A 72,089-nucleotide genomic window follows, 5' to 3' on the forward strand; every position below is an offset into this window, starting at 1 on the left:
TCTACCTGCTGCTCCTGGCAGTTCAGCTGGGAAAGAAAAAGCCTCATGGTTGCTATAGAGACCATCAGATGGAATGGCACCAGAACATCTTCTGCACCACTGCCACCGCGTGCTCACGTGTGTCCCAGCACCCGACTGGTGCCCATGCTGGGAGTGGGACAGCCCTGCTCCTCCCCTGCAGAACTCCAGGGAGGACTGATCTCCTGGGTCTCCTACAAGGTGGATTTACGCAGGTCTTCCTCAGCGTGAAGCTTTTCCCAAGCTCTCCTTGAACGGGCTTGTGGGTTGAACATGCCCCCAAGGATGGGCAGGGAAATGCAGGGCAGCAGCTCCTCCCTGGTGTTGGTTGTAGGAGTGGGAGCCTGCTGGGAAGGCTGAGTGAAATGGAGTGTGACAGAGCTGGTTGGTGAAGGCAGCTTCAACCATTTTTCAACACTTATGCTGCTGGGTCTGCCACACCAGGTGTCCTAGGAGTGGGTGCTGAGGTTACTGAACACAGGTCCTCCTCTGCTGTGACACTGAGGAGCAGGACGATTGTGGTATTTAATGCATGTGCTCATAATGTGCCCAGTTCTGTGCCAGACTTTTCTTTACAGTTACAGTGAAGGGGGCAGTTTATGCACCGGGACACAAAACCTCTAAATGTCCTTTCCGTTTCTTCAGCACAGAATGAGCTAAAAGATCCTGTGAGGCTGGAGGTGCTGCCCAGAGCAGCCCAAGTGACACTTTGTCCTGCTTGGAAATGGTCTCACAAGGAGCATCCCTGTGTGTTTGTACAGCAGCCTGTCCTTAGCTTCACCAGACAAGGTCATGCAGGTTGTCAAGTTCAGGTTTCAGCTCCAGGATGAGTGACAGAGCCCTTTCATCTCCAGTGTCACAATACTTCAACCTGCATCAGGGGCTGCTCTGATGCCTGCCAGGCTCGCGGGCATTTTGTTAAAGCTTTTGCAGGAGAAATTTGTAAACTGGTGACAGGAGCTCCAGGCCTGCCCTGCAGGTGATGTAGGCAGATCTCATGGGATTTAGAGAAAATTGGGGAAACTCACAGTCCTTGATCAGCCCAAGGGAGAAAGCAGAGCCATGGAGGAGAAGCCTCAGGTGGTGGTAAGAGTACCATCCAAAGAGACCAAACCAGATTATACAAACACCAGCAGCTTGATGTTTTGAGGAAAAAAAACCAAAAAAAACTGTATTTGGCATTCTTGAAGCAATTTGAAAAAAAGAAATCCAACCTGTGCCAGCAAATCACCTATGAAGAAACCAGCATGTTTAGGGACATGGCAAATCACAACTGTGGCTTTATTAACTCTTAATTATCCGGCACACCTGTTTCTTCAAAAATGAGGAATGAATGTAAGCATGGAACTGGCTGTGAGGTCTCACTGAAGACAAAAGTTACAGCTGGATGGTTAAAGCAGTCCATTCATCAAAGAGAGAGAGAGTTGTGTTTATTCAGCCTGGAGAAGAGAGGCTCTGGGAAGCCTTACAGCACCTTCTAGGATCTTGAGGATTACAAAAAGGAGGGAAATGGGCACATAGGACAAGGGGCAATGGTTTTAAACTAAAAGAAAATAGGTTTAGATTAGATATTAGGAAGAAATTCTTCACTGTGACAATGGTGAGACACTGGAACAGGTTGCCCAGGGAAGCTGTGGATGCCCCATCCCTGCTGATGTCCAAGGCCAGGTTTACCAGGTCCAGTGAAAGGTGTCTCTGCCCATGGCAAGGGGTTGGGACTGGATGATCTCTGAAATCCCTTCTAAACCAAACCTTTCCATGCTTCTGTTTTTGAAACTGTTCCAGTTTATTCAAAGTGAGCAGTTTTGTTGCAGGTTTTGTGAAGGTAGGAACTCAAAGCTGTCTATAACTCATTGCTAACTGCTCTAGAGATTTTTTATGAAACAAAACCAGCCCATCAATGAGGAAAATGAATCTTTATTTTTTTCTCTGAAAGCAGAATCCATGTACATGGTTTTTTGTATGGTTTAGAGGTGGTTTTAAGATGTGAATAGTCACATCACAGAAATAATACAGAACAACCAGTTAAGGAATGAAGAGCCAGTTCGACAATTGCTTTATCAAGTAGCCCAAACATTATTTTTAACTAATGGTTTTGCCAGAGTGAACTTCAGGACAATATTAAAATCTCATCTACTCAACACAGATAATGACTGGGAAAAGAGCTACAAAATACAATTATTGCTGCTGTATCTGCATTGCTTCCTTGCAGGATACTGTATGCTGGGAAAGCAGTTTTTAAATTTCAGTTTCATTAAGAATGTATTTTAGATAAATAAAAAGTAACCAACCAGCCAATCTCACATGGTTAATTTATCTGAGACAAAAAAAAAATTGGGTTGCTCTACAAAAAAAGCAGAGAGGTTTTGTTTTGTAAGGCAGAGTAGATTGGTATACTTTGAAAAACAGAGGATGGATGTGCTTAAACATCTAAGTGAATTTGGTTTGTAGGTGTTCCCAATGCCTGCAAAGGGCAATTCTGGCCAAATGACCTCTCAGCACCAGTGAGATCTCTGTGCTTGGGAGGAGGTGGCTCTCCAGCTGTGCTCCTCAAGGTCCCAGCCCAGCTGCACTTACACACACGCCCGTCTGACTCGGGTCTTCTCTCACACCACAAGCCAGCCCACACCTCTGCTCCTGCTGAAGTCAGGCGTATGTGTTGGTGTTTGGGAGACTGAGCCCTCCCAGCACTATTGAGTGTGACTGGGAACGAGAGCTATTGCAATCATTTGGCTTAAAGCGTAGACAGAGAAATAAACACTCCAAGCAAAAGTTATGACAACCCTTTAAGACCTGGAAATGGATGGTGGAAAATTATTTCAAGCACAGTGGTAACTATGAACCACACATGGTAGTTATTAGTGCCTTTAAAAACATCTGTGAGAGACTTGATGTGCACCGGCACATCTCCCTGTACTGCATGGCAAGGAAAACGCAGCATTCTGCAGGATGCTTCCCATGCAAATGTGCATTTCCTATGTGACTGGGTCAGCAGCTTCTGATGAAACCTTGAGAAATGTATTCTAGAACATCTAAAGATGAAATCTGAACATCTCTCATGTTACCGAGCAAAAGGTTAGCTGGAAAAACCATTTAACACAGGTGATTCTAGGTTTAGTTACATGATTAGGCTAAACAATGTGCCCACATGTATTTCATTTGAACAAAGTTCTTGAACTGTGCCTCTCTAAAATTTACAAAGTCTATAAAACATGAAATTTGACATTTATAAAACCTCAGCCCTTTTACAGAAAACAAAACAAGGCCATAGAGTTTTAAGTTTAAATCTATTGGTTTTTCTTCTCAGCAGTTTTAATTCCTATGATAAAAAAACTTCAACAAATGGCATTCCACCATGGCCTTATAATGCAACGAATAAATTAGCAAGTCACACTGTAAATAAATAAGTTCTACGGGTTTTTTTAGTTTTTTTTTTTTTTAATGGTCTTTTAAATTGCACAGTATTTTAAATTTTCAGTAGCAATGAAAAGTCAGTTGGGTATTTTTCTAAACGCTCCAGAGAGCAGGAAAGCATTGTGTCTCCTTTTTCAAGCTTTACACATTGAAAATACCTTGGTCAAACCATCAACTGATAAATCTGGTAAATATTTTGGTAGTCTCTTACTGTGGCAAGATGCTGCAGTATCTCTCACCCAAGGTGTCCAGTCCTCCGGCGCTCACCCTGCTGGGGCAAACGCCCCCAGTGTCCCCTTCCAAGTGAGGTACTCCGGTTTACACTGACAGCTTTGATATTTTTGGAAAGGTGTTCACCATTAGCTACAACTTTCACAGCATAAGTTCATCAACATCTCAGCAACAGTCCACACCCACCGAGGCTTGCAGAAGTTTCCTTCGAAGGCTTCCCCAGCCCGACACACCTTCTCTTTTTGGGGCGTCACATGAACACATCAGGCTTTTGGCTCTCCCCAGAGCTATTCTGCAGTGGAGGACCAAGCTACAATTCAGACATACCAAAGAAAATAGGACACCTGGAAAGGTATGATCCTACTTCAGACCATTAGCAGTATCTTAAACCCACCTGCCAAACATATGTGTGTATATATACAAATATATATATAGAAAACACATATTTGAAAAAATAAAAAAAACCAAAGTGATTAATACTGTCATAGCCTGGGCATATTTAGCTCCAAGTTAGTTATCTACAGGACATACGTAAAAACTCTAAATATTTGCAACTTGTTGCTGCATTGAAAACAGTTGTGGGCAAATGCCTAATGTATGTGCATTAAAAATACTGTATATGTATATACTATTACTGATGCAGTTATAACAGCCTGGGATTTTATCTAAAAATACAGAGCTTCTTCTAAGTATCAAAACATCTCTCAAGTACTGAAGACAAAGGGCCTTCTTAGCTGAGGGACAGCTCTGCCTTGAAGGTACTAAATCCTTCACTGCATCTCTGGCACTCAGCTGGGGCCAAGTCAGTGTCACTGAATTACCTCTGATATTTAAGGATCACGGGAGGTTACAGTTCAGTTATTTGCATCAATGCAATTACATAGACAAAGGCAGTATTCGACCAGCATCATTGTGTCCATGTTTGTTACTAGTGAGCTCTTTAGAAGTTGTTAAACATACAGAATGATCTCATCATGGAGATGTTCACACACAATTCCTCCATCTGTTACCACAGCAAAACAAAAGGAAGTATCAAGGCAAACATTTTGTCCACAGTAAATGTCCTTTACCCAACATAAGCGAGTCTAAGGGGAACTAGCACATCATTGCACAACATTAAAATCCACCAAATTACTCCTGCTCTTGTATTTTTAAAGCATTTTCAGCACCTGGGTGCAAAGCACAGAACCTATCACATGAATTCCCCAGCGATCACCGCCCTGTGGGGATTCAGTACTGCCCTGGCTGTGTGCAGAGGCAATGTACACTGGTAACTCAGGCCTGGGCAGTGCAGCTCCTCGCACTGCTATCCCAATGGCTAAGCCTGCTGAGCCCCTGCTCTAGGCCAGGCTGTGACATGTGCATGGCAGGAGCATCCTGGTGCCCACATCACAGAAAAAAACACAGAACACTTCTATTACATATGCATGTTTCAGTTCATGCTTAAAGGAATTTAACTTTTGGCAGAAGTATATACCTACATAAAAAAAAAAAAAAAAAAAAGTAGAAACCCATTAAAAACACAAACACAATCATTGCATTATTAAAACAGCTGCATCTACACTATGGTGTAGTACTTCAGTGTAATTCAATTTAACCAAATCTTAGTGTACAACTAAGATGAGACCCATTTCCCAGTCCAAACCTCAGCGTCAGCACTGCATCAGTCTCTACATTAAAACATGCTCTACGGATGGCGACCAACCAAATCCAGGGAAAACTGTTGCCACATGTGAAGAGGTCTTCTCCCTAAACAGACAGTGCAGGACAGATGGTGTGGAGCCCCCATGGCCTTGCCACGGGGGCAGGCAATGGCAGAACCTGCAGCGCTCCAGCAGTGGAAGCTGCAGGAGCACCATGTCCTGAATTGGTTTGCTGAACATGGTTCAGATTATTGGATATGTCTATAGCACAATGCTCTTTAGAAGCATTTACTGTATACCCAAACCCTACTTGCTGCAACACATGGTGTCGCACAAGTAGTGAAAACGTCTTCGTATTCAAAGGTGCTTGGACATCATTTTCAGGCAGCATTTTACCTTTATTTTAGTGAGTTCCCACTACAAAGATTTTAGAAGGAAGATGCCAATAGTTTATTTTTTTCCTTTTAGTACGTGAAATTGAGACAGACACCTAAATAAATACCTACTTTTACTTTTCTAAACCTATTCTATGTCTGAAATCTCTAATTTTTAAATAAGGGATAAAATGTTGCCCAAAAGACTAGTTATAATTATACATTTGTGTTTCTAATCTACAAATCAAAATAGTTCTCAGTTAAAAAGATACAATTTGTATCAACAGTAAAAGGTACTTTCTGGTTCTTCAGGGCCTTACTTAAAATTCCAGCGAGTGTACCAAAATTATCAGCTGTAATAGTGTAAACGAGTGACATTTTTTTAACACTGAACATCGTTACAATGGATGGAAACCTAAAACTGTGGGCAGCTGATCATGTCATGGAAGTACATCTGACATCATTTGCAAAAACTATTTCTATTTTTCATACATATATATATAAAAAGCTTAAGAGGTGCTAGTAAAACCCATGACTTTAAACCAGAAATATCCCTTACTAATGCTAAAACAGACTTGCCTTGTCTGTGTCTAAACTACCCTATTTGTGGCAAGAATCAGGCCTACACAATGCAAAAAGCGAAAAACTAACTCCAGGAACACATATGGTATCTTCTCTCCCCACAACCCTCCCCTCCCCAGCCAAAAAAAGGAAAAAAAAAAAAGTTTAAGTTATTATTTTGAGCTACAATATCATTACCATAGTGCAGTTAAAAATGTTGCATATCCTGAACACACAAAACCTTTTCAGGCCAGCCTTGATAAATAGCAAGAGAAATCAAACAGTATCTTAAATACAAAACTTGCATTGAGATAATTAAATTCATTTAAAAACAGGTAAATATTTTATGAAAAGCATATTTTATCCAGTACAGTTGTGCAGCACTACAAAGGAAAAACATAAAACAACTAAACAGGGCCCTACGATTTCAGGTCCCCATCTACTGACCAGAAATACACAGAGCTGGGTAACAACACACAGGAACTGAAACAGGATGGCCTGGTTTGGGGTGGTTCTGAGCATTTGCAGTTTCTCTTAGCTTCCCAGGGGGCTGCAAATTCTCAGTACCTTTGAAAATCAGGCAATAAGGCTTTAAACATACCCATAAATTAGTAAAAAAAATTTAAAAAGTTCTTCTCCTCTGCTTGCATCTGATCTTACTAATTGATTGCATCAACAAAAGCCTGTAACTATTTAAGCAAAACAAAGAAAGCAAAACAAAGTGCCATACTATAAATTACCAATATATTGTTACCCATTTCACTGTTAACTGGTAACTTAGTTACTTGTTTCAAAAAGTTAAGTCAGTGCTGCAGTAAATCTTTGTTTTCTACAAACAGGTGATTACAGCACAAAAAAGCTCACAAAAACAAACAAACAAACAAACATACATACATCAGACATACTCGTGGTGGTGTAAAAAGTTCAGAAACTTGGCTTGAAAATTGGCTTGAAGATTGCCTGCCAGAAGTAGCAAAATCCTCTTTCTGCAGGTTAATATCTCACAGCCCAAGGATAAGCAAGTTAAAAAACAAAACCAAAAAATTCCAACAAAATGTAACAATGATAAGAAAGTGCTGCATATAAACCCCTGATGCACTAAAGATTATAACCAGAGACCACAGATTTTTTTTTATATATATATATATATATATATATATATATATATATATTAATTTAAACAGAAATATCCTCCAGATGTGAAAATAGCCATTTAAAAAATTTCAAACTAGAACACAAAACTTATCTGGTACTTCCAATGCATGGGGCTATACATACAGACTCCATGATACAGTATTTCACATAAACGGATTACTATATAACCTCCTTGCTGAGAAGGAGATCCCAAATGCTATTGTAGCAAACCTCCCTCAGCGTTAGCTGAGCTGAAAACTACGAGACACCACAAAGATGCGTCATCTCTCAATAACCTAGCTGAGATTTCTCCACTAAGATGGCCGCAGCGAGCTGCTGAGCGTCCGTCACATGAGGGTTCTTCTTCATCACCATCCTCACGAGATCGGGGGGGAAGATGTTGCAGAGGTTAATGTAAACCTTCTCCCGGGTGTCTTGGAGCCTTGGGGGGTGGTCTTGCGGGATTCCACAGTAAGGTACGCGCCAGGGCTGGTCCTGCTGCTCGGGAAGGCTTTGGAAGGCGAACTGCTCGTAGCACGGCTGCGTGGGGTTGCTGGGCAAGGAGTACGTCTGGCGGTAGCCGTAGGCATCCATCCCGTAACTCTGCCTATCCCAACATCCCAGCCCCTCCTGGCCAGAGTAAGGCTTTCTGTGTCTTAACGGAGAGTTTTCGTACAAACGTGAGTCTGAAATGCTGTCTATTCTCGTGGACACCAGGGCTCTCCCCAGATGCAGCGTCTTTGAATGAGACGAGCCCTGAGGTGCGGAGTAGTCGTTGGGACAACTGGATCGAGCACCGACGGCTGGATGCTGCAGATGCACAGCCATATACGGAATGGGAGATTTGTGGTGATGCTTTGGTTCTTCGTGACTATAGCTCTGCACTCGAGTGAGGGGCTCGTGGTAGCTCTGTAGGAAGGGCTGAGCGTTAAGGCGGCTGTGGGGGTGCATGTGTTGGCACTTCAAGTTCTCCTCCAGCTGTGGGTCAGGCGAACTCATGTAAGAGCGGTCGCTGTAACCCACGTAGGAATCGCTACTGCCACAGCTGACGCTCCCCTCGCTGCTGCAGTCGGAAGCTACAGAGCTAATCCGATAATCTGTGTCCAAGGAGAAGCGCCTTTCAGGACTACGCGGTCCAGATATACTGAGATTTGAATACGCGCTCAGCATAGAGTAATACCCTACATCCACCGGAGACTCACATTTTGGATACTGGTCATAAGGCATTGGTGTTCCATGATTTTTGGTTGCCATCATCACTGTAGGATACTGTCCCTGTGGTCTTTGATCCTGAGGTGGGAAGTGAACTCCGGATGGAAGGCCGTTAGTTAAAGGTGCAGTACTTTGGGGTTTTCCAGCAGAGGAACTTGGTATACTAACTAAAGAAGGTACAGACCTGGTTTCCAATTTGTTTTTGGTGGGAAGCTTTTCCTCCAAGTCTTGATAGACTTGAGTCCTTATACTAGGATCCGATTGCCTCTTTGGAGCAGCACGCTTCAGCTCTGAAGTGCCTTCACTTTTAGTGCTACACGGAACACTATTGCTTTTTACCAGTCCTCCTTCACTTGTAGTTTTGGCAGCTGTGCTTCTAGACATGGCACGAAGTTCATCAGCTACGGATCGCTGAGGCTGATTTCCTCTTTCTGGATGATAATATTTGCATTTGTGTCCATAGGTACATTTCTTTCCTATTAATACAAACATAATCAGATTTAAAAAACTTCAGACAAAATCTGTTAGCCATCAAATAACAGAAATACACCTCATTTGAAATTTTACTGTTGATTTGAAAGATCTTGCAAACAAGATTGGTTTTGTGCAACACAGGGTGTGCTCTAAGAGCTTCTCTACTGTTTTGTGGGGAAAAAAAGAGGCAGTGGTAGTGTCCTGCAGCTGGTGCTCTGGGAATGCAGACCAACACTACCAGCCACATTTTGAGCTGGATGTGGCAGTGCCAGGGAGGCTGTACACACCTGCTCTGTTGGGCCAAGGCAATATAAAGGCTGAAAACTCAATAGGGAGGTCCCGCAGCCAAAAGGCCAGCAGGTTTCAGCTCAGTCAAGATGCCTGTAGGAATGCTCAGTAGCTAAACTTCAGATAGCTCAATTAATTTTCAGGAAGAAAACCTCAATATCTCATGACATTAGAGAAGGGCTTCTGGAATCTGCAGAATTTGGGTGCTGATTTGTATTTATTCCAATGAATGATTAACTAAGTTGGTCCTTTAGTTCAATTAAAGGAATTAAATAGAAATTAAATAGAAATGTTTTTTAAGTAGCACATGAAAAAATCGCTTCAGTTTCCACCATCAGCTCAGCAGTTCAACCTGTCTCAGGCTAAGACAACAACATTAAAACCAATGTTAAAGAGTTTTAAACAGTTTTGGCAGTGTTAAAATAAAGCAGGAGCTTGGTACCCAGTCCCATTATATAAAATTTGATGGGTTAAATCAGATTACCATATGGACATGGTTGCTTCTTATGTTCTGGCACAATAGGTTTCTTCCTAAGAAAATTGTCCAGACTTGGACCATGGCGGCCAAGAGGATCATCAGGAGGCATAAATCTATAAAGAAAGAACAAAGTGTTATGGAAGCAAACAAGCCTTTTCATACTTTAGTAGTTCTGGAAGTACATAGTTTTGGAAGGCCGTCCTTCTGCTGCAGGTACTGCCTGAGAGGTAGGCCACAGGAAGAGACTGCGTGGACACCTCTAGACTGCTACAGACACCTTTGGTCCAGCTCAGCTGATGCTTTGTGGCAAAGCAGGGCTGCAAATAACCCATCCCAAAACCAAACGTAAGGGCTGCAATACAGGCAGCCATTTCTTAAAACACCACTACTAGCTTTGCAAAACTGTGCTGACAGCCTAGGATTCTTGCATCAGCATTCAGGTACCTCAACACAAGAGCCTGCTCGGGGGAGCACCGAGTCCCTCCCATTAGAAGAAGCCACCAGCAGTAACTGCAGTTGATCTGTAGGCTGGGGTACAATCACTATAAATGGAACTAATCAAACAGTTGAACTACAGACCCCCTGAGGTTCATTCCAACTTGGATTTTTCTATGACTCTAGGACTTAGGAGTCTAACCACAGGCACTCGGAACTGTTGGCTCAGTACATCAACAGAGCTGGAACATAGCATATATCAAACATACACTGGCATACATGTATGAGGAAAGCACGTAAGAGGAAAAAAGAATGTAAAAAGACATAAAAATATTGCTACAAAACCAATTCCAAGTACTTTCAATCAGAAGACCAAATTTATTTACTGACTACTCCTCTTGCTTTCCTACACATACCTAATGATTTCTGTGTAAAATAAAAAAATCGTACAAATCTTCAAACTGTCCTTTCCTCAATTATTTTAGTGGCACACGTAAAGACAGAATGACTTACTTGTCATTAACAAAAGAATACATCAACAAGCGTTCATCTATGAACTTCTTCCATTCTGGCTTTTCATTAGCTAGATCCCTGTAGTTATCGTTAGAGACAATGATGCCATCTGACTCGAAGGCCAACTTCACTATAAATCGGTCATCGTAGCACACCACCCTTCTCCCTTGCACCCTCCGGGATGGTGTGAACACGAGAATCTTCTCCTTTTCTAATTTACGTAAGATTTCTTGATCTACAAGGAATAAGAATCAAAAGTCAAACAAGAAAGAAAAGAAAAAAGTTTGTTTAATCTCTAAAGATATTAGACTTGAGGAGGAAAATCCAAGCATTTAGGACTAAAAATGTCTTGGATGGTTATAGCCCTTCAGAAGGTGTCCCAGATGTGATATCTGAACTTATAGTCAGCAGTCAGCTGGCAACTCCCAAAAAACCCTAAAAATAAATCAAAACCTCCTGTTCCAAACCATTTCTCTACAACTAACACAGGGGACCTTGTTCATGTTCCTGTGGCTCAAAAGAAAAAACATTTTATCAAAACGCTGGTGCAAAACTCCTCTGACTGAAAGGGTCATTTTAAACACCACTGAATACGAAGATTATACCCCAGTACAGCCACGGTCTTCCCATAACTGAACTCCTTGGTAAAGACAGACCTTTTTCATCTCTTTGTAGAACGCAGCAAGAAACATCTTTTGAAAGAATTCCAGTAGCTCACATTAATGGGACTGTCTCATGAAAGTCTCTGCACATCAAGGGGAGGGGTACCCACAAGGACTAGAAAACCCACGTTCTGTACAAGCACTCAGGTTCTCCACAAATATTAACAGCATTCCCTAGAAAGACATCTGATGTCATTTTATAACCAACAGCAAAAAGGTTGGTGGTTTGTTTTGGTTTGTTTTTATTAGTAACACCAGTAATAGTTTAGATTGCATATTTCCTTGAATGATTTACACATTTATACATAAGTTCTTATCAAAGCCAAACAGATTTCTCTTCAATCCTTCTAAATAAGCATATTTAGCATTTTATGTAGTTCCTTCTTGTTCTACACAATCTGTCACTCACATATCCCAAAAGTATTTTATTTTCCCTTTTCCTGTGTAGAACCTGGAGATCCCAAGGAGCTTTGAAACACAGACCTCTGGCTACGAAGGAGGTTGTATCTAGTACTGGGGCACCTACCCTCTATGTTGATTCTCATACCTATCACTCTCCTTGGAGCAGACAAGCTATAAAAGAAAAATACACACACACAAAAAAAAAAAATAGGCAGCATCTAAACCAGCAGAAGATGCTTGCATAGTGAATATGAGTCATGACTATTAGTAATGGTTAAGATCTCAAATAACTCAACTGTTTTGTAGCATAAGAAACTTGACAGGAAACATGTTCCATCTGGGAAAAAAAAATAAATATTCCAACATGGAGAAATACAGGATTAATATTACAAATAAGCAATATATTTGACACAAGCATTTATTTGCTTAGTAGAAAAAGCACAAGATTTTAAATTAAATACAACCTTTTTGTATTCAACCCCCCACAATGTGCTAAATGATGAGTGAGAGTGAGATGGAAGGTGATTTTTTTCCCTGATAAAAAAGAATAAAAAATTTGCCATGTGATGACTGGCAGGTACTGGTAAGAAAGATGTGGCTGTTGTTTAGTCCAAGAGGCTTCCACGAATGCTGACAGTCTAGAAACATCCCCACATTAGTCATCTAGGGCTTTTTCAAAACTCCAGCTGGCCACGTATTTCAGGTGCATCTCTGGAAACAGAGTGTCAGCACCAGGTATTTTTACAGGTAGCACAAAGGCTTCCTGCATCCTTAGAGGAAAACAGAAGACGCAATTTTTATAGAAGATACAATAACCTGCAACGATTCCTCATTGCTAGACAATTGACCATTGCTAGGTCAATTCTAGCCTTGCCGCTTTCCTGAAACACCTTTTGGGACATTTAGCCCTATGCATGCTTCAAGCAGATGTCACAATTTAATTCTGAGTGGCCAAACTTTTATTACTTAGGCCGTGCTCTTCTCATACCCCGAACACTAGTACAACTAAAGAGAATGGCTTCAAGAGAAAGGCTCCAGACTTCCAGTGCCAATGGGTAACAGCAGCTTTCCAAATGTCTCCTTGTGTTAACATGCTATGTAGTAGTAGCAATCAAGCAAATGGAATGAAGTGTTGAGAGGATCTTTCCAGATATTTGAAAATGCACATGGCAATCAAAACATGTGTCTGTATTCTTTTAGAAGTGACAGCTATAAGTCTTAAAAGTTTCCTCTCTCTTAATGGTAGCTGTGTTGGACACCCCTCCCCCCAAAAAAACAAACCGAACCAAACCCTTCCTCCTCCTCTCCAAGTTCTAGGGTTTATTTAACCCCTAATTCCTTTCTGTTTCAACTTTATGGCAGTTGCAGGATGTCTGTCCAGCCGTCACAAAGAACCTGTTAATTTGATGAAGGAAAAAATACCTATATTCCATTTTTTTTTCTAGGTAAACACATTCAAAATTAAAATCTTTGAAAGCTGTCATTTTGCTAATAGTAATGACAAAGAGGGGAACCATTCCCTTCCTGTCCGGATAATTCCCATAACCCAAAACATGGGCAGTGACAGGCCAGCCTGGCAGAATCTACTCAAAAGAAATAATACTCAGCAAATGACTAACTTCAAACCTCTTTGCTACTAATGCTGCACAGACACAGCAGCCTTTAAAAAAGGCAATTACATTCTTCAAGAAGTAAGTAGCAACGTTATGGAAACTTGAGTAGATGAGCAGAACAGAACAGGAGGACTTGGAGAGGGAGTTGCTTTGTCTTTTTCCTGCCTATAGATCACAAGGAAATTACTACACCAGTGATACTTTCTGTTACAACCTTCCATTGCTAAAGGCTTGTTCATTTGAGCAGCAGCACTCCTGCTGGACAAAACACTGAACAAACAAGCAAAGACAGAGCTTACCTGTTATAAGAGCATCTGGTCTCGACTGTTCTTTCCTCCACGCTGGCACAAACACAGTAACATCCTTGTGGCCTCTTTCCAAAAACCAATCTACTGCCAATTTGATTCCTCGACAAGAAAATACTTCTTTGTTCCCGTGGCTGAAACACACATTAAAATTCTTTATTAGATGACTTTTTGTATTCACCATAAATGGAGCTCAGTAAAATGCAGATGTCATAGCCACGCTCTTCACTTGCTCCACTGTTTGTAAAGGTAGTTTGGAGTCTGTCTGAGCCTTGCCCAAACACAGCCATCATTTCCAAAACAATGTGGGAGAGGCTACTAAATCTGCCAAGCATATCTATTACCTGTGCACAGATTTGACAAGCAAAGAAAAATATAAGTAGGGGCTTTTAAAAATTGTCATAGCCCAACCAAAAGTACGGGACATAACAGGCAGCTCAATAACTTGATGAGAGAAAGCAGGAGACCCAAAATACCAACATGAGACTGCACTATGTTTAGGAAATGGTAGCAGATGAGCAAGTACAAGTGAGCATAGCAACAGGGGAAGGGACAGCAGAGCCAGCTGCTGCAGGAGCTCCACAAGATTCTGTGTGAACAGGGAAAAAGAGAGGATAAGGCTGCCAAGCCCAAGGGGATGGCAGTCACTCAACAGGAAAAATTAGGCAAACTGGAGAGACTGTCCAAAATCAACATGGTATAACTAAGAATGTGCTTAGTACGTACTTCAGAAGGAGAAATTAACATGTATTTAAAAAGCTGTGAAGAGACAATTGTGATCAGACAAGCAAAACAAAATACGTGTCTGTTGTGCAATAACTGTCTGGGGTAAGGCAAGAGATGCAATTATGTAATTTTCTAAAGTCAGACAAGTCCTTGCCCTACTTCTACATCCAGTTTCAGGCATGACATTATAAAAGACATAGATGAAAAGGAAAGAATCCAAAAGAAAGTGAAAGGAGACCTATGGGGAAAGGCTGAAGGAAGCACATTTAGCTAATCTGGGAAAAAAAAGCAGCTTGTGGAAGAACAAACCACCAATCTTCCATGTATAGGAAGTAAGAAATGGAAGACAGCAATGGGTGCCCATAGAAAGGCTCTGGGAGCAGGGAGCTGCAAGGTGGTTGCTGTGAGAAGAATTTGGGATTGCCCCATGATGGGCACACCCAGCTCTAGTCAGCTCCACAGTGCAGGAGATGGGAATGAGGGAACCCCAAGGCATGAGGATGAGTAGCTGCTTCATGAAGAGCAGGTGCATGCCCAAAGGGACTTGCTCACTGAAGAACAGGAAAAGTGCAAGAAGGAAGAATCAGCAGACAAAAACTGTGACATTCTGACCCCGTCCCCTGCACTGCCCACAGCTGCTCTGGAAGGACTGACTGCCACCTGCAGCCGTGACAATGCGTAAGAGTGACACTGTGGTGAGGTAGTGAGGGGGACACATGTTTGGAGTGAAGTGAGCCTGGAAAAGGGGAGACAGTCTTCCCCCTAAATATCTTAATGTTTGTCTTTTTTGTTTCATGATACCTGATTTGGAATGAAATATTTACAGTAACTGGTTATAAATTAAATTGAATTCCCCAAGCCAAGTCTGTCTGACATAGAAAATTACTTGATGAGTGATCTTGCTGTCATTGTTTGGAGCCATGGCTTTTCTTGCTTCTGCTCCTCCTGTTTTTTCTCCCATTCTGCTGGGAGGAGCCACAGCCAACTCACTATAGTCCCACTGGATAAGGACAGAAAAGTCCTTAACTAGAGTCAGGAACAGTTAAGTATGATGTTAGTAAAAGCTTTCTCCCTTATCTGTGGGACAGTCTGGCCAGGGATTTTGGGATCTCCTCATTGGACACTTTGCAAGACAAGTTAGACAGTTCCTCTGAGGCCTGTCTAGGTTCTCCATGCACAGGAGACAAGCAACTTTAGTGACGTCTCTCCCAACCCTGCAGCTCTGCGTAGCAGAAGAAACACAGGGGCATGGAAACAAGCCATCATCTTTCACTTGGCTGGCTTGTCATGTATAGCAGGTATGCCACAATCTGCTTTCCAGAAGGGTAAAAGAGAATTCTTTGTCTGTGATTAGTGAAGGGGACAATACCATGACAGAAAGCCACAGGAATTTTAGAAGTCCTTTCTCCTTGCATATTTTGAGGCAAATAAAACACCAGAAAGTTATTTAAAAACATTTTCCCCCTCAGTAGGAAAATAAATACCTGCTTTCTCTACCTTTCTAAAGCATAGCACTGCTGTGTCTTTCTTGACACTGTGGGAGCTTGGGTAATTGTGCAGTAGACAAAGTGCCAAAGAAAAAGTGAGAAGACTTTTGCAAAAATGTTCTGATTTCAGAAGCCTGTGAAGGAGGTGGTGTACACCTGCACCTGTGTCAAGAGAGAGTGAGTCATGGCTAACACCTCTTACAAAGCATCATTCTCAGCAATGGCTCTGTTGAAGGTCACAGATCCCAACAAAAGGAGAAGAAAAAAACCAAAAACCAAACCAACCAAACACACAAAAAAATGGAAAAAGGAAAAGAAGAGCCCACTACCATTAACCATTTAAGTGAGGAAGTGTCCTACTTCCTCTTCTAATGAACCTGGAGATAGTACCTGTACACATAACCATATACTCTGATATCGCAACTGTTGCCAACCATAATGATCAAAGCTTGTACATTTTAGCTGGCATGGGGTACTCAAAGGATAGTTTAAGCCCATCTTCTGTGCCTTTAGGGCTACACTAGGAACACTGTCAGGAACAATATATCTATGTACCTCAATATGCAAAATGCAGTAATGCATTCCCTGTTTTCTGTGATCATATCACACAATATAATATTATATCATAATAACACTGTAACAATAAAACACAGACCAGTATTTTTTCCTAGGCGTTTCCTAGGTTGTTTTATACTATGCAACTATTCTTCTGCTTGTTTGGCTGCAAGAGTAGTATCTCTGTGTATTTCAAAACTTACCAGGAATGGGAAACCAAACCACACACAGATGTGACTCACTTAAAGTGCACACGCACACAGTGCATAGCAAAAATGGCCAACAGTATTTCATCCATGGTCTAATTCCATCTTCTCTCAACAACACAAGACTGGGACACTCGGTGCACATTGCACATTCAATGCCCAGGGAGCAGCCATAAGGCTTCCTTTGCAAAGCCTGAGACAAGAGGTTACTGCTCGTGCTATCAGCAGGCTGGGTGCAACCATAAACATATTGCAATCCATTTTAAAACAATCAGGAAGATCTTGTTCCAGCTATTAAATTCCAGTGGAATCACTGTACTGTGATTATTCTACACAATCTCCATGGTTTCAAGTGGATAAACCTACTTTTCACTCCTGACAGTGAAAAATGAGTGTGTTAGGCTACATTTTAGCAGCACTATGTTTCTTTCTGGAAATCTGAGAAATAATTTCAGGAAAAAAATCTGTGACTCTTGGAAAAAAAAAAATATGTTCTTGCCTACTGCTTTCCATCAGGTTGTAGTTCAGGTCATGCTTTGAAAGGCATATGGAGGACCAGGCAGTTCATCTCCTTAGTTTTCTATTAAACTAAGTACAGACTATTAAATTCTTTCACCCAGAATAGAAATTTTAAATAAACTGTATGAAGCAGAAGTGGGGAATGCATTACAATGCATACCAGCTATTCTGCACTGCTGAGCAAGTGAATTTATAACTTGTATAAATCTTCACTCTTCTTTTCCGCTCCTTTTCAGACACACGCCTAAGCTCAGATCTGAGCGGATACAAATTCCAAGGAATTTAAACCATTAGTGAAAAGTCTGTGAAAGAGATGTGCAATTAAAATTTGTTCTTTTGTTGTGTTGTTATGCAGATTTGATGCTCTTCATTTTGTGATCTTTGTGCTTCGTCAGCTTTATTATATGTCATATGGTGAAAAGACTGAAATCATGCTACTGCTTCTGACTTCTTCTTCTTCTTAGCTGTGAAAAAGATGAGAAACTGTACTTCTTTGTCAAGAAACGTCCTTTTAAAAATCTCTTTCAAATTATTAGGAATATGAGAAAGCTCTGACCAGTCAGGTTGACAACTGTAGCCCTGGGTGAGATACTGGGTGTATATAGTACTTTGGTTCTGTTTGCTGACTATGTTTCATCTACCACTCTCAGTTGCAAGATAAAGTATATTCCTTTAGAAGTACCTGTTTCTTTTTCATATCATGTATGAATGATTCCTTTTACCACTACTTCTGTATTTTGACTGTTGATAGCCATAGTTTTATTTTTAAGTGAAAGAAAATAAAGTAGCATGTCTCCTGAGCAAAAAATCAATCAAGCATTTTTTAAGCTAGGAGAATAAGTAAAAAATGTAAAACTTCTGATGAGAGCACTTTTCAATTTCCCTGTTACCTTCCTAGACCTCAAATTAGATTTCCTAGTGACTATCTTGGAAAGACTTGTGGTACACACACTTAAAAGACTATTTAGAATACTTGCAAGACTTCTAGTGTGCTCTAATACAATATTCAAACCAACACCCAGATTCTGAAAGCTACAGAAAACATGCACATTGATGATAAGAGGTGAGGTCTAGAGTAACATCTGTTGCATATAGATTTTTATACAATTGGAATCTGGACACATCCACACACCAGGTAAAAGCATATTGACTAAAAGCCAGAACAAAACTAAAACACATGCCCAGTATGAGTTATTACAGAGTTACCAAACTATTTTCTTCTATCATGTCATGGGAGAAAGAGTGTTCAGTCCACAGCACAGAGAGAGAAGAATTTCCATCCTGTATCATATCAGTGACTCATAACCCTGGCAGCCCAGTTTTGTAACCAGCCTCATCCTTTTTTAATTAATTTTTTTAAAGCTTTACTGATTCCCAAATCACAGAAATCATTTCTCCCAAACCATTTTTCATTAACCTGAGCCTTCTATCAGTCCTGCATTTGTTCCCTCTATATATGTATATTTTGGTGCTGACATGAAGCAGATAGAACAGATGCCAAATGTGTTTTTTTTCTCCATTGGCTCACATTACTTCAATACTTCGAGGTGTTTTAAAGAAAAAAAGCCTTGGAAGCTGTCACATATTTCAAGATACCTTTTGCCTGTAGGGCTTCCAATGCTGGAGCACACTACAAGTGCAGCAGGTGCTGTCTCCACACAGAACAGCACGTGGGTCTCTGTCTGAGCAAGAGCCACATACTCAGCACTCAAAGTCAAAACAGTAAAAGAGAAGCTGCACTCAAAGCTGCCAGTGACAAGCTCCTATCCATGTGATTGTTACTTGCTGGAAAAATATTTTTATCTACTCCTTAAAGTGACTTCTCAAACCCAAAAAAGTAGACAGATAGTGCTACTGAAAGATGAATGTCTGAATCAAGGTACCAAGATGAAACCATGCCTACTGAACTCAGCAACACAATGTGAGGAGGAGCTAATGCAGCTACACTGTTAGTTTAAAACAAATGAACAATTAAATTGTCACAAAACTCCATATGGCATAGATAAGACAACTGAGCCATCCTTTGGCTGACACAATGTGCAGTTGTGGAGAACCTTCTGTGTAGGCAGGGTATCAGTGAACCTTTTACTACAGCCAAATTACCTGCCTCAGGGTTAACACACGGGACCAAGGCTCAGTTGCCTGAAGAGATGCCTAACACTGGTTAGGCACCCTAGTGACACCTCCTCCAGCTGAATGCCACTCCTGAATGGCACTGGGGGCTCTGCCCATGACTGTCAGGCCTGGGTGTATGTTTCTGGTGCCACCAAGCACCTACAACATCCACAGCTGGAGGGACGGCTGGGCATGAAAGCTGGAAGAAAATTGTAAAATATCTGTTTTAAAAGTGGGAATGTATTTAACTAAAAAACAACTGTCCAAATCATCATCTTCCTCTTCCCCCCCAAAAATTAGTACACTATTTATTTCATGCTGTTTCCCTTGTGCAATGATGTACAATCAAGGACCATTTAAATACACAGGCCAAAGTTTCCCAGAAAGGGAAGCTGAAATGCATCTCCTCCATGGTCTGGGAATCCCAAGGGTGAAGTTTTTAGAGGAATCTAATTACCTGAAACAAGATCAATTGATTTCAATCTGCAAATCAAAGCAGCACATGACCAAAATACTTTGATTCCTCTGCCCATAAACTTTGGAAAGTAGTTATCCAAAACTTATAATAAAGAAAGTAAAATAATCAAATAATTTTACATCAATAAAATACATCAGTGTTATCTTCATCTTGCACTCTCTGTAGGCACAGCAACTTATTTTCTGCCAATAAGTTTTCAGCATAAAGTCTTATATATATTTGAAACACTTTCCACAGTGAGTAAAAAAGTCTGGAGGTACCTAGGGTACCCAGGGAAAACTAATATGGAACAGAAGCAAATTAATAAAGTGGTTGTAATTTTCTCACTGTCTTTGTAACTAACAACTTTGTTCTTCATTCCTCATTTCTTGTTGACAAAACCCTTACTTTGACTCCAGCAAAGAAAAGTATTATAGCAATAACCAATTTTAGGCCATTTTCAACATCCCAACCTTATCCTTGAAAAGGACAAGCAAAGGCAAAGGACTGTGCAAAAGTGCTGTCATATATTTTTCTCTTCAGAAGGAACTCCTCTGCTCTCAGTCTTAGCAGTAAAGTCTTAAAGGGCCAAAAAAGAACCTTGAAACCTTGCTTCTGCTGCCTCATGGAGAAACAGGACCTTCCCCCCTTGATCCCAAACTAAGGAGTCTCAGATGAATCAGCTGGGGATGCATGAAAGACCAGGTCCAAGAACTCATTGGAGAACAGACAGATGAAGGGGTGACAGTGATGACAAAGAGCTTACAATATGCTGTTGTTAGATGGATAGAGATCACCTTTTTTTGCTTACCTTAATTATGTAAAAGGAAAATTTAGGGTAGCTAAAATCTTATTACACAAGGAGGGATACAGAACTACTAGTGGAATGTGTTACCTGGCTAGTATCAATGCTGTGCAGCTTACACTAAATAATCCTGAGTGCATTTTTACGGAGGACAAATGCCTCTCTCACTCACATGGACCGAAGTTCTAAATGAAGATTTTGTTTTACAGTATTATCATCTACATGCAAAACACCTAGCTCACCTTATGAAGCAGAGTTAGAACTACATAGTTCTCTGGAAAACTGACATAGGTCACTGCTCAGGTACGGCACGACTGAATTCTGGGTTCTATCACTTAGTTCAGCCTCACTCCCTGCTGTGGGAAGGGTCTATCAAGGTCCACAATAGTTCTAGGGGATTATCTAATTTGCTGTTCAGCTCTGATTTTAAGTTTATATACACAGAAAAATCACCTATAAGAGCATTCCAACAAAAAACATGATTAAGGCTTAAACTGTGGGTATCCTTCCTCTTCTGGAAAATGATTAAGTCAACATCAAGAAAGGCAGAATAACAAAACAAGATCAGATTTGAAGTATCCTATAGAAGCTAAACAGCAATTCTTCAGGTCATAGCTTGCAAAAGCCTCCTTTCTGCTATTCAGTTGAAAGATGGTGTCTTCTTTGTTTTTAAAACTTCAGCCAATTCCTATTATTTAGATCATATTGGAGCTTTAAACTTGATATACACAAGATGCATTTGATGACTCATTTACAGTTTACAGCACAAATGACAAGCATTTGAAAAAACTTTCACATGAAAGCTTAAGGAAAACTTTCCAAATGTAACTAAAGGCAGAAAAGTTGAGTGCTGGGTTTTTCTGAAACTACAGTTTGCTAAAGCAGCTTGTCTGTAACAGGAGCAGTCACCAGACTAGACTGGCATACAGGCAGGCTCTGGCTTGCCAGAGTAAGTTGTTCTGACCTTTCTCTGTGCTGCTCTAAATGAATTTATGAATCCATCAGTTCATTAGATGCAGCCAGTTCCACAAGTATGAACATCCAGTCACACAATCAGACATATCCTTCCTCATTTATGTTGGACTGAGTTGTTCTCCCAGTAATAAAAACATCAGGTTACGTTTACATGTCTAAAGGAAAAGTAATCCTTTCTGATTCCCCCGCTCTCTGAATTAGAAAGGTGAATCAACTCATTTTGCAGCCACCCAGTCACTAGATGAGATACAGATAGGAAAGCATCCCTGGCAGTGGTAAAGAGGCAAGACTAAAAGTAAATCATTCTCTGTCACTTACTGGATGTTTTGTCAAACTACATCCTTAATTAGTCATGGAATGGAGACACGGGGTAGCACAGTGTTTGATCCTTCCAGAAGAGGACAGCTGTCTCCTCCCACTTGAATTACTGGACATCAGTCACCTCAACCTTCTCCATACAACTTTCCCTCACCATCAAATACATCTTTTAAATGAAAATTAGTAGTTCCTATCAAAAATAATTCTAATAGTAAATGGTATCATCAAATATGTGCATTGCAACAGCATGGGAGTAAGGATATAGCTCACAGTTTAACCATTCCTGTGATAATGTGTGAGAAGACTTCCAAGAACACCTCTGAAAAGACTGTTGACAATCTTGCTTAGGGCACAGACCCATTTTCCTTTAGCAATTCCAGAGCGAATTCATTTGCCACAGCTTGGAAGAGCAAAGAGAAGAGACAAAACTGTGACAATTTATAGCTACAGGATGCTGGACATTCACACACAGAAATCTGAAGAAGACTGAACTGCAAGTGAACTCCTGTCTCTCCTGCATGTAAAAACTGAAATCTTTCCAGTATTTGAAGTGCTTAGTTACTAGTACCTATTTTCTTGGAGGAGAAAGCACAGATCCTGTGGGCAAACAACTGGTTGCACAACTGGCATCAGAAGCTGACACTCACCTTTTACATACATGGGAGTGGCTTCCCTAATCAAGGACTGATTTCTAGAAAAAGGTGGCACGCAAGGGACCAACCAGCCAGTTGGCAAAGATGCCTTTGTTCTGACCAACACAGCAAGGCATCAGCAATCCAGGAAGTTTCTAGAGTGCTTTTGCTTTTTATAACTTCTTAACATGGGTGACTGAGTACCTACCAAGTGCACCAGCTGGGCCTCATACTTAGAAATGAGGAGACTGAGATGGGAAAGTCAGGGGTAGCCTTTGCTGTAGGGACTATGAGAGGCAGATCCTGTGAAAAAAGAGCAAGGCAAAAAGCAGGATTATGAGATCAGAATTCAGGAGAGCAGATTTTGGCCTCCTGAGGAGAATCCCAAGCAGAGAAGAGTGGACAGGCGAGATGGTGGATTTTTCAAGGATCACCCATGCCAACCTGAAGACTGGCCACAGCAATGTGCAGGAAGCTGGGCAAAGGTAACAGGACAAGACTTTCCCTCAGCCGACTTCTGTGAACACTGAAACGGGATATTGCCAGGCTGCTGGGCCCTGATGGGTGTTAAAGGAGCTGGCTAATGACATTTTAAGGCCTCTCCTGGCAATTTTTGGAAGGTTGTGGTGATTTGGGATGTTCCTAATGTCTAGAAAAGGGCAAATATCCCTTCCATTTTAAAGGGAGGCAAAGGACCTACAAAGCTGGTCAGCCCTACCCTGCTCCCTGCAAAACCTTTCTGTGTATGTAGATTGGATGAAGGTGACTGGGAACAGTCAGCATGGATTTATGAAGAAGAAATATGCTTGAGCAGCCTCATAGCCTTTTATAGTGACTTGTTCAGTGGATGAGGAGAGCACACTATTGTGCTCAGTGGACAGACTGTTTATTGTGGCTTTAACAAAGCTTCTGACAGCTTTGTTCTTGTAACAGCCTTCTCTTATCACAGCCTCACTGACAAACTAAGGAAGTAGGGGAAATGTTAGAGGGCAGAGATGGACTGAAACCTGACTGAACTGCTGCACTCAAAGGTGATTAGTAGCTTGAAGTCCAGTCAAAGGTCAATCAGTATCTGTGTACTCCAGGGACTGACACGAGGGAATGCACTTCTTAACATCTTCATAATGATCTAGGTAACAGAACAGAGTCCACCCTCAGCAAGTTTGCAGAAGATGCTCACCTGGGAGGAGAACACCAGACAGGTGCACTCTCATTCAGAGAGACCCTGGTCAGGGTAGAGCAATGGGCCAACAGGTACCTCAGCAAATTCAACAGAGGGAAATGCCAATCCTGCAGCTGCAGAGGTTTAATACCAATCATCAGTACTGGCTGGTGGCTGAACACCTGGAAAGCAACTCTGCAGTGAAGGACACTGGAGTTCTGGTGAACACCAATCTGATCATGAGGCACCAATGTGCATTTGCAGCACAGAAGGCCAACAGCTTCCTGGGCTGCATTAGGAAAAGCACTGCCAGCAGGTCAAGGGAAGGGATCCTTCTCTACTCACACATCTGGGGTGCTGGGCTCAGTTCTGGGCTCCCCCATATAAGACAGACAATACTGGAGAAAGGGCTGAGAGATCTTGGACTGTGTAACCTAGAGAGGAGAAGGCTTGGGAAGATCTTAGCCATGTGTCTAAATATCTGATGGGAAGGAAAAAAGGGAACAGAAATTGATTTCTCATTGGTATGCAGTGACAAAACAAGAGATAATGGGCACAAAATAGAATACAAGAAATGTTGCTTAAACATAAGATAAAGAAACTTTCTTACAATAAGGGTATTCAAACACTGGCCCAGAGAATATGTAAAGTCTCCATCTCCTTAGAGACATTAAAAACCCAGCTGGACATGGCTGTGAAATGACACAGCTCTGTGTAGGGATCTTCAAAGGCCCCTTCCAAATGGAATGACTCTGTGATTATATTTGGTAGAAAAAAAGTAAAGACCTGTTAATTTGATTCTTGGATACAGAACAACTGTTCAATTAATAGATTTAATCTGTTCTAAGGCATTGCAGCATGCATTACATACATTCATAGTTGGTTCATTTGATGCAGGTGGTCAAGAAAGTAAATTGAACATAGGAAGGCAGATCCTAAATATTCATGCTAATAGCTACACAAACATTAAGGAAACATGACAGATCTGGAGCTAATTCTGGAATGTTTGTACAGTTTGTAGGAAAAGTTGAACCTAAGTCTACCCACCAAGTCTGAGCCATGTTAACTAGCTAACAACCATTTTGTATTTATGTGAAGTACAATAAAAACCCATTTCAGAAGTCTCTGGATAACTTCTCGGTTGAGTGCCACAATCATGTTTGTTCAACTGGACATGCCTCCTCTACAGCTCAAGTTGAACCAAGAGAAAAGGAATGACACATCCAGCAAAAAGAACTCACAGGAATATACTATATTAAAAAAGTAATATCCTTGTCTTATGTGCTAACTCCTCTACTTAAAAAAAACACCCCATCATATTGGCATAAATAAGTGATATATTTAAATTCCATTTTAAAAAAGCTTAATTTAAAGGGAATTCACTTGATTGAAGCTAAAATAAAGTCCCATGGAAATGCCAGGTTGTTTTTTTTTTTTAGCGCAGGAAAGTCTTGCATTAACTTTTATTCCTAAGCTAATGAAAACCACATCAGGTTATCAGAAAATGAAAACTGACCTCCTAAACGTTCCTGTTAGTAATCAGATAATCCTCATGACTTAATGAAACAGTTACCAATCAATTGCTCATTTAATCATTTGTATTACCATAAAAACCTAATCTCTCAGCATGTCTCTCTGCCATTTCCGTCTCTCTTTAATCACCGATGAAGCATGAACCTCTCACCTTCACAGGCAAGTTTCTTGTTATGCACCCAGATGACTGGGTCAGGATCAGTGAATGCTGTAGGTGAATGTGCTATCCGTGGGCATGTGAAAGTCATCTTTCACACACTAATCTCAACAATTGGTGGTAATAAAACCTAACTCCAAAACTGATAAACAAGACCAATGTTATGGGCAGATCAGTTCTCACAGATTAGTAGAATAAGAAGTATCCCTTAAGCTGCTTAATTCTATATCACTATTTTATAATCTTAAGGGATCTTCCATTTGCTGTAACTTTCTGTATGTAACTCCATCCAGCAATTGCCTGTAGCAATGGTGACTACCAAAAATTAAGGACTAGACTGGTATTGACAAGGACAGATTTGGTATCTGCCTATAAAAGGAGACTGGCACTATCTCTGGTTGCTCTAACAGTGAGTAGTACACCACTGAAGTCCTATAGACCTGTAGCCTGATTACAGTATCAGCACACTGTGTGGTTGACAATGACACAAGAGACCCTGCATACAGCTTAAGGCAGTCACACCAAACATCAGTGCTTGAACTGATGGGTAAGACCCTTCTGTTTCCATTTAAATAGAAAAGCAAAACCTTCATGGTCACATACCTCATTGCAACATTGCTGCCATCAATAACTATTGGCCTCAGGTTGTCTCCATCCTCTGTCACATCCTCCTGCAGTGGAGACTCTGACCTCTGAGACTCTATGGAAGACGCTTCACGCATTACACTAGTGTTAGCATTAGTTACAGTCTGATCAGTCTCAGTTTTATTCCCAAGTTTGACAAGTTCTCCCAAAATATCATTTATTAAAGCATCAGTACCAAGTTTATTTAGTACAAGTTGAACCTGCTCTTCAGAGTAACCCAACTTAAGTGCAAACTCCAGTTTGGTTTGATATTCTTTCACCACATCAGGAGGCTTTTTGACTTCCTTAGGTACTAACTGAGCCTCTTCTATCCTAAAGTCTTGCAAGATTTCATTTCTTTTTAATATATGAGGCTCTAAGCAAGGAGATCGGCACAGCTGTCGGTGAGTCTTAGGCAATAAATGTGACTCCGATGCAGAATTATTCAGTCTCTCTGAATCATTATCAGAATTTGTGCTTTCTTCAGAGTCACAGCTGGAGCTTCCAGAAGTCTCTTCAGATGCCTCCTTTTCTCTGTCTTCTTTCCTAGAATTAACCTTATCCATCGTTGGCTTCTCCGCCATCGACCAAGGTACAATTGCATTTATTTGTGTGCCAGTGCTCCCCATATAAAGGTGGCCTAAGTCATGCCCCAGATGATCCTTCAAGCCCATGAAGCTGCTGCATGTACTTGACTCCACTTTGCTGTTTTTCTTGTATTCCTGAATATAAAGTGTTCCGTATTCCTAAAGAGAAAACAAAAATGTTGCAACTGGTTACACGCATTACTTGTTTTCCATTTTCTTCCTGCTTCCTCAGAACTGCATTTATTCTCTTGCAGCAGAGAAATAGAACTTTACTTTTTTTAAACATGGAAGGCTTTTTGTGGGAAAAACTCTTCCTAAGGAATATCTGTAAATAAGTGGATGGATAACTAGCCACCTGTCTTCTGAATGTATCAAATGTTACTTATACGTGTCTAGAAATGGATTTATGAAAGAATAAAAAACAAAAGACTCCAAGTTCACCTACTGTAATGCAAAGACAGGAGTACAGTCATTATTTTAAAAAAATGAGATATTTCTTCTAGCATAAGGCTATGTTGTAACAATGAAAAAACAAAGTGACTATAAAATACATTAGAAAAGGTTTTCAAACCACATACCTTGCATTATGTTGAACAGAAAGAAATTAGCATAGTGCTAAATTCTCTGGCTTAGTAACAGAAAACATGATTAAATAACAACTTATTGGCCCTGAAAGACACTATCAGTTCAACTGAATACACTCAAACTATTTCTGAATTCCCTTATAAAGTGCTAATTAAATCAAGAAAGACTAATTGCTCTCAACAGTGTTGTATTACTAACACATACAGCATTTAGGGACATGGATTGATCTAATGGCCAATAAAGCCAATGCAAGTCTTTGCACCAATTACAACAGACCATTCATTAAGCCAACAAGTCAACAAAATTAAAAGCTGATTTCAGCTCCTGCACTAGATTTGTGCAAGCCTGTCGATAAATCAAAACCATTCATGTACAGATATGAGCCACTTAAGAAGAATAGAAGAAAAATTATGCAGTTTTCTGGACTTCATATACTTGCCATATAGGATTTTCTTGAGGAATTTTGCATAGCAGTAGCTATACAGAAGTTAGTTACCCATTTCATCACAATACTTCATCACATTACTTCAACAACCTACATTTAAAGGCAGATTGCTACCTCTTTCCCTTACTTTGTTCTTTTAAGAAGGAATCTTTGCTAACTGCCTCAATAAAGGAAATAAAACATAATTTATTTCTCATAAATAAAAATGGACCATATGGACCACTTGTACTGCAAGGTTACCATGAAAAAAAAAAGAATTTAAATTAAGGAAAGACTACAACACAAAGAGTTCTTTCACATTTCCATCTTGTAAGGCAGAATATAAAGCAAGATATAGAGACAAAGGACTTCACTTGAATTTAAAATTTCTGTAAGCAATTCCATCAATTCTCCCATCCCCTTACAGGTGAGCATTTAAGATTGACACAATGTCTTTAAAATAAAGTGTACTTTCCTCTTCTTGCAATAAAGATTTGAGAGTATGCACTAGAGAAATTCATCCAGGTTTAAGATTAGAGAGAATCAAACAATCAATCTAATCCAAGGTTCAGTAAAAGTAGATTCTACAGGACGGGAGGGCCAAGACATCACCATTGTGGTAGAGCATTCTGGTTATGGGGCACAGAAATCTTACTTTAACCTAAACATTTCTAGCTAACATAAATAAATCTTATCTATCATCAGTGCTTTCATCTCCAACACCTTAATCCCAGCAAGACTGATAGGGAAGAAAACAAAGTTTTATTAAGGTCTTATCTTGCTAGAAGGCAGTAGGGCTGTAATTCTCAGACAGTGTATTAATGAATATTGCCTTCTCTTAATGCAAAGCTTTAGGATTTCAAGCACCCCACAGATTAAACACAACAAGAATTTAGGAAATGGACCTTTTCACACAGTGCTTTATTAACTAATGTAATACACTTGATAGCACAGAGGTAGTAACAAACCACAATATTCCAATAAAAAGATACAGTTAAAAAAACAACACTGTGGCCTTCACAGAACTGACACACACACACACACAAAAATTAAAACAAATCGCAAACAAGCTGCCCCTATTGGAAGCCAGGCTGCTTAGCAACCAGCCTCTAGTTGCTAGGATGCGCTCCTTTAACATACCATCATGAATACTAGCACAGCCAAAGAATAATTTGGTATGAACAAAAGCCCATGAAAGAGAGCGGGACTTAAGTGCGTCTGGTTTCCCCTCAGAGAACAATGCAGCTGCCAAACCAATCTGGAAGCCCCGACATCATTGTTCCACCAACCCCACAATCTGCTCTGACTCGAGGAAGTCTAGTTAATGGGCAATACTTTTAAGCTGGACTGAAAAGTTGAGCTGGCTCATGTACCGCTGCTGCAGAATACAGGGAGATAATGGGTCACTGCCTAAATCCGTGTACTGTGAAATGTCATTTTAGTATTGAACTAAAAGCGAAGGGAGTGTTTTTTTGGAAGTGGGGGAAGAAGAGTTTGCATATTAACAGCATCAAATACTGAAAGCCTGAAGTGCATAGATTAGAAAGAGGATTTTTTTTTTGTGTTAGTTAAAATAATACTTAAGTCATTTTCCAACCACTTCTTTCTTGAAGTTTAAGTGCTTTACAGCAACTACAATCATAACACCCTCCAGTGGGATTCAAAGAAGTCACTAGCATATGAATGCTGAAGATCAGGCATTATATGAAACTTATTTTAGGTGATTTGCACATCAACTGCATATGAAAAATGACCATAGCCTGAGCTTGGTCCATTGTTAGGAATATATGCATAATCAGTCTCACATCTATCTACTTTAATTCTCCTGTCAATCTCCATCATGCTCCAATATATAATTGCTTGTTTTGCAAAGAACTCTACTGTTTTTCAGAAACTATTTAACGAACAGAATAATGAAAGTAGCCGCTTTAACATCTCCCAGACAATATACAGTCATTATACTATTGCTTTAAAAGGGTAGTTAAAATTGTATTTGTACTGTAAATCCAAAGCTAAATATTTCTGAAGTAGTTTTGCATAAGCAGTACACTATTCCTGGCATTTGGCCTAAACCCTGCATGCAAATTGCATTTGTTTTCAGACAAAATTTACAGTGCCTGGGAACTTTGTATATCGTACTTGTGGTCAGTAGCATGTCTTAGAAACATTACACTTTGGAGACCACATCATGATGTCCTTTATGAGATTCATTGACTAGAACCATGAAAATCAGATGTCACTGTTGAATGCTGCTGATTATTTTGTCTTGGTTTGGTTAGTGAAGAGCAACATGCCAGGCAGTCAATCTGAATGAATTTTTATTCCAAATAAACACTAGTGTACCTATATACAGGACAATGAAGCTCATGAAAACCAGAAAATGTCACATTTATCTAAGGAGCAACATCAGCTAAGAACTCCTTTATTTACACGGAGCTTTTATCACACACACATGGTTTTAAAGTGTGTTGACTGATACAATGCAATATGGCTAAGAAAAATATCTACTATCAATTCTGACTCAAATGAGAGATAAACAAACAAAAATAATCTAAAAAATCCCAGTCATGAAAGTCTTCACCTTTTGGTTATGCTCACCACAGCTCAGTAAAATAATTTGTATTTATGAAAAAGTTAATAAAACGGGTAACTCCCAATTTAGAATAACTATGATAAGTTTTAAACTGTAGCCTGTTTGAAACTACAGTATCTCATACTGTGTTCACTGTTAAGGGCTTAAAGTACTGTACATACATTTATCAAGCATAAATATAATAATGCAGATGAGCACTTCATTGCAGAAGTATCATCTTTTACCATTTCTTAGAAGTTGCCACTATTTTCCACTAACCTTTAACAACAATCAGCCCATCGGTTCACCTCCACACAAAATAGAAATATTTCTCAAATGGATGTGGGCACGTAGATCACCTAATCTTTTACTGTGTATTCAGAATATTTCCCACTTAAAACTGAGCATAAAAGAAGTAATTTAATGCAAATTTAGTTCACAGAGGAAAATAACAGAGTAAAGTAGTGTCATGTGGCACATTATAACAGAAAATGTGTATTCTCAAAAGACCATCAACAAGTTTTTGAAGATACACTCTACAAGGAAATAGCTCAACATGTTTTCACACAGGTAGACTTTTTCTAAGTCTTCTAAACACAAAATGGAAAATATTGAAATAATTTTGTTGAAACACTCACTGCTTGTCACAAACAGAAGTGCAGAGCTGATCAGAAAAGAAACAAAAAAGAACGTATCCGTTATCCAAATGATAAAGATACTGCAACAATGCAAATAAAATAATGAATATGTAATAAATACCTACTGCTGTAGTTTCTATGTATTTAATTACCATTGTATTTGAGCGAGTGCTGTTGTCTGCATCATTCTATCCAACAAAGGAGGGATGTCCCATTGAACAGATTGGTTAATGCTCTGGGGCAACAGATGTCTACTGGAACTGCAGGAGACCAGCAACTGGTGGCCTGCCCATCTTCTGAAAACTTTCAATAGACTCATGCATATGTTCACACAATAGGGCATGTGGTAGAAATGCAAACCTCTTTTTAACCCTTTTATATGCTCTCTTTCCCTCTCAACTGATATTTGAAGGTCTTTGTTTTGGACTTTTTTTTTTTTTTTTACAGGATCCTTGGAACACAGGCTCATGGAGTGCACAGTGTTTGTTCTTCAGCCTAACATCTGAACTCAAAACACAAAACAGATTAGAAACTTTATAAAAACAGCCAGGTAGATCTGACACACCGATAACTTGAGTTTTCAAAACTCAAAACCTTTGACTGTAACACATTCCTATCTGAGAGCACCCTAATGCTCAATCTTACACTACAGTATCTTCAGATAGCCCATAATGGAGCTCTTCCTATTTCCACAAAAATGGTAAATTTCACCCATGGTGCAGTATAATGGAAAAGGTGTCTAATTTTGTTTTTCTTTAAGAATTTTTTCTACTAGTCACTATTTAAATAACAGCTTATTTGCAAAAAAAAAAGGGTAAACACCTGTAACTTAGAAGTTGAAACTTCTCCTTCTCCCCAGTGGGCTAGAGAATTCGTTCTGTTGATGGCTACTCCCTACCACTTCCAAATTCTGGGAAAGACACCATTACTGATGCTTTCAAAAGTTCCTTAGTAGAACACACTGTGTGAGATCAATGCTCTTTAATATACTTAATCTTAGCGCATAACTGGGTATTTTCCCTCTCTTTTTTCCAAGAGACACCCAAAGTGTGCAAACCTCAGCCGACATGCAGGCTAGCTCGTTGTCCAAACGCAAACTGATAACGCTGCAACACCAGAAAGGTGAACCATCCCGTCTGTGCAGAGAGAAGCCCCTATACTTACGTTGGCTGGAAAACACACAGACATTGGTTTCTCGTAGCTGTTCCAGAAGCAACTCCTTAACACGATTTCAGCTGCAGACTTCAGGCAAGCAAGGAGAACAATGAATGGACGAACAGATGGACCCGCGATGTCTTTGCTTAACCTACTACTGAGCGGCCGCGGAGCCAATCACGGCCCACAGAGCTCACAATTAGTTGGCTGGGCAGATGCAAGGCAACCTCCCCACCCTGCATCAGGTTCGGAGGTTTCTAAGATAAGCAAGTTGATGTCATTCTCAGGGTCTGCCCCGGGCAGCATGTGTATTAACGAGGGGTGTGCAGCAACAATAGGCCACACAAAAGAGACTAGCAGGCAGCTGCTGTATGAGAGCCAGAGTCATTAGGGAGCAGGCTGCCAACAAGAAACACCTGGCTTGGGCAGACTTCAGCTTCTCCTCATTGTTTCTAATTCATGAAACAAAGAAAAGAATTATTTTTTAAGCAGTAAAAATTGTGAGTTTCTATTAAAATATATCAGTCTGAAGGAATATAACCCCTTCTATTATGGAAACAAAAAGTTCTTTGTCAGGGAAAATATTAAAGAAAAATAAATCTATCAGGAGCTATTGTAGTCCCCTTTTCTTGTTAGCAAAATTAATCACAGTGGTATAAAGCACAAGGAGGTATGAAAGGAGCCCACACTAAACACTGAAATGAAAGTGCTTTCTGGATTTTATGACGCTTTTCTACATTAGTCAATAATTGCAACAAACTTGCATTTACACACAACTCTAAGAGTACTTGTGGATAATTTCAATGGAAGGGGTGATAGTGTTTAAACTAAAACCACATAATATTAATACATAGAATAATGGATATTTTTAGGCAGTAGAGACATTAGAGCACTTGACAGAAAGGAACTATGAACCACTCTTTTGTTCTGGAGTCCCTTATATTTGTTTGCAAAAGAACTTATTTCCTCTTTTATTTTTTCATAGATCTGTTCTAGATGCCAAGATCTTTCTATCTCTTCTCGATGACAGAATATTTGAACAGAAGTCTGGAGCTAGGCAACTCTACTGTTTTTATTTTCAGTTGAAGTAATCCACATAGAAACACAAACTCCAGTCCACATCTCCCCTCACTGCCCAACATTTCCACTGCCCAACACAGACATTTAGCAACGTAATTGTAGCAAGGTTTGATGCTTGATAAAAAAAGGTGGCACACTGTGGACTTCCAAATAAGAATTTGCACTGCTGATAACTTCAGCTGAAGACAGGTCAACACACAGAAGGAAAGGATTCTGCATTTGCAAATGTTCATCCAAATGACTACTAGAAAAGTGCATTTACTGAACTTCAGCATCACTACATGACTAAAAGCAGTAACGAGAACCACAGAGGCAGTTGTTGTCCTCTGCTTGCGAGGAGAGGCAAACTGCTGGGAAATATCTACTGTGATTTAATAGAAGAAAAGAATGAGAATAGGTTTGTTAGAACTGTTCTGAGTAACTTTCCAAGCTTTATGTGGATATCAAAGCAATTCAACACAGTAAATGAAATGACATACTGTCACGCTATTACACTGTTGCACTTATCAGGTGGCCACATATTAAACTTCAAAGAAGAAACCCCAACTACAGTTTCTCTGCACTGTCCATTAAACACTCCTAAAAACAACTACTAACACCACAATTTTGGAGCTTTTAAGTCAGAGGCAGGAGGAGACTCCACACTAATTTCTGCCACTGTGAACACAAAGACTGAGAGAAAGCTACCCACGAGCACAGTGGGACGCCTGATCCCCAGCACTGGATTAAGCCTCTTTGCAAACAGCGAATAAAAGCAGTGATCTGAAAAAGCTAATCAGTCCCTGCTGTGGTATTTAGACTTACCTCAGTGGCCGGTATTGGATAACGTTAAGCATATTAAAACTTCTGTAGGCAAAATTGAAGCCAGTCCAGTTCACCTATGTCCAAGAACTGCACTTAAATGCAAGCAGGATCATTTGGCTAGTCATTTGTTATCTCCCTGATTAAAGCCAGGCATTTCTTTTACAATACAGAGATGCTTGCTTTGCAGACACGTATGACACCCTTTATATAGATCTATAACAGAGAACTCCGTGGCAGAGAAGTGCTGCACTTACGGCTGTGCAAGCACAACTAGTGCAAGTGTATTACCTGGCTTAGAAAACTGCCTTAGAAATAATGCTGTAAGAAGTTCACTTGCAAAGACCTGCCCTCTCTAAGTCTTCTACAGTAACAATAAGATTACCACCCTTTCTCATGTACCCCCCGACTCTCCACATACCGTGTGCTTGTCTTCAGAGAACCAGGGATAAACTTTAGTTGCAGATTAAAATTCATGCAAACACCCTGCTGCAGCACTATGACCAAAATAAGAATGGATGCAATCTGAAGACTTCCATTATATTATTAAATTTACAGAAAATATTCTAGCAAGCTATAGTTGTGTGAATTAAGAAGACATTTTCTAATTCTCTCTTGTACACAACGTCAGTTACTTAAACCAGCTGCCTCTTCCGGAAGCACCTTCTCAGCTCTTCCCTAAAAGAAGTTGGGTTGTTGAAGGTTTACAAGGTGTCAGATCACCCTATTAAATCATGCTTGTGATGACAGAAAAGCATTCATATTAAGGCTTATCAAGTAGATGAGGCTTCTTTGTGGGAATAATGAGCTCACCAAAAACACCTTAGTATGAAACAGTGGGGCTCTGCCACCACATCTGTGAAAGGCTGTAACAGCATCACCAGAAGGTACAAAGCAAGCACAAGGTACACAGCACAAAAGGACAAATCAAGTTTTACTTCTTGTGCTAAAACCTGCAAATCCAATTAACAAGTTCAACAGCTTCCTATTGCAATACACAAAATACAAAGAGGTAGTAAATTAAATCCAGACACAGCAAATGCAGCAGCTCCTTCAAATTTCTGGTATTGCAAGATGAGTAAGCTATAAAAACCTGTATTTGTGACTGCTAGGTATGGGACAGTTTGTACAGTGTTTGTCAGGTCCTTAGTGCCACTTCATTAAACAGCAGGCCAGCACAAAATCCTGAATTGCCTGGAGGTGATAGGCTTGGAGAATCCATAGTGAAAGGAGATTTCAGAAAGGCACACAAGAAAGGGATGGGATGCTGCACAGAGACACAGACCAGGATGTCTCTCGGTTTGGGTGAGGGGTTGGAAGTAGAGCTTCCCTTTTATTCCTCCCAGTCCCCTTTCCCCTTCCTCACCCTGCTTGCCACTGCCCAGTATAGTGTGAAAAGCACGCATGGAAGAACCAGAGAGACCAAAGGGGGGAGAGCTGGAGCAGCTGGAAATTCAGACAGCAGAGGCTGAAGATATTAGGGAAGCATTACTCTAAGGCAGAAAAAAAAACCTAAGAAAAACCCCCAAAAAGCTGCTAGTTCCAGCCAAATCTTGTTTCAAACACATTGAAAACAAAGTCTTATTTAAAAAGAAATTATTTTATGCAAGCATACAAAATGGTCATTCTGTAATTCTGTAACTCCAATGGTATTATTGCAGCAATCAGAAAGACAATTTGTCCCATTAACGTATTTAATTATCTTTTATTTTAGAACTTTGTACTAAGCCTCTTGCTATAAATGATGCCTTTGCAAGAATATACTGCACAGTTAAATCAATCACATACCACTGCATTTATGAAATAGAAATTAAGGTTATAGGCTACAGACAAAATGCAGCCCAAAAAAAAAAGTAAAAAACTTGTATTTACTGTTGGACTTGGGAGATGCACAGGAGATGATTATTTTAAAATTACAAGGTGGCAATACAAAAAAAAAAAATTTTCAAGTTATATGAAGAGATAGACTATCTTAAGTAGAACACTTGAAAGAAGTTCACCTAATTTTGAGGAGTGGTAAGTGGTGCTCTAGACTGAATCTCCTCACAGTCAAAACCAGACAAAAAAACTCCACTCTACAGTCACACAAAGGAGTGAATTAAACAACCTGTAAAGAGTGCCCAGAATTCAGAAAAAGAACTGATATTATGATGAGTAACGGTTTGCCTAGAGAATAACTAACCTTTCAAAACCACGATATTTTAAAAAAAGGTTCAACTGTATTTTCAAATGCAGTGCAACTGGTCTGTAGAAAAATATGCACTTTCAAATGCATTAAAACAAAGTGGTAAAGAGTTTTTTCACTCTTTGAAAAAAGACTCATCTCCCTCTAGTTATCCTTAAAATTAAAAAAGCAGAGATGCATTTTCCAGCAGGGCATCACCTTAAAAGAAGGTCAGAATGTCTACAGTTTCTGGTATAATCCCATTAGATCATCAGTACATTGGCTGCATGCAAGACTTGAGTAAACCATTGCAACATTTATCAGGATGTCCTCTGAGGTTTTGAAGAGAATCGCAAAACCTCAAGTTTTATCGTAAGCAGGGATTACTTTTTTGCTAACCATGGCTAGAACAGATCCAGCCTTTGCTTTTCTGTTGGTAGACAAAGGCAGTGACCATGAGCTGTTCATCACAACATGACAAGGCACCCGCCTGCAGCTGCACAGCTTGCCTACATTAGGAGTCCAACAGGCTTGAGCCACACCAGTCAACTACACAGAAAGCATAAAGCAGTACTCTGCAACACCAAAAAACACTGGAGTCACCCCACACTACCACACTGAGACATAGCACCTGAAATGAAATACATTTTCTGAAGCAGATTTTAATTTTAGAAGTGAATGGTTTTGATCATGTGACAAAAAACCCTCCACTATGTTTACCTAAGAGGATGATGAAAAAGTCATTGCCTCAGTACAGTAACTTACAGATATTCATTGTAGGCATGGATTCCTAAGCTGTGCTCCTTTCACAGCATCACAGAATCGCTGAAGCTGGAAGGGACCTCTGTAGGACATCAGGTCCAACTCCCCTACTCCAGCAGGGCCACCAAGAGCCAACTGCTAGACCCTGTCCAGACAGCATCTGAACATCTCCAAGAATGGACACTTCTCAACCTCCCTGGGCAGCTGCCAGTGCTTGGTTATCCTCACAGTAAAAGTGCATTTCCTAATGTTCAGAAGGAATAGCTTGTGCCCACTGCTTCTGGTCCTGTCCATTGGCACCAGTGAAAAGAGGTTGGCTCTGTCTACTTTGCACACTATAAATACCTTCAGGTATTTATTGCATTGGTAAAAAACCCACAGACCTTCTCTTCCCCAGGAGGAAGTCCCAGCTTTCTCAGCCTTTCCTCCTAGGGGAGATGCTCCAGTCCCTTCATCATCTTTCTGGCCCTTTATTAGACTCACTCCAGTAACTCCATGTCTCTTTTCTACTGGAGGATTCAGATTTATCCCACCAGTGCGAAGCAGAGGGGAAGGATCACCTCCTTTGCCGTGCTATAGCACCCGTCCTAGCACAACTAGGCCACTGCTGGCTGCCTCCAGCACAATGACATACAGCAGGCTCAAGGATTTTCCCATCTTTAAGTGAATGCTCCAACTCAAGTGCGGTTAAACCCCAGCACAAACACACAAGCCACTGTAACCACACCTGCACAAGCACACCAGGGTATGCACACAGATGGACAATCACAGATACCTTGTTTCCGAGGGCAGTAAAGTCACATGGCCAGAAATTCTTGGGGGGTTTTTCGGGAATAAATACAAAGTTCTACTGGAAAGTGTTCAGTGGTTTGCAAGACAGAAAGCACTGAAACCCCCTTCTGCACTAAGGTGGCTGTTCAGCAACTGCTCTCATCAATACCATCTCATAAACTTCCAGTGTGAAATCAACTGTCCATTTCTGCAACAAATGGGGGAAGAGTGCTTACTTTAATATTTATTTAATATAGTAACTCTTTATTTTTAAATTTTATTATTTATGAATTGATGCAGACACTGAGATACAAAGCATTCTAGGGAAGAAAAAAATTTCCATCAACACATACATGTTAGATTTGACCTCCTCCCACTTCCAGAAAGAGTCACACTGTCTGGATGCTTTCTGAGCATGAAAATTTGAACTGTCTAATTACTTTTCCCTGTGACAATACTGGGCGGCCAGACAATGCCTACAACTATACAAAGTGTATACCATCATGCTTAGCAAAGTACTTTTATTCAAATTTGTTCTGTCAGAAGAAAATCCTCTAACAAAACTAACACGGTTATGTGAAAAAAAAAGTATTCTCTTCACTTAAATACACTTAGCTAGTCAACTTAATATCTTTTATCTGTGCCACAGACTATTGTTAAGAGTTTGAAAGGTTTGTCAGAGGAAAATAGGCCTCTCAAACTGTCTAGAGACATGGCCAGGTTGTGTTTCAGGCCATGTTGCTGGCAATAGAACCCCATAATCTCCAGGGTTCCTGGACACAGTTCAAGGTGTTGGTTGGACTCTGTGTCACCCTAAATGGCTTCACAGTGTTATGCTTATTTGATACACAATTCCTATGCCTGTACCACACGGCTGCAGTTGTCTTTTTGGCCTGGAGCCTTCTGCGAGAGAGCTGCCAGCAGCGGATTTTCTGCACAACTTTCAGCCTTGCCATTTACTCTCTACTGGGATGAAAGAGACAGAGAACATGTTAAGGTTCAATTTTTTTACCCGGATTTAGTAAGCTAAGAATCAGGGAAGACAGAGATGATCATGTGGTTTCTCAAGACACATTTAGTATGCAACTGTTTCGTACTTTATGAGGAAGCTTTTAATAGACCTGAGAAGGGGCAGCAATAGCCAGATCTTACAAAAAGTATGTTACTGTAGCTGCAAATCCAAGTTCCAAATTAATTTGGATTCTTGAAATGAAAGAAAATAGCTTCACAGAAGTCTATCTTATTACCTGTCATTTAAGTATAGCTTTTCTTCAGATTTACTGTATTCCTGTACTCAGGAAAGCCCATGAGAAAGTCTCCACATTGGGCTACATACAGGCTTTGAAATCCTAGTATTTTACACATTAATAAAACAGCTTGCTCATGTTTAGTAACTTAATACAACAGAAAGCGACTGTGTTAGCAATTTCACATAATTCTTCCAGCTATTTGGAGTCTCAGAGTCATTCTGAAGTCGGAAGTCTTTTAAAGTAATAATTAATATTGCTGACGAAATTTTCTTGTATTTAGTTGAAAAGCCAGCTAGATTTTAGACCTGTGAATTCATGCACACATTTCTTTAATAAGGCTGACATTTTGAGCCCCCAGCACTCATACTTTGCTATTCAGAGTCCTTTCATAAAGTTAGATCTGATAAAGACATGCAAATGGGAACGCATCATTCAGAACTGGTGATGTTATTAACATTTAGTATTAAATTAGTTCGGAAGGAATCTCTGGAGGTCAGCTAGTCCAAGAAACCCCCACTTATTACAGGGTCAGCTACAGTAGGTTGCTCTGTGTCTTTTCCAAGTCAATTTTTGAGTATTTCCAAGGCTGGAGACTCCACAACTTCCTCAAACAACTTCCCCAGTGTGTACGTATTCTCATGGTGACATTTTTCTTCATCTTCAGCCAGAATTTCTCACTACACCTTGCTAACTGCTTCCTCTTGCCCTTTTGCTACATGCCTCCAAATAGAGCACTTTGTCGTCTCCAAACAAGTTACAGAGTTGAAGACAGCAATAAGATCCCCCTTTGTCTTTTCTTAAATAAGGCTGAACAAACTCCGCTCTCCCAGTGTCTCTACTTGTTACACAATGTACTCAGCCCCCCAATCAACCTGGTAGCCATCCACTAGACTGGTCCCTGTAAGGCAGTATCTTCTGTCCTTCAGAGACCAAAACCAGACTCAGTGCTCCAAGAAGAGTGCCAAGTGCCAAGAAGAGGTAAATGATCACTCCACTTGGCCTGATGGTGATGCTCTTGCTAATATGCCCTATTTAGCCTTATTATCTATTTCTGCAACATCATCTTACACTTACCAAGATATAAGGCTTTACTTTCCACAAAAGGATCCCATGTCAGCAGTTGAACTAAACCCTACTTACGATGCCCACTGGAGGCATCTGTTTTCAGTCTGCCCACTACAAACATTTTCTTGTCAGAGATCACACAGACATAATGATAAGTGCATTCAAGCTGCAGATGAACATTTCAAACTGCTCACAGAAGTAGCAATGATCATCAACTTTAAGGTGATCATGCTTATTTCACACTAATGAGTTTTTATTTCACACTAATTTGCTAATCTGAGGTTCCTCTTGCAATATATGTATATATCAAAAGCAAATTGATTTGTAACATACTAATGTCCAAAATTTGTCAAGGTGTTCCATGTGAATTACAGAGTGCTACCACAGCCTTATAAAAATTTGGAATAGGCAGTTTTATGAACAAATTAGATGGCAGACTATCACCAAATACTGAACAAAACTTTAGGGAGAGACCATGCACTGTACCAACATCATCAAAACTTTTCAAAGAACAATTATTCTCACTCCTGGAAAAAACTGGCTGCATCATTTCACGGTGCAAACACAGATTAAATCTCTGTGAGATCTGTAGTTTAGCTTCTCCTAAATTATCAGGCAAGGGTGGTTTACGAAGTTTCACTTATGAGCAATGCTCAATTCAGAGAAGACGGCAAAGAGCTCAGACAAAAGTTGTGATTTTGAATGAGTCCTGGCAGTAAGGTCAAGTTCCAGGAAGTGAGCACTACCTAAACACATTTAGCCACACAGTCTTTTTCTGGAACCAGATGAAAGTCCCATCAATGTATGCATGATACCAGATGTTATTTTCTTCCGCAGAACAGCTACAGTAAAAAGCTATGAAAAGACAAGTGAACAAGTGGCTGGGGAAACAGCACATGAAGCAGAAAACTCTGATTTTAATCTTTCACCAGAAAGCATGGGCTGTAGTTTAACAGTTTAAAGAAACCCAGACTGCAATCCCAACAGTGACAGTTCCAGAAACTAATGAGTCCAACTCACAGCTCGTCAAGGACAGCAAAAGCAGAGTTGGCAGCCCAGCAAGAACGGCAGTACAAACCCCAGAAGCAGCTGCTACGGAGACTTGTGAACCCAGGTGCACAGCCCTGGGCACTTGTACATCACAGCCCTTCCCTAGCCAGGACAAACAATTTCCAGAAGTGTATCTGGCATTACACATAGCATGTATTGGAATTATTGCTGAAGGAAAAATCATCTGAGGTTTCCAAATTAGCTGAATGTTTTAGGGGGGAAAAGCCTTAGGGGATGCTGCTGCAAGCTATGAGGGTCTAAGGCTCTCCACTAAGATAAAGTTGAGATCTCCATGAAAGTGTTTATGGCACTTCTTATAAGAGAACTGTCTCTCAACAAGAATGAGGCCATGCATTGAATCTGGAAAGATCAGATAACTCAGCAATTCAAATATTAGCTTTACAGCTGACAAAGAACTGACTGAAGAGACCTGTTGAGAGTCAAGTCAACTATAATGGTAACTATGAGAGCAGAGAGATGAAGAACGAGATACCAGCTATTTACATTAACAGTTTAAAGAATAAAAGTAGACTAGGAAAGTAGCTTCTGCTAAAGGAAATGCAATCTGTCCCTTTTCCAGACAATCTCTGCCAAACCACCAAATTTCATTAATCCTAAGATAAAAGGTCTAAGTCATAGCAACATTGAAATTTTCAGTTCATCACAAAACTTCAAAGCTTCATGGTACTGATTCATTTATTTCACAACTTAGCACATTACTTCTTACAGCTCATAGGGGAGCACGGCTCACACAAATGGTCATTTAGGAATTATCATGTGAGTTTCTGTCAAGCAGTAAAAGGCTCAAAGATTTTACTCTTTAAGATGCTCCCCAGACTCTGAGCTTTACCTTCTCACAGCAAGCAAAATGCTTTTTGCAATAACCTATGTCGCATTTACTGAACACCTCCAGCTTCACTGATTCTCCAATCTCTGGCACTCCTCTGCAACTTTCAACCACCTCCCAAGACATTCCTTTCATACCAAAAGAAATTACTCTATTTCTTCCACTGGGAGGATTAATAACATCCATTAAACTTTTCTGCACTCCCATCCACTGAATGTCTTGCCCCTCCCTCCTAACTACCCACTCTTTTCTCAAAATACCAATTTCTCATGAAGTAAAATCCCTCCTCCTGAATAAAGCTTTAGTTTCCTCATTATCCACCCTGAAGAAAACTGTAATTTTAAGAAAGAATACATTTTAAATACTTTGTATAATACTGCAGAATTTTTATGCAAAGAACATCTTTATCCTGAATTTAGAACCAAATTACTTTGATCTAAAACAGAGGCATTGGGACCTACATTTATGAGCACATAGAAGGCTTCTACATTTAAAGGACAGCAGAACCTAGGATAATCTAGCATTATACTCTGTATCCACCTACCTGTAAACACACACATGTACATCTAAAATGTATAAACAGACACCCACCCTCCCAGGGAGGAGGATGACGTATGTCAAATTTTAAAGTGTTACACTGGCATCATAAATCAAGCAAACATAACCTTAAAATGGTCAAGCCATCAGGAGAGGTAGTCTGGTGCACTTTGTGACATAAGCCTGGAAGAATGATGAATCTCACAGTTGCAGAGGTGAGCTACGTTAATCCCCAGGGGAAACTTTGAAAATGTCTTGTCTGGACCTTTTGAGTCGGGAAAGCAGAGTTTCAAGTCTTCAACCTGAGGTATACTTTCAAAGCCTTCTCATTCTGAAGCTATGACTCAAGAATTAATAGAGCTTGAGTTTACCAAAGTGCTAAAATAATTCTTTAATGGGTCATACAACATCCTAGCAGAATGTGAAAGTCAGTGTCAAATGTCAAGCCCAGCACTTTGTGCTCAGCAAAACACAACTTGGATTTCTGGTAGTGCAAGCTAAGCTTTTCACATAAGACATGTGATCTAACCTGAAGTAATCAATCCTGATAGGTAAAAGAGAAAATGCCTGGTTCATCTAAGCAGAAATCCCCAAGGTTATGAAAACCTCTGCCAATTTCTACTCACCACTAAACTTGGTTAGGAACATGCTTTTTGACAGAGCCTCAAGCTGTTACACAAAAACATTTAGAGATTAAGAGCTTTACAATGAAAAATCTCCTCTAGCTCTGGAGATCTGCCTATTCCACAAGACATACAGAGGAAAAAATAGAGAAACTTAGAAAAATTTATTTTTTAAAAAAAGGATGAAGAAAAATGAGTGAGGGAGAGGGGAGGGGAGGGAAGAGGGAGTGAAATGCCTCATAACTCCACCAGGAAGGCAATTATGAGCAGATTACAATTGATTTTCTATCTATTTTCTAACTAAAATAACTACAGTTTGAGGCCGGGAAGTAAGAAAAATTACTCTGATTCTCATTACACCATCTCACCTCTGCTTTTTTTATGGTCTACTTTTAACATATAATTTAGCAATTAAAATGAAGTGTCAATTCTTTCAAGCATAAAAATACGGGCTTGTTCAATTAATGGGTTTCTTGATTCAAACATATGGTACAAATAGTACATTTATTATAAATATTTAGCAAGCTTGGAGACATGAGGCATTTTACACATGACTATACATGATAAGAGATATAAAGCATTGCTCTACAGCTTCAGTCCCTTCATAGAAACAACTCACTGCAGTCCTTGTACATCAGCTTCTTACAGTAGCTCAGACACAGTTTTCAGTACCCCAAGTCAAAAAACAAGGTGTAATCATTTCAATCATTAATAAGGCTGCTGGCTAGCTCCCACGGCAACAAACACTAAGGAAATGACTAAATGATGAAGTATCTTTTGAATAACTTAGAAAAACTTATCTATGACTACCTAGCTACATGTGGGACATTGCTTCAGAGAACAGCAAAAGAAGCAGAATAATATTTACAGAAGAGGAAGAGCAGAAGTTTTACATCACACATTTTTTACCCTTCCTCCTAGATACTATAACCCTCTCTCCCACTTTTTTTACTACTGTTACCCCCTCTGAAGCATTTTCATTTTTAATAATTATTTAAAATACAGATTATGAAGAGATCCATCACTGGAGGCTGAGGCTAGCAAAATCCAGATTATGCTTTGCTTTAATTGAAAAATAAAGAACAACCGGGGGGAAAAGAAAAAAGTGAAGCTCTTGAGACTCTTTAGTACTCAAGGGCAGAATTTTTTTAATAACTGGTTCAAGACAGAAGTTAGGAAGATGAGGCAGAAAATACCAAACAAGATTTTATGACTCCTGTCATGGAAGAAGTCAAACTAAATCACACATCTCTTTTCTACCAAATGGAGTTGTGGCCACTTCTGAGTACAATAAAAACTGACCTGAGCCAAACAAGTTCCTCATTTTACTTCACGCTGACTTTGAAATGCTTTTTCTCCAGCTTGCTAAAAGAGTTACTTTCAATTGTATGTAGCATGTGTAAGACCTCACAAAATAAAATTTTGTAAGGTTTTTGACTTACCCATGTAAAACTGAACAGTAAACGTATAGTCAGTGGGTTTTATCAAGTATTTAACTGCATCTCCAACCTCTTCAAGTTTCACCAACTGCAAACCTAGTTTTCTTCAAAAATATCAACAGCTCTTAACACTGTTGGAACACCAACAATGTTTTTAAAGGTTGGTACAACCCAGAGAAGCAGGCAGTGAAATCACTGCAGCGGAGTGTTGCTCAGCACAGCAGTCAGCATGAAATGCACAATCTGCACAGATGAGTCAAGTCTGGATAATCCCTTCATGCTCTGTCAGCTTGAGAGTATGGTGTTTGTTTTTAAATTGCATACCTTCAATAAACTCAATTTCTCTGCATTCACATTTTAAGACAATATTTTTTTAATGCGTGTTTTGATTTACAGATGTATAAAAATACTGTTAGTGGAGTTCTGTCTATCAGGATTTCATAAATAATATCTGCCTTTTTAAAAGGATTGCAAATGGTAACGGTAATTGCGGCTCCACTGGGTGACTGCTGCCCAGAAGTCTGGTGTAGTAATAAAGGTGTAATAACCATGGTGAGTTTTGTAGAGAGATTAAATATTTCAAATTGGTTCAACTACATCCATTAGGGGAAAAAAAAAAAAAAAAGTAAGCTTTCGAATTTTCAAGAGTAAGTGGTCTAATTAATAAAGAAAGAAGGGGGAGCAGGGAGAGAGAAAACAGAATTTTTTCCCCCTAATTCCCTAAAATATGCAAAATGTGCAAATGTGTTTTACACTGACATAACATATTCTCTTTAAAACACCAGCATGCTTGAGTTCAGATTCATTCATGACAGATTACACTCTGCCGAAGTGTAGTATCACCCTGGAGCATTGCCAGCTAGAAAATTCAGTTCACTAAGATATATCTAATATCATCCTTGAAGAAGTCTTACTGTCAGCTCACTGGCTTGCTATATAGGCAAATGCTATATGGTGAGGACACAGTGGAAGTACCCTACCAGTTTGAAAACCCAGACATACTTGAATGGTTTATTTTCCTTCTAGATCAAAAGACTGTGCTACTGCTATCTTAAGTATGTACTTAATTGCATAACCCTAAGAGCCGCAATTATGAGTTATGTCTCCACTTTGCAAACACAGATCAAGAGGACAAGACACAGTAAACACGACATTTCAATACATCTGTTGTTCAAGAAACGTGGTGTGCCGTTCCGTGGGATGGATTTACTTAACCCAACTTTCGGCAACACCATCGCTTAAGGGCTGTTTGGCCCTGTCAGAGGTACCAAACCAGAGCCAGGCACGGGAGTGTGAGACAGGGCCAGGTCCGGCCGCACAAGGTGTTGCACAAGCACAGCCCGGCGGAGTTTCCTCCCTCAGGGGCATTATAAAATAGCGTCACCGTTCCACAAATACAACCCTACGTGCCCGGCGCTACTCAGACATGCCTGCAGAATTACACCCAAAGCACACAGGCGATTGAAAATTAATTTTTACGAGAAATTACGACTTAGAAGCCACAGCCAGACCTGAGAATGATGAAACCAACACTTATTACGGTTCGGTTAAACAGAGCAAGCCAAATTACACAGCCTGTCCTCAAACACAAAGCAGAGGGAATAAATCTACACTTTCCTCACAGAATTATTAAAAACAAAACATCCACAAAAACAACCCCAAAGTTAGAAGCAGGGGAACGGCAGGGTAGGTAGAGTACCTGAAACAAGTTTTAAATTCCTTGTCAGGCTGCCGGTGGGCGCGGGTACGCGTGTCCCCGGGGCAGCCGCAGCTCCGGCACGGCCGCGGGCGGGGCGCGGCGCAGCGGGCGGGCCAGCCCGGCGCTGGTCAAGGGGGCACGGCCGCCCCCACCGCCTCGGCCCGCGCCTCCCGCCGGGGTCGGCAGCAAACAGGTCGGGGAAAACTCTCCGGAGGGACAGGGCCTGCCGAGGCGTGGGGCGACCCCGCCGGCCCCTCGGGGCAGAGGGCCGGGGCTATCCGCTCCCTCACCGGGGAAGCGCCGCCGCGCCGCGGCCTCCGCCGCCCGGGCGACCTCCACCGGGCGACCTCAGGGAGGCGCCGGGGGCAGGGCCGGCGCGTGTGTCAACACGGGGCCGCGACTCTGGCCCGGCCCCGGCAATGGGCGGCGCCGGGGCGGGAGCGCGGCGGCCGCGGCCCGGCGCTCACCCGCCCCCATCGCCGGGGCCCGCCCCGGGCCGCCGAGCCCCCGCGGGCCCGCAGCCCCCCCCCTGCAGCCCGCCGGCAGCCGCCGCTGCGGGCGGGAGGAGCGGCCGCAAGGTCGCCTTCACCTCGCCTACCGCGGCGCCGGCACCGCCCGCATCCTCCCCCGGTGCTGGGGGCGGCGCTCCTCGGGGCCCCGCCGGCCCGCCCCTCACCGCCTCCCGCCGGGCACGGCCAGAGCGGGCGGACGGGGGGCATCTGGTGCCAGGGCACCAAGAAACCCGGCGGGGAAGCGACCGGCCCGGCCTCGGCAGCGGCCGTGGATGGTGGGCAGCCGAGGGACACGGCTCAGCCCCCGCGCCGTGGGTTCCCGCCGTGAATTCCCGAAGGTTGCCGCGGTGCCCCCCTCCCTAAACGCCGCTACGTTACCGGCTGGGGCCAGCGGGGAGGGCCTGGGCGGCGCGGCCTGGGCAGCTGGTCCTCCGGCCCGGCAAAGGTCCTGCCGCCATCGGAGAAAACCTCCGGGTGCTCACGGGCGCTCGCTGTGCAAGTGTCCCTGTGCCCCCACCGCCCCGGCTGTGCAGGTGGAGAGAGGGCGGTCGGAAAGCTTTTCGCCAAGGATCACGAACTCCCTTTGTGACAGAGTTGGTAGAGACCTTAATTTCCGTCCCGTGTTCTAATTACGAGATGTTTCCTCCCACCCCGCAGTTACTTTCATGCAGTTGAAGTAATCTACCTCTCACCATCCCACCCAGCCTTCTGTGCTTCTGCCGAGGCGGCTGAGCGCCAGGAGCTGCTTAGAAGATATGAATGAAAGTCTGGTGTTGTCATTACGGCTTGTAGCTGATGGAGCATATCGTATACAAGATAAGATATACAGCCATTGCTACTCACAGGCTGCAAATGTGTGTGTGTGTATATATATATATAGATAGATATAGATATAGATATTTAACTGTTATCTGCTCCTATTCTACTATTGGAATTTATAAAAATCTCTTCTGGTACCCGGCAGAAAATGGGCTAAATTTAAAAAAATTTGCATCCAGTTTACACAAATTCTACACAGAAATATGAGCCCAAAGGGGCCACTTTGCAGGGATCATTTTTTCAATAAAATGTGATAGATTTGCCTGGACAAAAGACTGTGGAGGCACAGGGCTATGTTGCTTTCCTATATGTTTCCACAAACCCTCCCTGTTAGACCTCAGATGTAGCCTGTAGAATGATGGCATGATTTTGTTTGTTTGACTCATTCATTACAAAGTTTGTTGAATTTTTCAGTGGATCTCATCTCCATCCTAGGCATGAGTTTGGAGGGTTCAGTTCATGATGCAAAAGGCCACCTCTATCCCTGGGTTAGTTTACTTAGCTGTACAGAAGGAATTTGATGCCTCTACTTAAAAAATTAAAATGCTTCCCTCAGTTCCCTTAGTCCCATATGCTGATGCTGTTTCAGAGCCAGAGTGGTGTCCAAGTGTGACTATGAGCATTAATTTAATAGAGGAAATTGGTGAAAGCAAGATGAAAGAATGACACACTTGCAGTGCTACTTTGCTGCTTATTATGGAAGCCTTTGCCGTTGATTGAGGAGCATATGAGTCAGTTAAAAGCACTAAAGTGCTGGAGAAAATGATTCTCAATTATTAGAATAAGAGAGAACAGAGCAATAAGGAATTGATTTTTAAACTACTTAAATTACAAGAATTTCACATTAACTTATTTTTCTTAGTATACTATAGCTTCTCCTGAGTTTGGCTAAAGGGTCTTTTTTACCTCATCTCCTGTTTTGAAGATCTTGTGATTCTGTAAACCTACAGTACATTGTGAGTGATTAAAACATGCCACTCTTAGGCATGAGTTACATCTGCTCAAATGGGAAGGCTACTCAAAATGAAGTGAGCTGCTTGATATCACTGCACTGCTTGTTGGTAAAACCTCATTTCCTCCTTATTGCCTTAGGAAACAACTTGCTTCTCAATTAAAGTAGGAACAGGATTCTGACTTGGGGGCCAGAAACCAGCATTTTTCTGTTCTGTGACCACACACCCACGATATAGTAATAGTGCTTTTGAAGGACGGGTTGTAAGTGTTAAGACTTTCTTGGGGTAGGACAGTCAGAGGCTGGGGATTTATACGCCTTCAGAACTTCCCGCATCTCCTTCTTCCTTCCCCATTGTATGTCCCCAGTCATTCCTACATCACTGTTCTCCAGGTTTTGCTGAAACTCAGGATTTCTGTAGCTTCTTTGGGACTTTCACATGTTTCACAACACTTTTCTGGTCAGCTAATGAAAGAAAAAGTTGTTAATAAATGAGAATGTTCTCATGGGATTAGTCAGTACTTAAAAGTAAGAAAAGGGAAAATGGGACCAGCTGCCGTCTTTGGAAACCAGAACCTCTTCTGTTTCCAGAATCTGTATTGGCGTAACTACAATATAATATAGAATAGCAAAAGTTTATAAACAATACTTTTTCTGTAAAACTGATCTCCTGTATGTGTTAACTCTGATTTCCCTTCTGTCTTCCTTACCAATCTCTGTCAAGTCAAACTTTCATTAACAGCTCTACATCAGTTATCTTTCTTTTTAGTATAAGAAATGCACATTCATCTTTTCAGAATTTCTTTACCTTCTCAATTATGTTGTGCATTTCAGCTATTTTCCATTACTTGAATATTTTCTGCCTCAGACAGGGAATGGCTCTTTTATTCCTTCAGTTGTCCAATGCACTGGCCAGCCCCTGTAATTGAACCTACTCCTCACCCTCTCAGCCTGGGAAACCTGTGTTTTGTGCTTCTAAGGTAACCCCCCAAACTCTCTTCATCCGCCTTGTGTGAGAGACTATCAACATGCCAGAGCAGATAACTGATTTCAGCATAATGTCTTCAGTATCAGTGCCTGTTGCTTTTGTCATGTTAAATAACTGCTGCTTTACTTGAAGGTCCTGAACATTAAGTGTATTTCTTGTTGGCTTTCTACATTGGTTGTTTGAGTACCTTTGGCAGGTAGACACTTATCCTTTCCTAACCTAACCACAGTTATGGTCCCTGATTCCAAACTGACATCCTTGAAATATCCAGATGGTTTGTCACCTCTTTGTTAGCCTTCACCTGGCATTATTTTACCTTTTTTAGCCATCACATTTTGTCCAGATATTTTTTCATCTGAGAATTTTGTGCTGCTTCTGCCATTATTTGCGTGGAAAAGCCTACGTACTTATATGACAAAGCTGCTACAACAATGTACATTTTGTTAATTTATGTTACCACAGCAACTGAGTTATGCAAAAATGTAGTGTTTCATTGTTTGGTATTGCACTTTGGCATTCTGATAAAAAGCTAGGGGAATGTAGTCTGTGCAGCTGCTGTGGAGCTGGGTCTTAACTAGGTAGATAACCATGCCTATCAAGTAGATGTCAACAGCTGCTGTGAAAATGGGCTTACCAGGTAGGATCCTGTAGGAATCTAAATCCAGTTCTATTCATTTCTGTGAGAAATTGCAGGCGTACTGGAAGAGGGGATTAGGACCTTGACATGTAGAAAACTGGTCTAGAAAACATAAGACACAAGTTGGGGGGACAAAAGAAAGGAGCCTAGACAGGTATAAAAATTTGCACAAATTCAGAAAATTAACAAGGTATGAAAAAGTAATCTTCCAGAAAGGAATCTGGAATCTATGATAAGTCACAAGCTGAGTATGAGTCAGCGATGTGTTTTCCTGGCAAAAACAGTAAGCATTCCAGGAAGATAGAGATGTGGGGAGAAATCTGTGGGCTCTATGCAATATTGGTGGGACATCGGTGGAAGGGCTAATTTTGTGCACCACAGCTCAAGAACTATGTGAGCCATCAGGAGTCAGTGCAGTTGGCAACAAGGATGGACAGAGGACTGGGAAGACTGAGGAAGCTGGAGTTGTTCAGGCTAGAGAATAAAAGGCAGAAGACAGACATGCTAAGACTCTTCATATACTTAAAAGGCCATTGCAAAGAGAAGGGGTATGATCTATTCTTAGGTAGGTAGGGTAAGATGTAATGTACTTAAATTGCATCAAGGAGAAAAAGCTTTTCTAATGGTAACATTAGTGAGGCACAGCTTTATCTCACAGGGTGTAATGGTGTCTCTGTTACTGGATGCCTTTAAGTATGTACTGGACAAATATTAAGTACTATTGATCTGGCATTGGAATTGGAGGATGGACTAAGTGACTAATCATGGTCTGTTACAGACCTATTTTTCTGTGATTACATATAATCTGAGCCTTCTCATTAATCATCATTTCTTTATCCAGTCCTATTGTACATTCTGTTTTCTTTTCAAGTCAGATCCCTGGTCATCTCTCTGTTCTCTGAAGGACAAAAGAATGCTTCGTCCCTTTTTCTTTCTGTATAGTTAAGGCCAAAGCTTTTATAATTTTTTTTTGGTAGCCCACAACATACACAAACTGATGAATTACGTTGTATTTTACTGCTGAGATAACTATTATAATTACATATGAGTCAAACTCGCAATAAAAATTATTTAGATGACTGTTGCGACCTATTCAGACATGTTCTACATAAACTGTACAAAATGCTAACATAAATCTAAGATTCTCTAGTCATATACTAGAAAAAAATTACTCAATTCGTAAAATGTTACTGTTCCAGACTGATCCGAAATTCGTTATCCAAAATTCTCTGATCTGCACTGACAGGAGCCCATTGAAGTTTTTAATGTAAACCGTGCATATTTTTTAGGCATGATTTGGTTTTGAAAAGTTTCGTATATTTAAAAAACTCCATTCACTTCTACATTTCAGTTTAAAATAAATAGCTTATACCAAGAATAATTGACATTTGTTTACTTGGCAGATCTGTTCAACAAGACACCATTTCTGATAGGTTTTCAGGGTTTTTTTTCTCATCATGATTTCTAAGTAGGTATTACTTTTTTCTACAAACTTTTGTGTTTATAGCCTTAAATCTACATCTCTTTCAGAGCAGACCCATGTGTGTTTCGGGCATAAAAAAAGCTGTTGTAAAGATTGCCAATACTAAATAATTTATTTGCTGAGCTTTTAAAGAGAATGCCCTTCAGAAGTTTAAACTTACTCTTTTTCACTGTAAGGACAACTTTACAAAAGAGTACAGTCATTTTATCCTGTCAGAGAATAAGAATTTTATTTCTGTAATGATTTTTATTAAGAATTAATACTGTGCTTTTCTACACAGAGCATGTATTGCCCATGTACCTGTGCTGATCCATATATTCATAGGTGATGGGGAAGAAAAGGTGAGGAAAAAAGTGACAAAATTTCTCTGTAATACTGGATTTCTCAAGGTTAAAAAACCAAAATTCTAAAATGAAGGACCATTGACTTAACGTAAGGCCAAGGATATTGGAATTGTAATGAAAATGTCAATGTGGACGAAAGAAATACATATTAAGAAAAGAATAGGAAGCATAAAGTATCATTATGCCATTATTTATGGTGCTCCAGTTTTTTAATGCCACAAGCACTTCCTGCCTTCACATCGCAGAAGAGATACAGTAGAACTAGAAAAAAGTAATATGAATAATCAGGGATATGGGACATTTCCATGAGGTGTGGCTGGACGGACAGATTCTTTAGCCTGAACAGGACACAGCCGATAGAGGGTATGAAAGGGATCTGTAAACCAAGGATGGCACAAACCCCGTGAACTGAATATCTGTCACAACACGGGACTGCCACAACATGGCTCCCTGCACACCTTTCTGCTTGGCACCAGCCTCAGCCCATGGCTGCTGTTACTACTCTGCCTAGGGTTAGGGTTCAGAAAACCACAAAGCCCAGAGCTCCGAGCACACTGCAGCTAAAAAAGACATGCCAAGGTGAACAGAGAACTGCCACAACATGGCTCCTTCCATACTTTTCTACTTGGAACTGACATTGGCCCAAGCCTCCTTTTACTACTCCGCCTAGGGTTAGGGTTACACCTAGTGTTAGTGTTCATAAAACCACAAAGCCCAGAGCACCAGGGACTGTGCAACTACAATAGGTATGCCAAAGGGAACACAAAACTGCCAAAAAATGGCTCCCTTCAAATCTTTCTGCTTGGCAGCTGCCTCAACCCGAAGCTACTTTTACTACTCTGCCTAGGGTTAGGGTTACGTCTAGGGTTAGGGTTCAGAAATCTACACAGTCCAGAGCTCCAAGCACACTGTAGCTACAAAAGACATTCCAGGGGGAACAAAAGACTGCCACAATATGGCTCCTTCCATGCCTTCCTACTTGGCACCAGCCGCAGCCCAAGGATGTATTTACTGCTCTACCTAGGACTAGAATAATGCCTAGGATTAGGGTTCAGAAAACCACAAAGCCCAGAGCTCCAAGCACACTTCAGCTACAAAAGGCATGTCAAGGGCAACACAGGACTGCCATGACATGGTTCTTCTGTCTTTATATTGGAGCTGGGGAGCATTAGATGAAATTGTGGGATGCAGCTTTCAGTGACTGGAAGGGAGTAGTTCCCTGCACCTATTCATGTTTTCAGAAAGCAAGTGCGTATGCCCCTAGACTAAAAGTCCACCTAGAGGTTTTAAAAGCTCAAGTGCAGAGATCTGTATTTCAGTATTTCCCTAAGGCAGCCCCAGCTTCCAGTCTTGCTGGAGCCTTTACGCGTTTGTTTAATTCTTGTGTTTGGCAAAAGACATCTTCAGCTGGCCACTGTCAGAGGGAGATCCTGGGTTGGACTGAGACATGTGCTCCAGTATGAGCATTCTTACTGTGTTGTTCATTTGCCTGCTGACTGAGAAGTCTCTGACACCCTTTGACTTGTGTGGGTCTATGCTTCTGCAACCTTACAGCACTGCAAGAGACACAGCCTGGGAAGTGATCAAAAGAATAAGCAGGAGGCAGGCCTTTGATACATAATTTTTTTTTCAAACTAAACTAAAAAAAAAAGAAAAAAAAAGGAAAAAAGATTGCTTCTCACTTCCTTGGACACAGTCAAGCTTGGACAGATGCCTGACTCCATTATCACCTTCTGCATCCTGATAAAGCCAAGCAAACTGTTCAGGCCCCACAGAAAGAGTCAATAAATACTAGGGGCAGGGGAAAGCATGAAGAAAGTCCTTTGCTGTTCCTGCTAGAAAGTGTATTCAGCAGATGTAAAACTACTTTCTGCAGCTAGGAGACATCACAGGGCATCCCTGAAGTGGGTCAGGGCAGGGGTCATGCTCACTGTTATCAAAATTTTCAGAGCATCAGCAAGAAGGAGAAGTATCCATTGTCAACATATCCAGGAGTATGATTGAAAACTAGCATGGGAATTTTCTTCACTGCAGAACACAGGAAAGTACGAATTTGATGCTTGAAAAAATCTGACTGACAGGAATATTAAACTGTTTTTTAATTAGCAGGATGTTTATGTATTGGCTTCTGGAGACCAGGAAGGGTATAAGTCACCTCAAGCAGCAGCTTAGTGGGAAATTGTGAGACTGTACAGGCCAAGGAAGAAAGCCAGTGCTGAGGCATTCTTCATACCTCTGATCCCCTCTAGCCTGTGGAGAACACTGGTAGATGGTGATGGAGTAACTCAGCAGTTAAAAAAACAATTTTTATTTACCCCATATATTCATCTTTTCTGACTGTCATGCTGTGGTTTAGTGAATAAGGAGAGAAGGATATGGGAGTGTAAAATGACCTCATACCATGTATTTAGTATTGATTATTTGTATTTTGAAGCAATGAAAATTCAAGCAAAAGTAATTGATACAACATTTCAAAATTTAAAACAAAAGCCTTAAAATATTATGCAGTTTTGCATTTATACATTTTACAGAATTTTTGTTAAGTAAAATAATTTTTGCTTCCATCTTTAGTTGGGGTTTTGACTCCTTGATTAGGAAGAAATTTTCACTGAAATTTCCTTTAGTTTATCTGAAAATATTTTAAATGCTAAAAATTCAAATGAAAGATCACTTGGGGAATAGTTTTCAGATACTCAAATGTTTTATTTTCTTCACAACTGGCAAAAATTGGCAGAGAATTACAGAGGAACAGGTTCTTTTCTGTTCTTCTGCAACCAATATGACTCTTAGTCACATTCTGCTGTTCCACCAGACATTATTTTTATTACAACTTTTATACCTCAGTACTGTGAGAAGTTGGTGTTTCTTTAAGGTGAAGTGATACCATTTTGTTTCCTTCATTCTGGTAAAATCTGATCTTACTGATGCAAAAAAAACCCCAAAACACCAATGCTTGTGCTTTTTTTTCTTCCTGGAGGAGGGTTAGTGTTATTTCCTATAGAGTTCTGTTTTATAGTGGCTCAGAAATGAACACAACAGTTACCACAAATGAACCAAATGGCTTTTGGCTGCAGTGAAAATATGTTTTTTTTCAGGAACTGTGCAATTTTCCCAAAAGCTGCTAACAACATGCTACTATTTTCTTAGTGGTTTTGCATATCATTAATGAAAAATCAGTAATATCTTCTCTCCTAATGTTTGCTGTTCTTTATATCTCATCTCCTTGGAGATGAGACTCTCTACTTTCTTTATTCCCTCTATATAATTTTCTGCCCTCTTGTTTTGAACAAAGACCTGAAAGCAAGCAAGTATTGAATTGTGTCAGTATTTATTAGTTCATTATATTTGAGATAGAAATGCTATGATAATTGGGACTGAGCATCCATGTTGTCAGACTTTGTTCCACTTTGATTTCTTGAACAATTTTTGAAGCAACAGAACATATTCCAGTGTCTGTATTTTAGTTGGGGGCCAATATTGACTTTAGACACCTTCACTCTGCTCCAGTCTCTGAGCCTCCTGGAGCCTTTTTCCTCCATTCCTTTGTATGTCCTTCCCTGTGATGGTGGTGAGGCACTGGCGCAGGTTGCCCAGAGAAGCTGTGGATGCCCCATCCCTGGAAGTGTTCAAGGCCAGGTTTGATGGAACCTGCTCTGGTGGAAGGTGTCCCTCCCACAGCAGAGGGATTTGAAAAAGATGGTGTTTAAGGTCTCTTTCCACCCAAAATGTTCTTTGGTTTTGTGATTATAAGCAGAATCATAGAAATCATAGAAAATAGTATGAGAAGAGACATTATTCGGCTCATATATATACACACTCCACAGCAGGATCATCTCCATGTAAATCAGTGCTGAAGGTGTTTGTCCTACTTCTAGACAATGTGTGTTGATGGAGACACCATATACTCTGTAGGCAAAATTCTCTAGTACTGACTGGTCTGTACTGTTTTCATAGTTTCCCTTGGAAATGCTTTACAAATAATCATCTAATTGTATGTTTCTACAGGTATATATCAACAAATAGTGTAGGCTTCTAAGTTACTGCTAGATGAAGTGGAGATATCGATTGTTCTTTCTTTGTCTACAGATGGGCCTTTAGACCTGTCTGAGATGGAAAGAACACTCCTAATGTCTAATCTATATTGAAAGCTGTTCCACTCTGTCCCATCTGTAGGACAAGGATGGAATGTAATTTATTCCTTTCCTCTTTGTTGTGCCCTTTACCCTTATTTTTCATGTTGCTCCTCATCTTCTAAAGGTTAAACCAGTTGCTATTTCTTTAAACACTGTTTATTTTTAACTCATCCTTTTTGTTCCTCTTTTGATCCTTTCAGCTGGTTCACACAGTTCTCATAATAAGGAACTTGAAACTAAGCACGTGGTAGATGAGAGACTGCACGATCCTCTGCGAGAACCTCAGCTTATCTTTTAGGAGGGCAGGTGGGGAACTTGATCAGAGGAAAAGCCCTCTCCAATTATATCACCACCGAAGCAAAAGCAGTACATGCAGCTCTGCATTGCTCACTTCAGTCTGTACTTGCTGTGAAGCTGAGCGCTGCATACCAGTGAGCTACAAGGCCTGGTTGGAGAGTATCGAAATCAGCAGGCGCCACATCAGCAAAAGAGTGCTGTCTCTTTCTTTATGTTTTATGTCTACAATGCTTTCAAAAAGATGCATGCGAAAGCAAGATGCCAGAAGTACTCTTATTGCCTTTATTGCAGTTTTAAGATATCATCTTCATTCTTGAAGTTGTGGAGTAAATTTTCAAATTAACATGTGAGGGAGGAATACTGAGGGGATTTTTTGCATATATCCGAAAATCAAGCTGATCCAAAAATATGGTCCATTGTAGTTCAGTGTTCAGAAATATTACTCTTTTCATTTCTATTTTTATGAACAGCTTAAATAATAGTTCCTTTAAAAAAATTCTTATTGCTATAGTACATCCCATGATGGAGGAAAATTGATTCTGAATCTTGTACTTATTCATCTGTCAATCAATCTATATGAAACTCAGAACAATTTTGTGAGAATTACAGAACAAACTTCAAATAGAGTGAATTGTCTGAGGTCAAATGAAATACAAAGGAAAATGAAATACAAATGACCAAACTGATGTTAGGACTGTGTGAGAATGCATGAGTATCTGCAAAGAGCATTTGGGATAAATCCATGCTACTTTGATCATACCCTAAGTTTAATAGCATTATTAGCACTAATAATGACCATAAGGCATATGTAACCCGGGATTCTGAATTTCACATGATTATCATTGTTTTAGGGAAATCATCAAATTTTGAAGGATAGAAACTAAGACCGAAGATACAAAACACATGTGCTGTTGCCAGTGTCTGTTCATCTAGAAACATCATATTTAGCTCCTGCTACTTTGATATTCTGAGTTCAAAGTCATCTGAGGAAAGATAGGATATACTTGTCTTTGTGAAGACAGAGATGAATTAATTTTTCAAATATAAACTGTTCTTGCACTTCCAGATCACTAGGGCAGAGCCTACTAGAATAAGTTTTTTTGATCAGTTGTTTTGATGCAGACCCTGGATGGGTCCCAGCTATGGACTAAAGGCTCTTATGTAAAAAACCGTAGAATTATTTGGTTTTGTGATTCTGAAATTGAAGATAAATCAACATCTTGATAGAATACCTTCTGCTTAGTGGTATTATCTAATGTGTAAGATTTTCCACTGGCACTGTAGTGCTTTGAATTCATATTGCTATTCATTAACAAATCTCTCCTGCAGTGTTCTCTTACTATTGGTACTGCTATTTGATATAATTTGAAAATTAAGTTATTGGCAAATCAGAATCATTTATTCATAGAATCACAGAATCACAGAATATTCTAAATTGGAAGGGGCCCAAAAGGATAATTAAGTCCAACTCCTGGCCCTGCACAGCACCATCCTCAAGTCACACTATGTGCCTGAGAGTAGTGTTCAAATGCTCCTTGAACTCTGTCAGGCTGGTGCAGTGACCACTTCCCTGTTCCAGTGCCCAAACACCCTCTGGGTGAAGAACCTTCTCCTAATACCCAACTTAAACCTCCCCTGAGACAACCTCAGGCCACTCCCTTGGGTCCTGTCACTGCTCACCACAGAGAAGAGATCAGTGCCTGCCCCTCCTCTTCCCCTCACAAGGAAGCTGCAGACTGCAATGAGGTCTCCCCTCAGTCTCCTCCAGGCTGAACTGACCAAGTGACCTCAGCCATGAGGGGGGTGCTTTCCCTCAAAGGGCCTTCATCTTTGTTGCCCTCCTTTGGACACTCTCCAATAGTTTGTCTTTTTTATGCTGTGGCACCCAGAACTGCCTCCAGCACTGAGGTGAGGCCGTCCCAGCTCAGAGCAGAGCAGGACAATCCCCTCCCTTGCCCGGCTGTGATGCTGTGCCTGATGCCCCCCAGGACAGGGTTGGTCCTCCTGGCTGCCAGGGCACTGCTGGCTCATTGTGATGTACAACTGCTTCTATACTTCTCCCTGGCCTTTGGGGTATGGGTTTTGTCTTTATAAGGCTTTACATTGCTCATGACTTGCTGACATAAAGGATAATCTGTTCTTCCAGTTATTCAGTTATTATTTATTGTTTGTGTTATTGCTAATCTTGTTAATAGTAGTACATCGAGGACTTGTTCTGGATGTTGTATGGGGAATGAAAAGAGTATCTCTGTCCCCTTCATAGCATATCTAACTCAGAACAAGAGAAGACAGTGCCACAGTCAGAGGCATGTGATCTGAACAACCATTGGTTTTGGAGATACAAAATGAGAGATTTCAAGATTTACATGTAGACAGTTCCATCTTTCTAATTTGAAAGTGACTTTTCTACTGAAACTGTATGATGAAAAAAACCAAATAGTCAAAACTGATTTTTTAAAGCTGTTGTTTGTTCGTTTGTTTTTGGTTTTGTATTTTTTCCCCAATTGATATAACCACTGCTTATCCTGATTAGAGGTGGAGAATTTTTCTCAGTTCCTGAAATTTTTTTTCAGGTGGGAAAATCATTTACGGTTTGCTTCTTTCCCAGAGGACAGTGGGATGAGGGAAGGCTGTTTGGGTTTTGTAGCATAGACTTCACAAACACGTGGTTGCATACTGTAAACTCTACAGCTTTGGATCAATATTGAGCAATTTTATAGTCAATCTCCCTGATTTTGACTACTTCCAAGTAATATATAATGGCAATTACGAGGCATGTCACTAGTACTTCTCAAAATTTAAAGTTAACTGTTCTGTAGGTCACCTGTTTTAAAGGGCATCTCTTTTGATGGACACCATGAGAAACAAACTGAAACCACGTCTCACTGCTTAGCATTTGAGAGGTAGGATGTAGAAAAGGCCCTGACTCTGGTTCTCTTCTTTTTTCTTGTCAGCTGTCAGGATAATTTTAGTTACTATTGCTTTTATTTGATGTTTGTCCTATCTGTAGTTGGTCTGATGAAGCTGGTTTGATGAGCACTACAGGCTATTGAACTTAAGGCAGAGTGACACTAAGTTGAGTTGATTCTGTATTAGTAGAAGATTTGCAATTGTTTGGGCATACTGTTATGGGGTGAAATCTCACCATCTATTTAAAAATGGTGGTGTAGAAAGATTAACAACTTAGGGAGGCATAATCATTTCCAGTTTGATGTTTTAGTATGTCCTACTGCAGAACTGGCTGGCTTGATTGCTCTGTGGGCAATTTGTCAAAATTACTTATGCAAAACATGATTTGAAAGGGTGGAATCTTAGGCAGAGAAGAAAAAACAGCTCAAATCCTTTCCTAACCCAAATATACTTGGCCCATGCTAGGCCTGCCCTAAAAAGGGATGATTAATCTTTCAAATGTCTTCAAGTCCCCGAAAGTATTCCTGCATTTCACTGTGTACAGAACACATTAGCTACAATATATTGTGATTGCATTCATGTAAAAAATAATAGTGCAATTGCTTATTAAAACCCAGGATTAATTTAGCACAGGTCTTGAGGAATATACATAATGCTGGATGGAAAGCTGCTTTTTTGAAAACCCCCAGCATGTGGGTTTTCAGTAAAGGAGGACATTTGGTAAAGTTTCAGTTTTCACAGATGAAAGGTAAGAAAGATTTGCATTTATACATAAACATGCACAGCAGGGGGAAGGCTCGTCTGCCTCACAGCTTGCGGCAACTGTTCAAATGAAAATGAGCACTTCTGAGGAGTTCTATTCTGGGAAGAGCTACGAATCCATGCTGCTCACTGTGTCAATGGCCTCAAGAGCAATACACCTTAGATGTATCCCACAACACGGGCTGGCTAACAAGCATATCCTCAGCTTCAAATGGTTATGGAGTTCAACAATTGTTTATTGATCATACATAAAAGAGCTCAGCAGCTCGTGGTGGTTCCGTCATATACCAGAAATATCCAAACTGCGTCCTAAGGAGAGACACAGGCTGGTAATGAAACAACATTAGTACAATTGCTAAAGCAGTAGGAGCAGGGGAGGCAGGAAGAGTCTGGGCTGTGTATCTGTCTTAGCATCAGAGCACTTGTATTTCTGATTTTAATGTAATGCTGCCCAGTTTGGGACAAGCCTATGTTGCAAAATCCTCAATGGATTTTTCTTACTGGAAGTAAATCTGCCTTGATGTGTTTTGAAGGGGTGAGCACAGAGCTGCTCTGTTCCTGGGATAGATGGGAGATACGGTGTTTCAGATTTATGTGATATTGGAGGATCCTCTTGTTGGAGTTGGGAGGAGTTGCTTGATGGCAACATTAAACAGCTTGGATTTTAACTCATGTTTGTTGGTGGGTTTTGCCGCAGCTAACAGTCCTGCTTCAGGGATGTGTTCAGGGAGCTTCTGCCTATGTGTCCTGCATGAAATTTATGTTCACTTTTAATCTTTGGGTGGTTTTTGATTGGCAACCAAACTGTACCTGTTTATTGAGCAGGAGAATTAATCCCTACCATGGAGAAAACAAATCCCCAAGCTGATTCTTAGAGCCATAACCTGTTAGACATAGAGCTGGGTGTTCCTGGAACAATCTCATGTCATGTGAGAGGGAACCAAGTACTAAGAAGAAATCACAAGGTCTTTGCCTCATCCAGGTCTTACTCAAAAAGGAATCATTTGGTCTCATATTTTCTGCTTTTTAGTAGGTAGCAGTGAGACTTTAAAATAAGAGATAGCTGCCTGACATTAGCCAGGCATTGAGTTTAGCCTTACTTCCTCCTGCAAGAGGCATTGCTAACCAACGAATAGATGCTTGTAGCCCAGCTCAGCTTAGCCATCTTTGTAACAGTTTATAGGTATCTTGACAAAAATGAGCATAATATGTATTAGGACTGGCTCTTGACATATTGCTGCATTTATATGCTTCTCCAAATGTGGTGCCGAAGGCTGTGGTTGCAGGAGGATGATACTCCAATAATGTTTTGCATAAAGTTAAGTTTGTATCCTGTTATACAAGAAGAGCTTGCAGCAAGCCTGAATAAAGCTTGCTGTTCTCACCTCATTTTCTGTTAAAACATTTTCAGATCACCTTCAAGTAGTACTGCATATATATTTGCATTGTAATTAATCAGTATGATCCATCTGCCATTTTTGCACAGGTGACAATCTTCTGTATTAGGAAAATGACAGGTCCTTGCCTTAGATATCTCAACAATTTTTCCCATTTAGTTCTTATTTAGAGGATTGATTAAATTTGATTGAAATGATGTCATACCTTGGGATTAACACTTTTTATTTGAGAGTAGATAAATGTTTCCTTCTTTAGTGTGATTTATTGTTTGCCTGAGTGAGAGTTGTGTGTTTGGAAGAAGGCTAACATGTGTCTTTCATCCCACTCCTGAACCATCTATGAGGCTTCCAAGGAGCCTGAAAGGGAATCTGTTGTCTTCAGGATCACTCCTAATTCTGGTGTATTTTAGTCTCTACTTTTCTACCTGCCCTAAAATCATACAGAAATATGTGAGGTTTTTTCCTTTTTTTTCACCTACAAAAGTCTCAGGTTGCTCACTGGGTCCAGTTCTTCAACAACCCACCTTCACATTTGCTTGATATGGATTCTGATTATTCTGGTTCAAACTTATATCACTGCTTTTCTCTGCAAGCATTCAAGGAAGAATTCAAGGAAGTCCTCAAGTGAACCTCTGTAAAGCTATTTGTGGACTTTTGGAGTACAGTTTAAAACTGTAAAATTAAAACTGTAGCCACTGAAAATGAAATTTTGTTTTAGCATATTATTTAAGTATTTAATCTGAGACAGAATGTTTATGTTTATAAAAAGGTAAATATAAGTGATTACTCATGCTTTATATGAAGATATGAATATACCAAAATTCATCTGGGAACAATAACACTGATAGCAAATAACTCTCCTCTTTCCCTGTGGTCTCCCAGGTCTGGCTTTCTGACACTGGGATACCATGATGTGTACTAGAAAGCTGATAAAACCTCTGGCAGTTCTGTGCTGGTTATTGCACCTGAAATAACATTTTACACTGTGCAGATATTGTCACTAAGTCTTTACTTTGGAGGTGCCTGGTTTAGCTGAGGGAGCAGATTCATAGAGCAGTTTCTCACTGTTCATTCCTGGCCTGATGGCACTCATAACTTCAGTGTTCTGTTGAGGGGTTGTGGAGGAAATGGAGCCTTTTGGGAGTTTTGTCTTTTAAAAAATATTTATTTCCATTATTGTGAATTGTGATAACTCCAGCTGGTGCCTGTGTGTTTCTAAGACCTCCAGCTATTGCTTGTGAGAGGCTTTATGTATAAAGCCTTTATATATGTATATACACATATAAAATATAAGATTAATAATTTCTGCATATTCATCTTTGAACTCCTAATTTATTCATTGAGTAGAAATCAAATGAAGTATGTTTTAAAATGTCTTTTTTTTTTCACTGTGCCTTGATAGCTATGTAGTATCAGGGAGGGTGGCATTACTAACCCATATCATGTGATGTTCTGCACCTGTTGATTGTGCTAATTTTTTTTACTTTTCATTCTCAAGAAGTGCAGTACTTAACAGATACCTTGAAAAATTGTTCTATCTTGCCATATTTTTCTTCATATTTGATGGATGTGTTTTCACCATGAAAGATTTTGATAGAGGATTATTTTTCCCCCTCTGCTTGGTGATTTTGTGCAAGGCACGAAATCTCAAATGCTGATATGTTTTTCTGTCCAGAGAAAACATTGAATAATGATATTAACATTTAAGGGGAAAATGACTGATCACAGAGGATTTGCACTAGTGGCTATGGGAAGAGCCTTGTTCACTTCAAATACTAATGGATATTGCATTAAACTAAAACAAAGTTATCACAGGCTTATTGCAGTTATTTGCAAACCAGCTGGGGTCAGCTAGCCACTTGGTCAGATAGGAGTTCCTAAGCTGTAACAGATCATCACATAAGCCTCATTGTCTATATTTTTTTATTGTCTATAATTACTCTCTGTCATATGAGTTTAGAAAGTATTACAGAAGGGCTTTGAGATAAAGCATATATTGAGAAAAGGCTGTGAGATCCTCAGAAAACCTGGATCAGGACTACTTAAGCACTATTGATTAAGTGGAGCACAGTATTTAATGGATCTCTGCCATTTCTTTTTCTACTTTAATGTTCCTCCATGCTCAGCATAAGTAAAACTCAAAAAGCATGGAGAAGTAAGTGGATAGTATATAAGCCCTCCTCTAAATAAATGATAGAAAACTAGCCTTATCATCAAAGGCACATATTACTGTATTGCAAAGCATGTGAAAGTTTCAATTCCTGTAGGAGTGAGTTGTTCTCACCCATTGTGACTCTTTGTTACTCTCTTTGACATAAGGAAAAGCATTTTTAAGTCCCTCTTAAAAAATTAGGCAGTGTGCTACATGCTGCCATCCAAAAAAAGCAGCTCTTTCTGCATCCAAGGAATCCCTTTGGTCTCTCTTGCAGTACTTTTAACACACAGCTTGACTAGAAGAATACAGCGTGCTGCTCCATCCCTGCTGTCCCGAAGCTATGATTTGCCATACATCAGAGCCCTTACATGGGTCTCATTAAGCTTAAAGACAGCAACAGCGGATTGTGCCGAGTGACAGTGTATTTTCTTTGTGACTGTGCTCTATCCTGTATTGTCTGCCCTCCCAGTACAGTGCCTGGTCCATGGACAACATCCCCTGAAAGTTGCTTACGCCCCTAACATGAACCTCCTGGTCCCGGCTCCTGCTGTTCTGGGGTGGTGTGTGATGGAAAATGATGTTCGCTTCTAGGGAGCTGTCGCAGCCTGGGCGGTGCTCCGGGTGCCGTGACTTTCCCAGAGAAGCGTCCTTGGAAGGACACTCTCGGGCACACAGGCACTCCCTGCTCTGCTGAGAGCAATCTCAGCTCTGAGCCCTGAAAAGGGCTCTTGAGTGATTCCCACGTCCAGGCAACATGGAAGGAGGGACGGGAGCCTCGAGGGATGGGAGCCTCATGTGGTGTTCCACAAGAAGCCTTTATTCTTAGTCCAGGGATGAGGAAAACTCCAGTTACAATGAAGGAGTCAGGGACAAAATACTCAGAAGAGTCAGAGGGAAACAGGGGTTTGTATAGAGGCAGCAGGACTAGTCAGCTGATGGTTCAGGGGCGGAGCAAAGGGGAAGGACTAATGGGGTACATATAATTTGCATGGAGTACATAAAATCTGCATGGGCTGCAAGGCGTGCTGGGGGTGGCTCCTTTTGTTGTCCCGAGAACTCACCTAGGAGCTTTCCCTGCAAGGGAGAGTTGTGGATTCATTGTTAATTGGCTCACTGGCCTCCACAGGGGGCATGCTGGACTTGTCCCATAGCAGCTTCCTCAAGGTCAAAGGCAGTGCCATTCCTTGAGTGAGGTGCATTTAAAGTCCTGAGTGTGCTGGAGTTGGTTTAGGGTCAGAGCAACTCACACATACCAGGAGCTAAATAAATACTAAATTAACTGCAGACTCAAAAATATGGAAACTGTCTTCAAACCGAGCTTTTAATTAGGAGTCACCATTCCCAAAATATCCATCTAGTTTGTCCCATGGGTCACCCCAGCTATCTACGGTATTAATGAGACCAGGAATCACTTTGTCTTCCCAGTGAAAATATGTAGCAGGTGTCAGTATCCTTTCCAAGGCAGAAGGCCAGGCTGAATGTTACCTTTCCAAATTAAAGATCAGATGTGCCAGCAGAGAATTGCAGGAGCCAGAACAAGATGCCACTAATCAGATATTTGAAACATCTTGGCCCAGGGTGAAGCATGGGATGGAGGAACACGGATCTGAAGTTCTTATCTCTCCTGTCCAACAAGATATCACAGCTCTGAGCTCCAGCTCTCTGTGTTCCTTGTGGACACTGCCCATCAGATTCCTTGGTCTCTGAGCAGCAAGTTGTCCATTCCTCATACTCATCGGGGACTAGCTGCTTGTAGCCCTTGCAAAGTGATTATTTTGAAGGGCAGCAGCCCAGGGGAGGCAGGGTAGGGTTAAGGACTGGAAAGATGTTCACAAAATTACTAACACAAGTTTTTGAAAAGTTGTGACTTAGATTCCTACATCCCCCTCTCCCTCCCTCTTCCCCACTCAGATTGCTGCTTTTTTCTTTAAAATACTGATTTTTTCTTCCAGCCCTCCCTTCCCATTGCCTGCTCGTGTGTCTATACTTAATTCCTGCATGGTTAGAGTCAGAAATGGGATTAATTTGTGCTAAAGGCCAAGCTCCTCATGTGACCACTGGCACCAGGCTTTGAGCTGGAAATGGGCGGAAGTTCTGGTAACAGCCAGGCAGCTGAAACCAGAGAATTCAGCCACAGCTGGAGACCCCACTCCTAGACCTTATGCAAATTCAAAGGGCAGAGGGAGAAGGCAAAAACAAATGCAGGAAAATGTATCTTAACAGGGATAGAGGAACAGGGCTGAGAATGGGGGAGTCAAGGAGCAGTTTTGTAGTTCTGTGCAAAAAGAAGGCATTAAGGAGCAGCATCAAAGTGTTTGTGCCTTCCCGACTCATTAGTGGGATTGCCTATGGCAAGTGCTTACCTTACTTTACAATTGGTCCAGGACTGGGATTTTATTTCCTGAGAGTAATTAAAATGCATAGAAAAATATGTTTTTACTTGTATCTTTGCTGATGGCTGCTGTCAGCCTATTGCAGACATTTTGTCATGGATATGTCAAAATTAAATCTGCTGTTAGTTGGTGTCCTGCATGGGCTTGCTCTGAGTCCATTTTATACTGCATCCTTCTATCTAGACCTGAAAGACCATTAGGATAAACTCAAAAAGAATTTAGGAGAGTGCTGTGCTTTGAAGGGGATACTGGTGGCTGGAGCCAAAGATGGCAGGATGTTTTTTTCCACCAACTATTAGTGCATAAAAATAGTGCTCATCACTCATCTTCTGCAAAATATATCCCTTAAAGATGCCAAAGATTACACATAAAATTTTTAAAAATCAGACGATCATTCATTATGCCTTTAGATTTTTTTGCTAAGAGGGTTTTAAAAAAGAAATGTAAAATGGGTGGGCCCTAAAAACAGAATACAAATAATTTTTGTCCCTGTTATGAAATATAACTTCCTATTAGCTAAACTCCTCTCCTGGTGGGTCAGTTCCAGCTACAGGGCTGAACTGTCCTTGCATTTAACACCTCTGAAGGCTCCTGTAGTCAGTACTTGCAGTGATACCCAGAACTAATTTGTAGAAACAATAGTCAAGAGAAGGGAACTGAACATTTTGTCCTTGAAATTATAGGAAAAAGTAAATAACATAGCTAAATCCCTAATTAATATTATTTTTAATCTTCTTTCTGAACCAGAACTACTGACATCTCTGGTGTAATCTCCTGGATGCAAACCCATAACAGCCTTCTCCCAAGTACATTATAGGAACCAGAGTACCTGAGCACATCCTTGTTTGTTGTCCTGTTCAATCAACCTTACCTACCAGCAGCTTTGCCTCAGTGGCAATTCCTTGGGCATGATTCCCCATGGTCTGTTCCCTGATTCAGTACCTTGCACTTCACCCTGAACGTAACCTTCCTGTTCTTTCTTCAAAGACATTGAGGGCAAAAATCAATTTTCTGGTAATAGCTCCACTTTTATATGGATGGAGAAAATATTCTAGGTATTTATGGAAAGATACATTTGCCTTTAATATTCTTTTCCTTATCCTGTTAGCTAAAAAGATATTGCAAGTGTTTCTTTTCCCCTCAATGGATTTTCCCACGTAATTTGTGAGAAATGGCAATTGCACTGTTCACCATTTACTTGTGCTGTGAGCAAATCACATTCAAGCACTTTCCCACCAAACTTAGTGAAGAATACTGTATCACCTACTGAGTGGCAACCTTTAAATCACTGTCTGCTCAGGAGTTGATGCAGAATCATAATTTAGTGGCTGATATTCTCTGTTTACTTACAAACCCTAAATAATATAAATTTGTAGTCCAAAAGATTGTGCATAGGATGTAAGTTTTATTTCACTAAGTCCCTTCTTGGGGGGCTGTCGTGGTTTTGGTCTGTCTGAAAAACTGTCTATCAAACAGCCTCAGGTGTAAGGGCCATACAGGGCTAAATATGGGCTAACTTAGCCAGCTCTCTCAGGTACTGGTAACATGGTAGCAGTGATACTTGGCTTGTGCTGCCCATTTTTCCTTTGTCCCAGCCTGCTGGTTGAAGCTGGCAGCTTTGGGGTGCAGATAAATTCCCATTAACAGTGGAACTGGGATCAGAAATGAAGTGATTTCTAAAATTACTTCAGCCTGAGAGGACTGTGGGCTATCTTGGAGGTTAAAAAGTCCTCAACCCCTTCATTGAAGCCTTCCAGCAAAGACACCTAGGTTTTTGTTGAGATGAAGCAAAGAAACACTCACTGCCCTGTTCACTGTCTTGCCAAGCCAATCAGGAAAATCTGAGGACTTGAACTAAAGGAAGATCATTAAGTGCCAGACACAATCCTGGTTCCTCCAGGGGGTACAGTGTCCCTGAAACAAAGCAACACTTCTCTGCTGCTACACCATGCAACTATTCCTCATCCAGTTGTTATGCAAGGGCACATGCTGCATAGCTGGAATGAAATAGGATGCAAAGCTGAAAAAAAACCCAGTTCTCAGTCATTTACAGTTACTTGTTTGACAACCCTAATATCAACAATTTAATAAATGATTCTTTTTTTTTTTTTTTTTTTTTACAGGAGGCAGTAAAAGGTCAGTTTTTCACTGTTAAGAGAACAATATTTGTATTCTAGGTGTCTGGGCTGCTGTGCATGTACTGTGCGCAACATCCTGAGCATAAAATCTGAGTTTAACTCTCCTGGCCTGATCCTGACTCTGGAAGGGTACAAAGGCCTGATCCCATGGACTTTCAAAACCAAGGAAATTACTGAAGTGGACTTCCATCCATCACAGAAAATGCTCTATCATGGATTATTTAGGTTAACTTCAACCTCAGTTGAACTCAGTGCAATTGCTAAATTATTACCTTGCTATAGCAGAACAGGAAATCCAGCAGGTTATTTCTGCAGTGAACCTTAGCTCTCAAGGCTGCAAACTCTCATCCTGGTCATAGAATGCACTCCTTACTGTGTGCTTAGAAATCAGTGCAACAGAGCTTGCTTTCTACTCATGCCTTTCATTGTAAATCAGCTGTAGTACTTAATAGCTTTTAGCCAAAGAAATCTTTCACACTTTATTGAAGAAGCCACTTTAACTATTACTTTTTAGGATAAGCGTAGGAAACCCGGTGCTGTTTGTTTTAAATGTCATCAGAATCAGTACCCTCATAAACAGATGTTTTTCTAGCAGTGTCAAAGCTGGGGATGTTGTGGGACATGCTATACTCCTAAAATGGGAACCCAGGTGTGATACTGGACACCCTGGCCCCTTTTCTTGTGCCAGTTTCCTATGTGACTGAGAATTATATCTGGAAAAACCAGGGCTGGATGGCTCCTTACAGGTCACCTACTTGTCCTTCTACCTAAGGGAAAATGAGCTGGAACTATGCCATCCCTGAAACATGTTTATCCAGTAAGTTCTTCAGGATGATGGGGATGAGCAGGCCTGAGCTGAGACCTCACCTGCTCTGAGATGCTTGTGAATATCTTCCCCAGGTTTCCTGCTGGTTCACATTCAGTCTATTCACCATGAGGTGATTTATGTCTCTTTGATTTCTTTATCCCATGCTCCTCTCTAGCTTTACCATTTCCTGAGCAGTCCTTTGTCTTTCTGCCTGTATATAGCATTTGCAAAAGGGAATAATGGAAGTATGGAAGTATAAATATTATGCTAAGAAAAAACAGAAATCTTTTTTCTCTTGTTTTTCAGCACAGGAGATTGGGAAAAAAGGGTGGCACATCTCATCTTGGTTTGGCTAAATCACAGCAAAGCTCCCAGCTGTACTTAATCAAAGCCATTATCGTGCCTCTAGGTTGCCTGGATGACACAAATCAGCTGGATGCATTGTGGGTGCATCAACTATCACTTCCCCCAAGGCAGGAGGAACATGGGAAGTGACTTAGCTTTTTATTCAGCTATAAGCCTGGTCCAGACACCCTAAGTTTGAAATAATAAGAGAAAGTGGCACTTGGGGCTGGTTCAATAGATGAATAAAGAATGTTAGCATTTTTAGCTAAAATTTGACACAGTCAACTTGCACCAGATTTATTAAGGCATGCACACCCAGAGAGAACAGTATTATTTATAGGAAAGTGTCACAGATGGAACAGATTAAATGAGATCATGGCCACATCTTTTTAAAATTCAGTAGCAAACCTACATTTCAAGAGGTAGTTCCTTTCTGTTTCCTCTCAGCTTAATTTCAACAGGGCTGAATTCCTGTTTTGAGGCTGGTTTGCACAGATGGATTATCTGGCAGAACATAATACAGACACTTGAAGAATTAGATTTCTGTAGCTGGTTGCCATAATTCACAGCATATTTGAGCCTGTAAAATTTTTCAGCAGAAGGAAAATAGAGAAGAAAAATAGGAAGCAGAAGAAATTATGCCAAGGTCATTTGAGGATCATTAAAGTCATGGAGAGGAGATTCATTAATTTCCATAGCCTTTGGTTTGGGCCCATAGAAGACAATTTATGAGAGCCCAAGGGCTTTGGAGTGAGTTTGTCTCCGCAGTTTATTACAGGTTGTGGGATTACAGCAAGAGTGAATTTAGTGGAGTTATCAATCTGTCAAACAACTCCTTAACATACCTCCCCTTTCTCTCCTATTTTGCTGTTCCTCCTTGGCAGCTTAATTTTGCAGCATGTGGAGTAAGAGGCAGATGCCTTTCAGGTGAAACTGTGTTGGGGTATTGAAAACTCACTGGATTAATGCACTATGGAAAAGGAGGGTAGGTCAGGGGAGAAAAGCTGACACCAGGGAAAGTTTACCTGAGAGTCCTCTGCTTGAGAGCTGCAGGCACTATCTACTTCTAGAGTTCCCTGCACCTGTGAAGAGAGTAGAAAAGAGAGTTTCTCCAGGCCTTTTGAACCCATCAGTATAGCTAAACCCCTGAGAACTGAAAATCTCTAGAGGCCGCCCCAACTTCTTTGTCAAGAAAGTAAAAGAAAAGACACAACTGTCCAACATTCAGGGTAGGAGTCAGTTTGAGATTACAAAACCTCAGTGCAGGGGAATGAAAGCTGTAGTGCCAAGGAACCCATCACAGGTCATGGTGTCCCAGCTGAGACATCCCTGGGCTGGAGGGAGCTGCTCAGTGGCCGGGCACTAGAGAGACCCACACACCTGGTTGGTGCCAGCACACAGTGTCATTTAAGTTGCCTTGCCTCCAGCAGGCCAGGGTCCTTTGTAGGTTGCAGAGAGTGTCTGCCAGCCATGTCTTGGGTGTCCCATGTCATGCCAAAGAGCACTAAATCCTTGTGTGTGCCAAACTTAGTCAAGCAGTAGGCAAGTATATTAGGGTGAACTGAAAGAAGTAAAGGTCTTTTGTCAGTAAAATTGAGGCTTGAGTAATAAGCTTGACATTTAAAATTGTTTTAACTAACAGAGAGACCTGGAAAGACCATTTAAAGTTCTCTGTATTTCTATCTGTGCACTGAATAACTAATACTGGTTTGGTTACTGATTTCTGCATGGTATAGCAGGTTACTCAGCCTATTATCTTACTCATTTCATCTAGACCAGAGATTTGAGACTGACAAGTACCACTGTGCATAACATTGTCAATCACTGCCACTCTTTCTGCAGTTGCCTTAATTGTGCTTCATTACTTTTACCAGTCTCTTCCATTCCAGGACTTTAAATAAAATTATCTTAGTGTTAAAGGTCCTAGCAGAGAGGTTGGTTTGGACTTCAGCATCTCTGAAGACTGTTTAACAGTGAAAAGTTTGCCAAAAGGCAGAAAGCTTAAATTTTTTCTTCTACCTGATATTAACTTTTCTCTAAGTGTGATTTTAACACTCATTTTCCATTTCAGTGAATCATATGACATGTGTTTTGATTGTATTTTGATCATCAGCTCTGATTTTAGAGTGAGGTTTGAAACTCCTAAAAGGACCTTGATTTTCAATCATTTGAGCTTATGGCTTCTTTATGATGGCACCAAGAACCTTGATTTTCCACCTTGGTTGCCTTTTACAAATTTACAAAGGGTTATTGTTTTAAATAAGAGTATATAACAGAAGTATCAAAAAAATGGACAATTGTTACCAACTGTGCCTTAAGTTTTATTATGGTTACACAGCATTTTAGGAGTCATTGAAATTATCAAATTCTAAAATGCAGATTTTGGCCAGTACCTTTCAGAGCTGACAAATCACTTAACATCTTATTTCCTAAATAAACACCTTGACACTTTGACAAAAATTGCTGGATTTGACAACCGTGCCAGCTCCCAGCCTCTGAAAATCAATTTTCATTCAGTTGAACTTAAACTCTGGAAACATTGACTGCTAAATGTACTGATCTAAAGTTTAGGAGCAAAAGGCACACTTCTCGCTTCCCAAGCTATTTTTTCAATCAATCAGATTAATGAGCTATCCTGGCTTAGAAAGGGATTTTCTGTACAAGTTTTCTTTTGACCTTGAATATTAAATTTGGCTCTGACAAGCAACACCAGTCAGAATTTAAGTATATAGACTTGGAATTTCAAGGTTTGTTTTCGTATTTGCCCCCTCTATCTAGTGCCAAAAAGTCTTTTACTACAGAATTATATCTTAGCTCCTTTTCAAAGAATATGTAAAATTCAACCTATGGCAGAAAATTATCTCCCTTTTGATATGTATGTTTGTAATATATATATTTTTGCACACTTCCCCCTCACATCCAAGTTATACTGAATTTGA

At 40.6% G+C, this 72,089-nt stretch overlaps 1 protein-coding gene across 3 annotated transcripts; it reads right to left on the reverse strand.

Moving 5' to 3' along the window:
• Nucleotides 1–3,005: 3,005 nt before the first annotated feature.
• Nucleotides 3,006–47,098, reverse strand: ZC3H12C (zinc finger CCCH-type containing 12C). 3 transcript variants are annotated; one of them, XM_088051103.1, is made up of 6 exons: nucleotides 46,968–47,098; nucleotides 26,008–26,774; nucleotides 13,752–13,891; nucleotides 10,776–11,010; nucleotides 9,834–9,940; nucleotides 3,006–9,063 (listed from the first exon to the last, which is right to left on the reverse strand). In XM_088051103.1, the coding sequence occupies exons 2-6, from the start codon at nucleotides 26,700–26,702 to the stop codon at nucleotides 7,664–7,666; spliced, it is 2,577 nt and encodes an 858-aa protein (XP_087907229.1). In that variant the 5' UTR covers nucleotides 26,703–26,774; nucleotides 46,968–47,098; the 3' UTR covers nucleotides 3,006–7,663. The 3 variants fall into 3 exon arrangements, with proteins under 3 accessions (XP_087907229.1, XP_014108476.2, XP_087907228.1); XM_014253001.2 differs by lacking the exon at nucleotides 46,968–47,098 and adding an exon at nucleotides 46,078–46,148; XM_088051102.1 differs by lacking the exon at nucleotides 46,968–47,098 and adding an exon at nucleotides 31,999–32,210.
• Between the last annotated feature and the right edge of the window lie 24,991 nt (nucleotides 47,099–72,089).

The sequence above is a fragment of the Pseudopodoces humilis genome, chromosome 2, assembly GCF_049639895.1.
Source record: "Pseudopodoces humilis isolate 2021_Gansu_Grassland_sample_001 chromosome 2, ASM4963989v1, whole genome shotgun sequence".
Classification (NCBI taxonomy): domain Eukaryota; kingdom Metazoa; phylum Chordata; class Aves; order Passeriformes; family Paridae; genus Pseudopodoces; species Pseudopodoces humilis.

Excerpts from the sequence above, each read along its gene's own strand:
- ZC3H12C (XM_088051102.1), bottom strand. The coding sequence starts at position 32,022 with ATGTCTGTGTGTTTTCCAGCCAAC. Across the intron at positions 13,892-26,007 it reads GGCAGCAATGTTGCAATGAG|CCACGGGAACAAAGAAGTAT; the intron begins GTATGTGACCAT and ends TGTGTGTTTCAG. Across the intron at positions 11,011-13,751 it reads ACCAGATGCTCTTATAACAG|ATCAAGAAATCTTACGTAAA; the intron begins GTAAGCTCTGTC and ends TATTCCTTGTAG.